We start from the raw sequence: 59,710 nt of genomic DNA, 5'->3' as shown, positions 1-59,710 counted from the left end.
CGGGAAATTACTACATTTACTAGGTGCTGCTGAATGGAGAACAGTCCTAAAATGCGTTGCTCAAGCGCACACCCGGAGAGATAAATCAACGCCGCATGATCTTGAGGCGAGCGCGTAGCCACTGAGCTAACAGGGCTTTGTGGCCGTGCTAACTACTGATATATAACCTTCTACATAATTTTTCATTCAGGCACGTTTAAAACCTATCAAGGTTTTACCACCTTCTCCCGTTCATTAACGTGCTGGTATAGGTTTATATCGATTTTTGTAGTTAGCATCTTTTTCGTCCCGGACGCGTTAACGACGAAAAATTGATTGATTGGTTGGTTTATTTTGTTGTGCAATATTATAACAGCAAAATCATTAAATGATGCAGCACGCTTAACGAACACAATTGAAACAAAGAAAAATAACAAACAAATAACAAAATAAAAGTAAAAGAAACAAACTTGCATCCATGATATGTCAAAATTTCAAGTTCCAATATTAGGTGTATGACAGTGACGTTCGGTGGCTTAAACCGTTGGGAAAGCAACTTGGAAATATGCTGCAGCAAGGTAGTAGGCACGAAGGGCGTAACCGTCGGGCGAAGCCCGAAGGCGAGTTGCCGAAGGCAACACTTCCAGCGGGGGGTCTGGGGGGCCTCCCCCAGAAATTTTTGAAAAACACTTCCAGTTTGGTGCGCTCTGAGAGCATTTCCAAAATAAATCAAAAATAAAAATCTGTCAAATTGTGCTTCGCCTATGTCGTGATCATACATCCATTTAATATTTAGAAGTCATGAACAATCTTAATTTTAACGTTGCAGGACCAAAATCCAGTGTTAGACATGGAATAATAGTTGTCTAAATATTTAATTCGTCACGAATGTTCATTCTCAGATATTCAGTTAGGCCTACACTACAAAAACTAACACTTAGGCCTAAACATTACAACCGCAAGCAATTTGTACAAAAAGCTGGATGTGGATAAGTTTGCCTCCTGCGTATAGAAGCTTAACGAACTAAATATTACATCCGCACCTGAACGTTCATTGGCGAAGTAACGTTATATCAACGCTGTAAAAAGGGAAAAGGCATGACTATGAAAGCTAGTAGGCTAAAGTACATGGCGAGGAGACATCAAAAAACAGCAACAATCCTTTCGGCATTATGATGCTGTGCTGTGTGTACCGTGACGAGAGACCATTCTGACGAGTTAGTCTAGCTAATGTACGCATTGACGTCACTGAGAAAGCACCTCTAACCATAACACATCTGATTGGCTAAGCAGCTGGTGACGTTTTGCAAAACGAGTGAGGATTGGATAAAACGAAGGCGTTTTTTGACATTTTTGAACCTGGGGAAAGCAACTTTGATAGTTGCTTCCCTGATGCTTCAGTGATTGTTTCTGACAGAAGCGTTTGCGTTAATTGGCATTTATAGGCAAGACATGTGGTTTGGTGAGGACTTAGACTACTCACAAGCGTTACGAGTAATTCTAGTCACGAATACAGTAATTTTCAAGTTAAAATAGACGTGATAAAAATAATAAGAAGTTAAAACTAGAATTCAGTCATTATATTTTGCATAGTTTTCGCTCAGGTAAGCACTGCTTTCCTCGCTTTCCCTCACTGATCGTCACTGGTGTATGATAGTCAACGATTAAAAGCTTAAAGAGTATCGGTACACATTAGTAAATTACACTGCATTCAACTTTAATATTCTGCAATTAGATAGTTTTTGTAAAGTTTTTTAAATGAGTCAAAAGATTTTTTTTTAATGTCTAGTGGGATTGAGTTCCATATTTTTACTCCACTATACCTGATGCTTCGTTGAAGTTTTGTAGTAGCATACAGAGGAACAAAGTAATTATCATTTTTGATTGAACATCTAGCTGAGCGATTATAAACGTTTGATTGATGATTGATTGATTGAATTTTGGACCTAATTTGGATAGAGATTGTAGATCATGGAGATGCAAAGCTACAAATCCACTTTTGGCTTATCCAGAACACTAGCAGGCTTAAGTTTATTGTAATCTACAAATTAATATACTTTTAATGGGTTATATACAGGGATAGGCCATATATCCGTGGTTATATAAGAAGAGTGAAATTGATTTTGGATTCAGAGCCGGAATTTCGGTTTTCGGCCAGAGTCGGCGTGGAACTGGTTTTTGAAACTGCCAGGATTCTTACCAGAAGCAGAAACTAAATCGGTGTCGGAGTCTAGGTTTTTGCCAGTTGATAGCCTACTTTTAACATGCAAATATTTAGCCTACCTACTCAGCCCAGATGTTATCTTTGTCTACCGTAGCCTATATGGTTTTAATTTCCAAGCAGTAATTTTTTTGCTTAAAAATAGGCTATGCTTTTCTTTTCGTGACAGGGGATAGGAAAGTATGAATGTTATCTAGGCTACGTAGGCTAGCCTAGGTCTAAAAGTAGCCTACTGTATATAAAAAAATTTGGATTGAGGTTTATGTTTTGCGTTTGGAGTAGAACTGGAGTTTAATAGTCAATATTCCAAAAATATTGGAGCACAAGAGGATTTGGCATAGCAGACTTCGCGGTCGGGGTGGGGCAAGAGTCCAAAAAACCTGACTCGATCCGTATACCTCTGACCAGGCTTGGATTTAGGGGGCAGAGAGTGCAGGTGCCCCGGGCCCCCTTTTTGAAGGGGGCCCCCGACGTGGAAAAAATATGATTTTGTGATGTTTTTTCTTTTTCTTTTAGCTTTTGAAGTTTCTGCAAAATGCTGTGCAGTGCAGGATTAATGCTACTGTAGACGTAGAAGTAGTTTTTGCACGGGGGGGCCCCCGATGTAAAAGTACTCCGGGTCCCCATCAGCTAAATCCGGCCCTGCCTCTGACCCAGCCACACACAAATAAAACAAAACAAAAAACTGTCTACTCTTGTTTAATTAAGATAGTATTCACCAAAGCTAAATCTCAACGAGGATACAACGATGGAGAAGCAGCAAAGGGATCTTCAGCTTCCTTATTGAATAATTTCATATTTTAGTGAAGTGGGTGATGGGCTGAACAAGCAAGTGGGACTGAACTATACTTTTCTGTTTATGATACCTTTTAAAAGAAGAAAACTATACCTTCTAAAAGAAGAAGAAAAAGACACTGTTGTGAGTTTTAACCAAAGCTAGATTTGGAAATGATTAGGATGATTCAATAACCAAAGCTCTGAGGCCCAATAAGCGATATTTTATTGAACAAAAAATTAGGCAAGAATTGCTTGCAACCTCTGCAGGCTACAATTTTTTCACGTCTATGGCCTCTGTGCTGTCAAGCATATGCCTGCTGCTTTTCACCATGGGTAAAATGAGTAGAATAGGATATGTGACTGTCTAATTTTATTTAACAGTTAAGACTGTAGCCAACACTAAAAGCTATAAGCACTGCTGGTATGTTTAGCCTGTTTTAACAAGCGTTTACCTATTGTTGGCCTACTGTGGGCTATAGTCTACCTTGATTAGCCTATAATGAGCGACTATAGATAGGCTACTAGCCTAGTCTCAATCAGGGCCGTTGAAAGGAGGATTAGGGCCCGGTAACAATGAGATTTTTTGGCCTCAAATAAGGATACTTCTGGACTCAAATAAGGATGAGAAAAACGTAGCCTACCTTGTTGCCAGTTGAAATTTTCAAGTGTTTTATGATACCATAGGGTTTTGAACTGTTATATTGTTTGGCGAAATTTTTCCTATCTGCCGCCATAAGATGGAGTGATGAAAAGCTATACCAAGACGATGTCATTATTATGTTGTTGAACGGCTCTTAATCATCATGACCATCCACGTTCGGTTTTGTCCTCACTGGTGGAGGTGGCCGATTCTTTCCTTGCATCGATTGTCTTCACTCCCATTTTCCATCTCCTGTCCATCGCATTTTCTTCGAGGCATCTAATGGTGGATGGAATAATTACGGGCTAACAACACTTCAACAACTATCGGAAACTGCACTCTGTCAGTCTCGGTGACCGATCGGGCCTGCGTTAGTGGTTCAAAGCCTCTACAAGTAGCCTATGCGAAACTGCCAGTGTTAAGCTCTCAAAGAAGCTTTCCCAATCCGAGGATAAAGATTCAATCAGTCCGACTGTCTGCCTCATTCTTCACTTGTTTTTTCTATGTTTTTTTTTGGACGTCCCCGTTTCCTCTTTCCGTCCAGGGATATCTAAAGAAGGGGATACGAAGGCTTTTATTACGTCTGACAATAGAAGGGCTTTTGTTTATTGTAAATAATCTGTGTTTATCGTAAAATGACAATTGGCACCGATAGTAGTTTAATAAATCTTGTTATGATAACTTGCATTGCGCTATTAGCATCAGGCTTAGATAGCCTATTCACAGCATGCTCATGGTTACTTTGTTAATTCAACTACCCATATACTTGCTTTACATCTAGCCTTCTGCAAAGGCTTTGTTGAAAAAAAACAGCTTACTAGTAACTTTTCAACTGTCTTTGTAAACAAGTATTCTTTAAATATGCTCTACCTAACGTTTGCTAACTGTCTTCTGTAGCTCATTGTACCAGCTGCACTACAAAACTTTCTACGATTTTAAAAAGAACCACATGTTTAAAGCACTACAATCTACCGCCCTGGTAGTGTCATGAGAATAAGGCAATCGCTACGAGCCTTCATATCCCCTTCTCTAGATATCCCTGTTTCCATCTACCTTAAAATTCAATGCGTTTCGAAGAAAAATTTCTTTCTTAGTACCGTATATGTCTATATACCATCTTACACCATTTGCCCTTACAAGTTGTTCAATAGTCTCCCTCATCTCTAGCATATTTACCTGCTTTTCCGTTTTTGTTTTCTTTCATCCTCGTTTTTATCTCACACACTGCTCTAACCATTGCCCTTTCCGTTCTTCAGAATTGCAAGATCACTCTCTTAGAGCAGTTAGCACCCATGTTTCGCTGCCGTAGGCCTACAACAGTGCAGGCCGCACACAACTCCGATAGACTTTTCCTTTTACTTTTAACGAAAATGTTTTTCAGTATAACATTTCCCCACATTCCCTGAACTTTACCCAACCCAGCCTTGCCCTTCTTGTTACAGCCGCTTCGCATCCACACCTTCCATTTATTTGGTCACCCAAATAACAGAAATTGTTCACTTTTTTAATTTCATGCGGGAAACTTTTTTCGCAATCATCAACTAAATCTTTTCTATTATCGCATTTTCCACAAACAAAACACTTAGCCAATCTTGCTGTAGCTCTCCTCGTATTGACACATCTTGCATGCACCCACTCAATGCATATTAATCTCATATTCAAAATAGTCCAAGAGCATCTTGTAATAATTTGCACATACAAAATTTCAACTTGAGTCATCTAGTGAAAAATCACATCAACTATCAGACAAAAGTACAAATGAAAACTTTTCCAATTTACCTTAAAACTTGTTACAGTATCCAAACTTTTATGAGATATTAGCGACAAAATTACAGAGTTTATGTAAATATGACATTTAGCAATATGTAGGCTAAATCATGATGTGATATTGACAGAATTGTTCAACCTGGTTGAGCACATAAATCAAGCAGCCAAAATGAATTAATCAGATACAGGATAATGACATAGTGGTACACAAACACGTCACTTCTTTCCTTATTTGTGGATATTAAACCTTGATTCAGTTAATTCAACATCGCCAGACGCGAATAAAACGTTAACAAATTACACTAGCCTACCTGGAAAACTAGACTATGACTGAAGACTATGTTCTAGCATTATTAGTTTATTATTAATTAAATATTAATCTTTTGGTGGCAAGTGTTATCTGTGTAAAGCACGTCTCGTCAGAGTAACCAATCTTATGCTGCCGCTTCAGCAAACAAGTTTTATTGAAGATGAGAATGAGTAGGTTATGCAAGCTTGGTGTAGATTTACTGAATTCTTAATTCTTTTTCGCTGTAGGCCTAAATGCACAGTTTCTAAGAGTCTACAATGGCTTTTTAATGAAGTTGAGCATTGATATGCATTAAACCAGGGGTCACCAAACTTTTTTCTATGAGGGCCGGATTGCTGTGAGATTAACAGCTGCGGGCCGGATGCAAATAGCGAAAAGATATACAAATCCTTCTGCTTATGATGTCTAGTCTGGCTGGTATGATTTGCCTAAACAGAGATATTGCACCGATGAAACATTGGTGTTTTGAACAACAAAGTTTGTGATATCATAAGAAGAAACAACATGGAAAAATCATTACCAGGTTGCGTGTAGCTCAACAGCAACGTCAGTCCTTTACAAAAAGTTTGGTAACTTTTTTCCTTAACAGTTCTAGTGCAGCTGTTATTTCCGCAGCACGTGGCGGGCCGGATGAAATCAGTTCGCGGGCCGGTTCCGGCCCGCGGGCCGTAGTTTGGTGACCTCTGCATTAAACAAAGCTTTCATAACTTTTAATATTCGTCATCAATTTTTAAGTGAACTTACAACCATTAATATTTTGTAGCATTTACGTCTTTGATGCAGAAATCGATAAATCACATAAATGCATGGATGCGTGGCAAAGGCTTATGCAAATCTATTTTGAAGCATTATGATAGCAGCCTTAAGCGATATAGCAACACACAAATAACAACCCAATAAAATTCAATATTTCTACATTTTGCACAGTTTATAACATTCTCTTCACGGTATATAGGCATAGGATATTGAAACTGGACGCATTTCTCTGCATGATATGATGTGTCTTGAACACCAATGACATCCTTGGGGTCTATTAAGTTGTCATCAAATATTTTATAAAGCTTTGGTAGAGAGTTTGCTTTGTTGAACCATTATTCTTTATTTTATCAAATTCTTATATTTTCACAAATCAAAAAGTTAGTTTTTTAAGGCGCTGCTCAAGCGCACACTCCGACCGCCGAACCAGCGCTGCTTGCCTTTGGATTTCTTTGTGCACAAAGTCGAGCCATGGTCGAGCGCTTCACTAACTAAGCTGTCTGGGATAAGTACGTTTTGCTGCACTACCAAGGTCTATAATCAAAACACAAATTTTACACAATGTTATTAAAAGTGTATCGTCAGTATTATATGTTTGTTTTGAATATTAGCATTAGGTTAGTAGATAGCTAAGGTAGTTCACATATCATTGACTTCCATATTGACACAAGAATTAAAAAGTTGATCCGATTACCGCATTTTTGAGCTTAAATTGTCGCAGTTTAATATAATTCAACTCAAGAAGATCTCTGATCTTAGACGTCTTTTAAATCTTTTAGATTCAACATCAATGGAGTCATCAATCCTCGTTCTGTACTGCCCAGTGACTTTCGTGTTCATAGTAGACGGAGCTACTCCAAATAGGAGCGTAGAACTTTTAAACCGATTGCTTCCAATAATCTTTCTTTTGCTTGCCTTTGTAAATTGGCAAAAGTTTAAGTGACGTTTCTTCATCTGTTATACACCTTTCTAGCAACTGCGTGTACGTTAAATTTTGATTGGTGTTGGGATCAAAAAATCCTTTTGTTTCGTCTGACGGGTCGTCAATGATCTTATTCAACCTTTCATCAAATAGTCCACGTTCAAAAGCTACTTCAACTGGTAACCTATGATTAGCTCTGGGATCAATTATTCCTCCTGTAGCAATTTGAGCTTCCAGCAATCGAATTCCGTGACTTTCCACAACAAGGTTCTTCTTCATGGCTTCAAAGAGAGACAAAGGCGTTGGCGACAACTTTGACTTAAAGCCACACGCAGCTCTTTCAGCTCGACTCAAGACTGATTGCAAAAATTTATCGATTAATCCGATTTTCGTTGCATCTTCTACATTCATTTTATCTCCTGTATAGGGGCTAACGATACTCCCAGTGGCAGCCTGAGCTTCTAGCAAACTAACAGCTGTTCCACGACGTACAATTCGCTTTTTGGTGGCGTCGTGTAAAGACATTTTTTCCCCACTTTCCATAATAAGCAACCCAGCAACCGGTTCAGTACCGTTTAAGTATTGCCGAGCATTGTTAGCCACTTCTGTTTCATCTAAGACACCGGATTCTAAACTCTCTGCAGTATCTTCCGTCACAATTCCAGCGCTAAGTAGATCTATCAGCTTTACTGTTTTTCTCCAACCTGATTGAAATGTTATGTCTTCTCGTTTCTTTCTTTGAAGTTTTGGTAAAGGAGTTTGTTCTGAAGAACACTCTTCTTGAATTGTTGTTTGTTCATTGCCACTTGCTTTCAAATCTTCTTCATTTACTGTTGTTTCACTTGCTTCTTGCTCAATTACTTCTTTGTCTTGATCCGCTTGAGATATATCTGAGGAAGTAGAAGAGGTGGTACCGTTGGGAGACTCTTTTTGTTGAACACCTTCTTTTGAAACTACTGCTGATTCATCAGCCTCAGTTGACTGAAATCCATTAAAGGTCTGTGAGTTAACTACATTCTCAGCAGTATTTTCACTAAGACTGCTTTCAGCTAATTCTTTTTTCTTCGGTGAAGAGTCTTCAGTAATTTCGACAGTTTTAGAATTTTCCTGAATTGAAAGTTCTGGTTTTACTTCATGAGACGATGCTTCTTTATTAGTATTTTCCTTTTCATCTTTCTGAGATATATCAACCTCAGGGTCATTCTGTTCAAGCGGTTCTTCTTTAGTTTGAGTATGCAGCTCATCATGTACAGTCAGGCTTATTTTTTCAGCTTCAGAAACGGTATCACCAGATGAAGTATCAGCTTTCACATCATTGTGCTTTGCATAATCAGAAGCATCACCGTCATGGCATTCTGAAGATGAAGAGGAGGAAGAATTACCTCGCCCTTCATTTCTTCCAACCCTGTTTGAAACGTCGCTGTTATCTTTTGTGGCGGTTAATGCTTCACTTTTATTAATCTTATCAAGACCATCTAACTCAAGCTTTTCATTTTCCGCACCAGTAGCTACTAGAAATTTTGAATCATTCTTATCCAGTGCTGGTGAATTTTTTTCAGTACTGGTATCAGAAGTTTCATCTAATTCTTGATGCGTTGTTTGCAACGTGCTTTCTGTGCTGACAATCGCAACTTCATTTACAATCAACGCACCAGCAACAGTTTTCTCCGAACTGCTCTTATGCTCACCGCTTTGCTTTGGAATAGATTCACTGCTCATATACATGTCACTATAGTTGCTGGCATCGTGGAAATCTTCTGTCCGTGTACTGCTTGAGGACGAATTCAATTGAGCGTTCGAGTCTTTGAATTCTTCCGGTACAGTTTTGTCCGATTTATTCCCGTCTGTGACATCTAAAGCAGGTGGCTTGTCTTTTTCCGATATTTTTTGTTCGAACTCTGAGCCTTTTTCAGCCGTCGAACCATTAACTAGCGGTTCATTTAAAACATCATCATCAATTACCTCAAACGAAGATGCAGAACTACGTGATGAGGCTGATGCAGCGTTGGATATTTTAACCTCTTCTGCAGACAATACTGAATCTGTTTTAGTTACTTCAATTAAATCTTTTTTGTCTTCATGCTCTAACGTGGCTCTTTGCACATTTACTTCAGCTGTTGGTGGACTAGAAAGCTGAGGAGCAGTGGTTGGTGCAAGGACTTTGTCAGCCTCTACAATATGGTCCACTTTGAGGTCTGGATCGACTTTTTTTGCAACATCATTATCAGCAGACAATTCGATAACAGTGGTGATGTCAGGATTTGGTTTCGAGATTGGTTCTTGAAGTCGTTCCTTTGGTGGAGCATCAGCATCCTCTGACGTGTTTGTGTCCTTTGGAACGTCATCCTGATTTGCCGACGATGTAATTTCCGCAGTTACATTCGTGTTTTTTGCACCAGTTTCAATTGTCTTTTTGGGAACTTCAATAACGCTGTTACATGATCCACTCTGGGAGGACGCCCTGGAAGAGGAAGAACTGGAAGAACTTGATTTTCTATTTGTAACTAATGGAACTTCTTTTTGTTCAGATTTTACTTCCACCGAGACGACACTGTCTTCCTTTATACTGGGTTTGTGCAACTTGAGACTTTCGCGAGGGGAAGATTTTGGAAGCAAAGCTGTTTGAACTGTCACATCATCCTCTATTGGAGAAGGTCTAGAAATACAAAATCGCTTTTAAATGTCTTGTTAGGGATTATCTCAGATCACACCATCGTAAATTATAGTTAGTATAGTAAGTATAAATGAACAGTTGACTTGTTTTTGAGCATCATATCGCTGCGAATTTTTAATCTATTACAAAAGACACAAAAACTGCCGACGTGGTCACGTGTTAATGTGCTACAATGGGAAGCATTGTAAGCTGGTGAAAAAGTTCCCACGCAAAATGCTTTACACAAATTTTCAGGAATATATCGAACTTGAACGTTTCTGTGACTTAAAATTGATCGCACAAATTGATAATTAGATGCCAGAAGCAAGAAAAGTTATAATTTTTTGTTGTGTCTCAACCGGTGTTATATTGAGAACTTTGCATCATCTTCAATTCAGTACAAATAATCAAGTGTTAGGTAAAGGATTACTAAACTAGTCTAGTATCCCTGTGTTAGGTCTACACTTATCTTTTAAACTAGTGGTTTCACACAACACTGATCTTCATTTTTTTTTAAACACGTAGCAACATTGTCACAACCAAACGTTTTACATTGCTCCAAGAAATGCAAAGCAGCTCTAATGAGGCAATGCGAAGAAGAATTTGAATGTAAAACATCACAATTTTTCATTGATGACGTTTTTCTGATCACACACGCGTTTCATTTTCTGCACTCTACCACATCGTAAAAGCTCATTAATACTGCACTTATTTGACCATCGGCAAAGCAAAATTCACAAATAAACAATACATTTACTTTGAATATGCCTGTGGCTAAAGTCAGACCGCCATCTGTGCTGCTGCAATTGCATGTTTTACAACACAGTCTGCATGGCAGTTTGCGTTCAAATGCAAGTCAAATTAAACATTTTACTTCACGAGCGAAGCGCTGGCCACAAAGCGCGCATTAGTTTTCTTAATGCAATGTGCAGTAAAACTATCGGACTTTCAAATCTTTGCATCAAATTCAAGAGAGTATACCAGCACAATAACTGGTGGAGAGGCAAACCGCCCTGACTCTGACAAACAAAATATATGAAAGACTTTGTTTATTGCATTTTGCGATGGCATAAGTAAAAAAGCTGAGGGAATCATTTTAGCTAACTGGTCCTCTGGTACAAGCTATGAGTTTCGCCGCTGTTCGCTCCTTTGCTGTGGAAAAGATGCAACGTGGTACTCAAGTAGACTACCTAGCCAAGCATAACGTGTTTTTTTTTTTAATTTTTACTGAAAGGAAACCGGTTTTTACATTGAAGAAATGTTAAAAAGAACAGTAGGGTTATGTGTTTCCAGGGGTATCATCTTCAATGAGAAATCTAACAGTGCTACAAAAACAATGCAAAAACGAAGAAATTTCACAGCAACTAAAAACTATCGCAAAAATCATTATTTTAACGCGAAACCAAACTACTTGTGATTCAGGCTGTTACATTTAGTTGCTTAAACGTAGTTTTCAGTTACATGCAACAACACCTCGTTGATTCAATGTTCTATTGAGACATCAGTTCGGTACGGTACAATAAAAGTTAACAAGCACGCATGTTTGCAATCTCAATTTAACCTTTCCTGATGTTTTCCTACTAGTTAAGCAGATAACTTTAGATTTCTCGTAAAATACTTCATTTGGTGACACAAGCATGAAAATTGGCACATATGTACCTTAGACCATATAGATTTCAAAAGTTTAATTAACCAAACGAATACAGTTTGCCCATGTTACTGTTGGAACATTTAAAAACTTTTCGTATTTGCAAAGCACACAACAAAGAACATAAAATCTATTGTTGAAATTTTTGTTTTTACAAGTAGAAACTTCCTAGAATCACAAAATTGGCTCGTCTACAGCAAAATAAGGTAGCCTTCATAATATAGCTGAAGAGATACAATCAAATATTACCCAATACTTCAGAATCAAAAGGATGTGGGGATTTATAAAGTTATTAAGGATCGAACGAAAACGGAAGACGCCATGGCCTTATCGAGTTTCACTCTTGTGATATGCACTACTGATGATTGCAAAGAAGGATGAAACTCTAGTATTGCGTCTTCAATTTTGAGTTCGATCGGGGCTTTAATGACATTTCCAAATAAATGTGTTGTACTCGTAAAGTATAGTTGCAAAGTGTCGTGTTGCAATATTAGTGCACTCATGCTTCGCGCTGTAGGCTACCACGAGCTTCTGAATATAAAAAACTAGAAAATGGTCACGGTTTTCTTTTATTGTTTTTTATCTTCAGAGTTTTGACGGTAGTTTTTTTTTATTTGCAATGCTGCAAAGTCAAATTAACTTGAAGGTGCTTGAAAGAAATGGTGCTATCAGTGATCATCAAGGTGAATGTATTTTAGGCGTGGCCAGATTGTAAATGAATTTTCACATCCATCGGTGAGATCATTGTTTTCTTATTTACTTTGTAACGTAACGTTTCAAGTAAGAAAGTGGCGATGTGTGCTTAACTTTACATCATTCGAAATCAAGCGAGCACAATATAAATCACAGTATGATGCCAAAAAAACAAACACTAAATCGTACGACTAACTGAATAAGGTCTCACTTCTTTTTCAGACTTTCTTTTTGATCAGCGTATAGTGGGGTACGTGCGGCATCTGCAAACAAAAGAATACAAAATTCATTTCGTAGTTTAGTGATGGAAATTATTCACAAAACCTGTGCACACACGTTAAGGGGTACCCGTAAGTTTGAAAACTCTGAAAAAATGTGAAAACCGGTTAGCGAATTAAACAATTTACGCTTTATAGTAACTTATAAAACATCTTAATCATCAACCACACACGTATACAACCAAGCAACCACACGGCATTTAACATAATCCATTAAAATTGAACATAATCTATAAGCTACAAACGTTTTCGGCCATACACACGTTAGCCCTTATCAAGTAACAAAAAAATAACTGCTTATCATATCTACAATGAAAATGAAAAACTGATCTAAACACTGAATTGATATAATAAATGCAGAATTGATCATAATAATCAATGCAGGAATTTTTTTAATACTATTTTCTCAAATTGTATGTTTGATACTTATTTATGAGGGCCTACGTTATATATGAGCTGCATAAGTTTCTATGATTGTAATCCTTTTTTACTGCAACTTGCCATCGGGTTAATATAAGTGTGGTAGGCTACAAAAGCTGGAATGACAATAAAATGTCAGGACAAAGCAGTAATATCTCTCATGTGTTTTGCCATGGAAAGACAGTGTCAAGAACAGAGATGGGTCAGTATTAAAAATTAGCCAATCGCAAAACACCGCTGAACTGATTTTTTATAGCAACGTCTGTGGATATTAAAAGTGCTAACTAAGATACGCAGGACATTCTGCCTTTACGTGTAGCCTACTGCTGTGGAAAACGAGGAAAGCAAAGAATCATACAACAGCCTTTTGAAACATAAATTCAAGCTAATACCATTTATACCAGTGACGGAGCTTAGAAAGAAAACTTTAGGGGGGCAAAAGCAACTGTTGGGGGGCAAACGTTATTTCACATGAATTATAATGGTATTAAAACGATGTAGGCTAATACTATGAAAACATATTTTTTGTTGGGTGGAAGGGCAAGTTAAATATTAGGGAGCGACCACTAAGCCCCCTCATAGCTACGTCCTTGGTTAATACAATCTGCCACTTCACATTGAAGAACTTCCTGTTTACCCAATCTTACTATTTTTACTACAACTGGAGTGGTTATATTTGCGATAGTAAATTACGAGCTGCTCGTGTTACTTTAATTGACAGTAATTTCTTTTCAAATTTCAACGCCCTTTAAAAGCCTGTTTTGTTAGCAAAACAGAGTGACAGACCAACATGGTTCAATCAGCATTTAATCTCGGCATCAGAAGTAAAAGTTGTAAAATGGCAACTGAATGCCACAAAATGTCAACAAATCAAACCATAACCTTTATGGGATGTCTTCGTCGGCATGTATCGTAAATCTGCTGCTCAAAAGATGCGGTTTGGCAGCTAGCGAAAAGTACGGTTTTGTGTTTGGTTACAATTTTATCGTTTGGTTCCAGCAGCTTGCTTGGGATTCTTCGGGAAGTTTTGAACCAACCAGCAAACTTTTCCTTTATTACATCGTTTCTCTAGAGACATTGAAACGATGTAAAAAGACAATTTTTGCTGGCAGAAATGGTATGTCGGCAGTAAACTTTTTGATTGCTTAAAATTATAAATCCAACAAAAAAGCATGGTTGTGATACACCGCATTGGCAATCGATGGCACTATAAATTGCGCAGTTGTGGCGCTGGCACTGATTCAGTACAGTACTCAGACCGTGAGTTTTGACCTTATTGTTAAAACCATGACTACTGAAGTTTGTTGTGACAGCGGTCCGGTATTTCGCTTCTTGTGAGCCCAGTCACAGAATAAATGTAGCTGTGACTGTATCATGGTAACTTTTCATGGACGTATGGCTCACTTCACAAAGCCTACATGCCTACCTAAAGTCAAGCTGCATGCCATTGCACCAAACACCGCACCAACTGTCAAGTGAAAGTTTTTATTGTCGAATGGTTGGACCAGTGGTTTATGCATACAAGTCCCCAATACAAGGTCAGCTTGGTTCAACGGTATGTTGATTTGTATTGAAGCAAGCCGCTAGCTTCCTAAACTACTTAGCCAACTATGCTTTTCTTTGAATCATGCTTGTCTTTACCATAATAGTAGCAAGAACCTAGGCAGCCATTCGACTTAAAGCTTTCTTTGATTCTCTCGCCATTCTCTGTTACATCAACAGAGCATAACGAAAGTCCTATTCACGGTATCAAGTTTGCGTTTTCCCTTCAAGCTTTGGGTGACTAACTGATAAACGAAACGATGTGTCGGGCTTGGACTGGTAAAATTCACTAGACTCGACCGAAAGCTTTTGTAAGTCCGCAGGCCGGGTGTTATGAAACAGATAAACTTGTCCCATGTCTCCATGACCTGCCTTACGATGAAAGACTAAAAAGACTAGACCTACCAACACTAACATTTAGAAGACTCCGAAATGACATGATTCAAACTTTCAAGTATCTTCAAAATTTTTATGATGTTAATGAAAAAGAAATTTTTTCCTTACATGAAGGTGTCCACAACACTCGAGGTCACAAATTTAAATTAAAAGTCAGTACCTTCAAAACAACAAAGCGAAGACATTTTTTTCCGAATCGGATCGTAAATGAACGGAATAAGTTACCCGAGCAAATTGTCACAGCACCTAGTTTAAACAGCTTCAAAGCAAGACTGGATCACCACTGGCGAAATAGAGAAGTTAAATTTGACCCAATTGGGTAGTCATATTTTGCAAGTACTGGCCGCCTCCACTAATGTTGACATTCAGTACATCTTGTAACTTGTACAGTATATAACGTATGTAGCCCATTATTGTATGATGTATTGTATACCTATCTCTACTGACAGTTATATTCTATCTTATATGGTGTCTCCAGCCCCAGGTGATTTTGTTTGATTTTAGTGTTATGCTGTGCCTTTAATAAGATATGTATCATCTAGGTAGTATTGACTCGTTTTTCTTGGTGTTTTGTCTCTTGTTTATGACTCCCTTGTTGGTATTCTATTTCGTTTTTTTATTTATTTAATATTGCTATGTAAGTTATGAAGGTGAAAAAGCACTGCTGTGCTTGCAACACCATTATTATTATTATTATAACACTGATGGATGGCGGGAAGTTTTGTGTATATTCTTGAATCCACCAAGATTCTACGTTTTCTTATATGACGTAAGATTTGTAAAATGTCAACTTCACATTCCTCAACAAGTAATACATTTTGAAGAAAACACTAAAAGTAGGCATAAAAAAAATGTCCAATTTGGTAGATGCACAGAAATTAACATCTTGTTGAAAACTTCAATGTCATTTGACACTTTGCACTAGTTGAATGTCTTCGGGGCAAAAATTAATGTAAAAATGACTCAGTTTGTAGACTCGTTGTTTAAAGAAGGTAGGTACTCTATCATTGTCTATTGTGATTAACATTATCATATAGTCATTCGTATGGTGTTAACTCTGTAACTTTACACTTTGATAGCCGTCGAATGAGCTCTATTAAAAATTTTCATATCTTCTGTGACTCAATATTTTGTTCCATAGCAACGCAATGTATTACGTTGGTTTACTTAGTCAAACACAGAAGCACTGCAAAGAATGAGGCTTCATCATGTAGGCTAGTCGTGTTCCTGGTATTAACTTTTTGAAACTTTAGACTTTGATAGTCGTCGAGTGAAGTGTATTCATGTTTCTCATGTCCTCTGTGATGTTGCGGACGAGCATGGAACTGGATAGTATTGTTGTTCCATAAACATGTATCAGAATGAATGGACTCCGTTTGTTTCTTGTTAGGCTAACCCAAAACAACTGCAAAGAATGAGACTATTTTCGACAGTTATTGAAATACTTGTCGCTACGTTTGCACTCTGAGTTTCGTGCTAAAGTAAGAATGACAATTGGAATTTTTTTTTTTTTATCTCAAAAATGAAATCACGGATCACACTTTTTGCGTATTTGATGGAATGTATAAGCAAAGACCCTTCAGTTGCAATAATTAGCTTGTCAAGAAGAGCGGTTGGTTTTCAGTCATCACCCTTGCAAATTAGAGTAAGCCCTGATCAGCACTAATCTAACACTTCGCCATTGGAACGATTAAAAAACATTGTGGCCTTACTCTATTTCATTAAACATTAAAATAAAAAAATCCAATCAATGCGAGGCTAAAGCAGAAGTAGCAGCTGCAAAGGTCAATCTTTCAAGAACCCGACACCTGAAAACACGTGCCGAGTTCAACGTAATCCGATTGGTGGGTGGATATTGCTATTGACTCCTGGTTGGTAGGCTATATATGTTACTAGTTACGACAGTCTAAAATTTTACACTAAAGTCATTATGTGAATGCCCTATTTTTGTTTGCTTTGTTGAATAAGTATTTGAATAGCAGATTACTACAGTACCAGGTTACTGCTTTGTACTGCTGCGCTGAAACTCAACTGCAAACCCAACCAACAAAAGTGTTATTTTTTGCATTGATTCAACGTTTGCAGATGCTTAAAAAAGGCGATTTTGGTAACTGAGATGTGATGAGAGCAACGCATATCTTCAATTTATGGAGCGCTATACAAAAGCACACGATATTGAGCTAACAATTTTAAGTGAACACGATAGCCGATTTTCCAATCAAATAGCCGATTTTCCAATCGACTTTCCAATCAACGATATTCTATCGCTGTCAATTCTTGCTACAAATCGGCTGCCGAGAAACATATCGTTGATTGGAAAGTCTGAATGGCTTGCGTGGAAGCTACACCGTTATGGTTAGCGAATCGCAGCTGCTCGCTGTACTAGCGAGTGCTCAGCCTTGTGCTGATAGCCGGGAAGAACGCCCCTCTCTTCACATGTCCTCTGCCCTGGCGCCTGCTGGTTTTGTTGGCTCTTTCTTTGTTTCCACAAAGATAAGAGTTAAACTGACTGGTAAAGCGGTGGTCGAATAAATTTGTGGCAGAATACGGTGCGATACTGATGAGCCCAGCCTCATGGGCGAAACACGTGTCTATCGCTGTCAATTCTTGCTACAAATCGGCTGCCGAGAAACATATCGTTGATTGGAAAGTCTGAATGGCTTGCGTGGAAGCTACACCGTTATGGTTAGCGAATCGCAGCTGCTCGCTGTACTAGCGAGTGCTCAGCCTTGTGCTGATAGCCGGGAAGAACGCCCCTCTCTTCACAAGCTGCTTTATCTTATCATTCGAGAAACAATTATTTTGAATCGATGCCTGTAGTTTGCAAGATGGACATTGGACAGCCGTTTCTGCCAAATGTAGTTTTATCTGGTAGTCCGAGATTTTCACGCTACCAAGATAAAACACCGTTTGATGTCTTTCCCTAGGTTAGTTTTAAAGAGAACAAAAGTTTAAACCGACTTATTCAGAAGAGTAGCGTAAGCACTATCCAGGTGTTTTTATTTTTGACCATCACAGCAAAAACAATACAAGTCAACATAGCAAAAGTGTAGAAAAAGGTGGTAGACCAACTCACGTGCCCCTACCCCGTAAAAAAAAACTGGAAAAAACATCTGTTTTTCTTGTTTTCGTTAATTTTTTTTGCTTGCTTCACTCAATTACATATCACTGACCTAACTAGCCATATAGAAATCGAGTCTTTTTCAAAAGTAGAGTAGCCTACAGTAATTGTGAATTACAGTTGTGTAAATTTTTTTAATGAAAATCCTCAATCTCAATCAATCAAAAACTCAATCATGAATGAACTTATAATTGCAACATGCTGATAAAAGCAAAGGATGTTCAGCACTGGACTTGATCAGTTGTAGACCACTCATTGAGAAAGCAACCATAAAACAGCGAGCATTCAAGTGGTTTATCATATGACTGAGTCTGTTTAAAGTTGATCAGCGGTCGTTTTTGTTTTGAAATACTGTATGTAGACTGTCATATAGTAGAATACATATGCCTGGCTGGCATGCTTTCAGTCATAATTGTCAGTTAATTTCAGCATAAAACTTAAATCCAAGCTTACCTGTTGGTTTTTTCTTTCGTTTGCGCTTTACTGGAAAGCAGCCACAAGTATTTTTTTTCCCTCCCATTATTACAAAAACAAGCAAAACTGTTTCTCAGCTCAAAATCTCATCAAACAAAACCTATTTTCAAAAAAAAATATTTTGTTACAGATACAACGCTTCAACTTATGCAATACGCCTATTGCAATAATTCCCAGTGTCGATGCGACTTGGAAAAGACAAGTTGCACTGTCTGAGCTGGTCACGCACCCTCAAGCTAAACAAATAGACTGCGAATGATGACGTTAGTGGCTTGCTAGATGATCGCGCGGTAATTTTTTCCGCCATGTTTGCTGGCGGTAAGTCAGACACAGACGCCAATCGAATGAACAGAGGTCTCGTCTGACTAACTTTACTGCTTTACAGTCTAAAATTGTTGATGTAACTAACGTTTGTGTTAAATAGGGAGCTAGTATCATTTTCAAAGGCACTACAAAAGTTTTGGAAACTAACACAGTATTTTTAGTACCGTACAAAATATAGATGAAGAAAACAAAGCTTTAGTTTATATAGCATACAATTTTTTAATGGAAAACTGTTTGTCCCATGTTCTTTACCTTATAAAACGCCTGATAAACTTTTGTTTCATCGCACAAACGTTTCATCGACTCATCTAACTCTCCACTGAAGCCTGAAGGTGTACAACATGTGACACCCACGACTTAATCTCACTTTAAATTAATCGTTAATTTTTCCCTTCTGCTCATTTGAAAATCGTTTTCAGTTAATCATTAGTGAACCGCGTCTACACCTCGTAAAAATAAGCACAAGGTAATTTAAACACATTTTTATAATTTATCAGGATTTACCATCTGAAATTGTAATCTCCAGCTCAGCAAATGAGAAGGCTTAATTTGCCAATGCAAAAGTGCATAACAGAGCATTCATTGCTTCAATAAAATGTTCAATAAAAAAGAATGTCTATTGTGTAAGGTCTGTGAGCACCAAATTCTTTCAAACGATCTTATTTTTGCAAACAGTAACGTTTTTATCTATGAAACTTTGTATCGAGGATGACAGCCATTGAAGCGAAAATTCTAATGTAATTAATTAATTGTTTTTCACTGCTTTCCACTGCATGCTCAGATTCACAGTGTAGCATATTTGTATGGGCAAAATTAGCCTTTTCAATAATGGTATGGAAAAGATTTCTCCAATGAGTTCCACGACGCTGCTTTACACAATGTCAAATAGAACAGTCGTTTGAAAAGTAAGTTGCTGATTTGCTGGCATTGCGCTCTTCATTGTTAGGTCAGCCCCCGTTAACTGCTGGACTGTTCACTGCCTATCACGTTCTGCTACAGTTTATTTACTTTTTTATTAGAGTACTGACCACCGGCTTATTTACAACTGCAGTGCCTCAGAGTGAGATGCACGCATTGTAGGAAGGCTACATTTACTACGCGGTGAAACCTGATAACTGGAAACTTTCATGACAAATAGAATCAGGAATCGCGAGAATTGCATGGTATTCAAAAAAACGTAATCTGTTAGGCCTACTGATAGTTTTGGTTACTTGTTTGATGTCACCAGATGTAAGCCAAATCAAGGTTTCGATTTTTTGTGAATGTAAATTGAACACTTTAGGTCTAGCCTACGTAACTGTTTTGGAAGACAGATTAAGTACCGGTACCGGTAGCCTACACCCGATAGCTCAGTTGGTTAGCGCGTGACTTCGTGAACAAGAAAGCTTCATGATGAAGCAGCGCTGGGTCGACTCTCGGGGTGTGCGCTTGAGCAACGAATTCTAAGGACTGTTCTCCATTCAGCGGCACTTAATGGATGGAAAAATTCCCGGGCAACAACAATCAGAAAACTTCACTCTGTCAATCTCGGTAACCGAACCTGCGTCAAAAGCCTCTACATGTATGCGAAACTATCAGGAATAACCTATCAAAGCTTTGTCAGTCCAAGGATAAAGATACCTAAACTAAACAGTGACTCTTGCACCTACCCAGCCAGCAAATCAGTTTTTTTTATAAGTTGCATTAAAAACGATTAACAAACTGAAACTGTCTTAAATCATTAGTTAAAAAGAACTAATTAGCTGGTTGGGTGAAAGACAGCAAATACAGCGCAAACAATGAAACTTTATGTCCCATTTTTTTATAACATCGTTTCATTCAACTGTAAAACAGTCACAAATCACATTTGTTTATTGTTGCTTGCTCTCTGGTGCCCTCAAGTTACGTTATAGCTATCTCTTGCTAGTGTGGTTCCGAGGATGCACAAAGCAACGCTTGAGCATTTGTCACGGTAGACTAAACACTAATAGGGTTTTTCATCATGGAATTATTTATGGTTAATTGAGCATCGGAAATGCAGCAAAACCTGTGTGAACGCCTAATACTTTAGCTGGGGTGGGTAGTACTGGGTACCAATCCGTATTACGTTTAGTTACGACCAGTAAAACGTAAAATCAATTTTGTTCTTGGAAAAGCGACTTTTTCATTTGAACAAAAGACTAACAGTTGATTGAATTTGATTTTAATAAAGTAATTTCGAACTTTGTAAGTCGTTGCTTGGTAGTTGGCTGTCAATGAAAAAAAGCAAATCACACTATTTAGCTGCGTTTCCGAAGCTCCTGTGGCTAGTTTAAGAGATGACGTGATACCAGCACAATATGAGATAGGCTAGTATGTTCACTAGTAGCAAACAGGCATAAGGTATCGCATAGGCTACAATTGAATCCTCTAACTGGCATACTTGCTCTGTGGCATAATAATATTGATTACGATTAAGAAACTTACTGAGTTCATTAACTACCGATACACGATTGACAGGCGAACTCTAAAAACGTCCTTTAATGTTGTATTTTCTTCACTTTTCATATTCTGCCTTTCATCTTTTTGACAGAGGCAAGACCAAAAGTTAGGATCAAGTGTTCATTAAAAATCTAGCCTATTTTTATAGTCACGCTTGCTTAATCAATTTTAGTAGCTCTTTTTTTATTAACGCGTTATAAAATATCAAGAGAAATTGTGAATAATACGTCACAGCATCAGGGGCGCCGGAACGTTTTTTGACTGGGGGGGGGGGGCAGGATTAAATTTTAAGATAAGATGTGTCTGGTATACAAAGAACAATGGCACGGGAGGGCATCATGTTATGTTATGATGATGTTAGCTAACCTACTGTGATACAGAATTTTGCGTCGTGGATAATACTTTGAGGCAAAAATGAAAGATTATAATTAAGCTAAAAAAGCGAATAGCAGAAATTGTTATATCGTATTGCAAAATGTGCAGTAGCTTACATGACCTTAAAAGGGCACCATTGCCCCCCATCCAAAAAAAAATTGAGGACAGGGAGCATCCGCCCCCCCCCCTCCAGGCGCCCCTGCACAGCATAACTCGACAAGTGTTTCCTGAATGCAGTTTCATTGGTTGAAGCAATGGTAGAAAAACTTTAAAGTTTTTTTAAAGATTTTACGTTGAAGAAACGTTTTATTGCATCACATCAGCATAAAATGAAACAAATAATTGTTTTAAACAATTAAAAAAAATTATCTCGATTGTAGAGACTAAGTTCTAGTTTGCGGTGATTAGCCATTGACACTCTTTTCCGACATACTACAACTATTTTTGCAGAAAAATTAAACAAAATCCTTCAAGAGGGTTTTACTGCCAAAAACTGACAATTGTAACTTTTTCGTCTGGAAAATAGACAAGGCACAAGAATCGTGGAAAAAGTACCAAATGAGTTGTGAATATTTTAAAAACTATAATATGCAAAACGGTAAAATTGTGCTTGATCAGCAGAGCAGTTAAAACTAACATTAGTTTCATATACACCCGATAGACGAGTTGAATGTTTGCTTTATTTTTTAAAATTAAAAAAACAAAACAACTTCTTAATGAGTTGACTGACGGTATTTCTTCACGATACTCTAAAGTTTTGACATGAAAAATGCAAAAAATGCAACTAATAATTCAAAAGAACTTTAGTTTATTAAATCAGTTATGTTTATTAGAGTTCTAAGTTTTTGTCAAAATGAAAATACAGATAGAAAAACATGTAGAAGCCACGACAACAACATGCGGGAAAGGAATGAAACAGATGACGTCACAAGATTACTGGAAGGCAGTAAAAAGAATGGTGCTTGGTTTAAAGAACGCATTTAGTCGTTAGCAAAATATTATGAAGAAAGTTAATCCTTGCTCGGACTTGCTTTTGTTATTATCTTCATAGCAAAATTATAGCGAAATAAAAAACATGATGGTGGTGATTTTTGACTGACTTTTTGCAAGTGTTATCTATCGGCAGTGACAGTCAATTAGGGAGCAGCAATCACAAAAGACTATAATTAAGGTTGACAAATCGCTCAAAATATTAACTTGCCGAAAGTCATGGTAGGCTCAACTTGCTCAAGGCACCACATGAAATCAAAAAAGTACATTATCTTTTGCTTTTTCTGTAATCTTTCTTTGTTTTTTGCATGTATATTGGCAGCAACTTGAGAGATGTTTCGTTGTCAATCATGCAGCGATTCAAGAGTTCAAGATATGACAGGTTTTCATTGGTGTTGGGATCAAAAAACCCTTTTGTGTCATCGCTTGGATCTTCTAAGATTTTGTTGAGCCGTTGGTCGAATAATCCCCGCTCAAATGCTACCTCTACCGGCAATCTGTGATTGGCATGGGGGTCAATTATGCCCCCAGTAGCGATTTGAGCTTCCAGCAAGCGAATTCCGTGACTTTCAACGACCAACTTTCTTCCCATTGCTTCGAATAATGACAGAGGCTTGTTAGAGAGCTTCGATTTGAAGCCAAGCACAGCTCGTTCTGCTCGAATTAGCACAGACGCCAACTGCCGGTCTATCAAGTCTCGCTCAGTGGCAGCATCAACACTCATCTTTTCGCCAGTATAAGGACTGATGATACTACCGGTACCAGCCTGAGCCTCTAATAAACCAACCGCTGTTCCTCTTCTAATAAGTCCGCTTTGGCTAGCTTCATAAAGAGACATTTTAGTGTCAGTTTCCACAATTAAAACTCCGGCAATAGGTTCACTTCCACTTAGATATTGATGCAGATCTTTTGCGACATCTTCTTCTTCAACTTCACCGAATTCTAATTTCTTTGCTACTTCTTCCTTAACAAGATTGGCTTTCATTAAATCAAGCAGTGTTACGACTTTTCGCCAACCAGAAGTAAAAACAATATCTTCTCGTTTTTTGCTCGGTGTCGTCAACGGTGTAGAATATGATATGACGACTGGTTCAGGACTGTGTACCTGGTCCCGGTTCTGTTCAATATCGTCGTCAGACACATTTTCATTTTCTTCGTGAATGTTCTCCATGCCATCGTCAGAAGCTATGACCGTTTCCATGCTGCAATCTAATAGTTTGTCAAAATCTGAACTACTAGTCGGAGAAACTGGCCCGTCTTTTGGATCTGAAACTACTTGAAAAGAGTCTTCATCGGTGCTGTGGGAAGATGTTGATGAACCCTTCTCCTCATCAATAAATTCAAACGAGTCATTTATATTTTCTTCTCTTGCCGTTTGCTTTTCACTAGCGGGGACTTCAATTTTACTGGAATTTGTATCGTCTTCTTTTTCTTCCTTCAACGGTTGTGTTTCTGGTTGTATGATGATAACATCGTCCTCACTGCAGGAAGCACTACGGGATGATGAACTGGATGAAGAGTAAGATTTATTTTGTAAGATTGGATTTTCTTCTTTTAGATCGAGATCATCTGTAACTTCCAGAGTCAGACTTTTGCTGGCCTCTGGTTGCTCAACTTCTGACAAGTAGGTTGTCAACGTGCCATCTGTCACTGGAGGGCTAGCGTGCAACCTGCCAACAAAATTTCAGATTTCCGCTACGAGTAAGCCACAGAACATACTTAATCAATTTTGCTTGAAAAAAAATGTAGCCTACCAGATATTGATTTGTCCGCCCTTGTTAGCTCATTGGTTAAGCGCCCAACTCAAGATCAAGGGGGGCTAGGTCGAGTCTCGGGGTGTGCACCTAGTGGATGGAATAGTCCACAGACAATAACACTTCAAGCAACTAAGGAAACTTCACTCTGCCAATCTCAGTAACCGGCCCTGCGTCAGTGATTCAAAGCCTGTAGGCTACAAGTATGCGAAACTGCCAGGAATAGCTTATCAAAGGCTTTGTCAGTGCGAAGATAAAAATTCAAAACCAACGAACCGAGCGACGTCATTGAAGTATTATAGCTGTTATTGTTTTTTACAAGTTACAAAAACATACTTTTCGTCCAAGGCCTTTTCAATATCCTTATACAATGGAGCATTATCTGCAACAAAACGTAGTGCACGATTAATCGCTAATACTATAAAGTCATTTCGAAAGCCTTATTAGTAACGGCAATATTTGCATTTCTAAACGAAAAACGACACAAAAGTAAGTATTTTTGCAATGTGAAATAAGCATTTTTACAAATAACTAATTGCTACAAAATCTTCGCATGCGCTTTTATGACCATAAAGCGAAGCCTTAAACGTTAGTTCTGTGCCTCTGTATGCAAGTTATAACAGTGTGACCTCTGGTAATCGGGGTGTACGAAACCACTTTTTGGTTAAAAAAGGAAGGCTTTCTGTGTACGTACTTTATAAAAAGCGATTCACAATAAAACGAAATTCTTTACGATAAAAATTATTCGAAACAGAATAAAGACTAACAAAATTTGCACCAAAACGAAGCACAACTTTGTTTTCTGCAATTTTCGTGTTGAAGACTGTTAACTTGAAATTGAAATGTGTTTTTTGCGCTCTGAATTTTTTTGTGCATTTCGTTTCGGTTCGACTTGCCGACAACATGAAATCGCTTTAATTTCGATACAAAACAAAATTTCTCAAAAAGCAACTCATGATGCGAAATTAAATGAAAGGTAAGATATATTGAGTCAAAATATTTGAAAAATTTTGCATTAGTCATTTTAGTTTGAAACCTCTATTGGAAAAAATACGTTTTGAAAAACCTTTTGCAGCGGTACTTCATTTTCATTTGTTTTTTTCAAGAGTTTATGGCAGGGACAATCAATGGGAGATGAGTGGCTTTAAAATGACGCTTTCGAAATCCTTTACTCAGTCAAATTCGCTATTACAATGATGTCACTCAACATACAATCAACACAAGGCAAGAAAATATGTGGCAACATACCAGCTGAATCTTCTTCGAGCTTCTTTTGTTCTTTTATCTAAAGACATTCTAAATTAAAATCGCTCACTTGCTGCTCAACCCTACAATTTGTTGAATCTACATCAGAAATCATCTTACTGATGCAAAACGCTGAAGCTATTTTTGCGACAGCTGTTCTTCGTCACGGTTCGTTGAACACATTCTCGCAGGCATCCATCTAAAATTCTAAATAATTCCCCTTTTCAGTCACACCTCTTTTGACAGAAACATTCTAAATAGTTTTGATGTTGAAACTTCACAGCAGCTCGGAAACAGTTCCATTTATCTGTCTATCCACTAAAGTCAAAAAATAACATTAAGTTAACGTTTCCAGGACAACATAGGTTACGAAAAACAAAATCTTCTTTTTTCGAAAGGGTGCATTCCAGCCCTCAAATCTTTGTCACAATAATTCAACATCTCATAATGTTGAATCAATGTAAAACCGACTTAATTGCTGCAGTACGATTGACTTCAATAAGGGCTTGAACAAATTACATTTTCAATATCTTGTGATAAATTTATCTAGCTTACTTTTATTAGAGAGTCAACCTTTTTTGTTGGTCTAGTGAACAATTTAATTTCATTCTTTTTTGTCATACCCAGGCAACCAAAACAATTCCATCTTTTAATAATAGAAAATGCTGTAAAAGGGCTAAGCAACTTGAATCTTTAATTTACTATAAAGATATGTACTGGTAACGTAAAATTTGTCATACAAAACAAATTTTTTAAATGTTTTTTTTTCTTGTGTAGAGCACAAGCATCACAGCTAGAAGTCGTTAAAGGAAAGATTGGGGTCATTTTAAGTACTGTAGTACAATTGCTATGCAAGCCATCCCGTACCTTATCACCGACAGTAACAGCTACTTTATAAGCTGCAGCGTTGCTTAGCAACTTCAAAGCATCCTCATGAGTGATGTCATCGAAGAAAACTGTGATGCTGTCTATGACATTACCTGGAACACAGTAAAAATAAATGACCCTTTAGAAAGCTTTCTGTCGTTTTTCATTAGAATTATTTATTAGCAGTCTTGAGCAATCCACGTTTTACTGTAACCAAGTTAGAGTTACGATAATAGAAAGAATTACAGTATATTACGTATGTGCAACTTGCATAAATTAATAATATTTTTGGTAGGCTACTGCTTTTACATAAGATACTGAAACGTATTGAGGAACTGTGCTTCATTTCAAGTATATCAAGCAAATGATCAGGTAAAAAAAAAAAATCAGGAGCAAATCAAGTATAATTTTGCAATACGATGCTGGCGAAATATATAATTCCTTAAACAAACCAAAGCACAACTGCAAATATAATTGATCACGTAGGCATCAACAAAAGATAAGTAAATTTATACAATTACAAATTTCACAAAAAATTAATACACTGTAACTTTCCATCAGATCAAAATGAAAGTTTTAATATTATTATTTGACAAAAAGTGGAAGAACATGTGAATTTTTTTACTTCTGGAGTTTAGTTGCCAATTGAAATTATAAAATTGATGGCTCACCTTTGTGCAGTTTCTTATCAGCTGGGCCATTTTCCCTCACACTTGATATAACGATATCTCCATCTTGAATCGCAACGTCAAAACCATTGGTGGGCTGTGTTTTGTTATCAAGCAAAAACGTCCGAGCTTGCTAAAAATTCAACGTAAAAGAAACGTAACTTTTGACGTGTGATGCTTTAGAAAACCGTAACCACAAAATCCGTTATTTTTACATTGATTCAACGTCTGTGATCTGTGTAAATATGATCGATTTTGTTGTCTGAACAATTTTTTGATTTTTCTTTCTCGCTCAGCAGCTTACATATACCAGATAGATTGCACATAGCCTAAGGTTAATTAATTCATTAAAAATTTAATTTTTCACCGGTATATTTTATATGCCACGTAATTATATCAGGGGGGTACTATGTAAATAGAATATTGTAAATATATGTGATGCATTGAAAATTAGGAGAAGTTAAGGACTGTACAAGTGTCAAGCTTATTTGTTTACGGTAAACTCTACATGAGCCAATTGAGCCATCGTTTATTGTTAAAAGTAGTCTATAAGTCATAAGCCAAGGTGAGTACGTCAGAAAAATGTGAAGCACAGCTTAGCATAACACAGGCAAAAAGTTAAACTTCAATGTGCAATTAATCGATGTTTATTTTGTATGTTTGTGGTGAGATCAACAGGAAAAGTATCATCAAGTTATCTTACCCCAGGCTCAGATTTGTGACTTTCACTGATGTTATTTCCATCCAATGCTGATATCTGCAAAACATATTGGCTCTAATCATCCTTCAATATCACTATCTCATCACAGCTCAATCATCACTCAATATCACATCACTCAGAAGAAAAAGTAAGGCTTAGCTTGCTTTGTTAACCCACCGATCAACATGAGACAAAAGATATTTTTAGCCCAAAATAAACTAGAAAATTAACATTTTGCGACTAAACTTCTTCGTTTGAGCCAACGGGACTGATGATAATGTTCTTTACCATTCTAGATTATTGACGTTTATTTGAACTTCATCGAGAGGTGGCTGTTTAGAAGTGATATAATATTTCAGCAGTTAGTTTTCTACTTTTCTTATGTTTTTGTTTGTGTTACTTTCACTCTTTCCATTTGTGTCAACTCATAAAAATTGATTGAAACAGCAGTTTTTGTAAAACCTTTAACTTATTGCAATGCAGTCATTTAAAAAAGACTTACTTGATTAAGAGCTTTTGTTTCGTTTGCTTCTGGGATATTTTTATATTTAACTGTTCTCCTCTCTTCTGTTTGCATAAAAAAGTTAATTAACATTTATGAATTAATTCACTACAAATATCATCCGTTTGGCGAAATTCGACTTGAAAATGAGTTTGAAGACTATTAAACAAAAGATACAGCTTTTAGCCTTAATATTTTGAAAGCTAAATATAAACTAGCAGGATATAAACCACAGTTATTTGTTATTATAGTTTTCCAATGTATTGGCAATGCATCTGCTTTGATGAACCTTGCTGAAAACTGTTTCCGCTAGAAGAGTTTTAAAGGTCAGATTAGCGGTGATGTTGTTTCCACTACAATCATTATATAATTTTTTGAAACTCACCATTGTCAGCAATTACCAAGGGATTGTCATAGCCTGGAACAGATGGCTCCAATTTTCGCTTCTGTTCTGGAAGGTAAGAAAATAATCCATTTAGCCTAATTTGTAGGCAGAAGTTAAAAAAGCAGAAGCGTAAAAAATCGCAGTAAAAACAAAAGTTTTCCAAATACCCATTGAAGCAAAAAATGCAGGAAGAAGAAGAAGAGCTATAATACCAGCCTGAACATGCTGATGTGCAGCTTGAGAAGTTAAAGGAAAGTTTTGACAAGTTTGTTCCGGTTTGTCGCAAGATACTTAAATTTGATTACAATCGCTTTAATGTTTAAAAAAGCACATGAACAAATTCCCTTCCCTGTGGAACCACTATACTGGTTAGAAAATATCAATGGTACTGTAGGTCACCGAGCAAAAGTGCAGCTTAATGATACCATGATTTTTTTAAATTTTATGCAGAAATGTGCCAAAGTATAACATTCACATCAATCAATTTGCGCAAGACACGTGGCAATAAAACTAACACGAATAATCACCTAAATGGTGACTAGTAATCGTTGGTTTTAAATTTTATGTCATCTACTACAATACTAGACCCGTTGAGAGAATAATTTGGTCACGATACTTATTAGATTCTCGGGTCTAAATCAAGACACTTTGTAGAAAAACGCCCTATATCGAAAGAATACAAGATGGTTTTTTCAAGTTTCCAATCCCCTTGAAAAGGATACAGGCCCTTAAAATCATACAGGGTCCGAGTCCAAAAGTACCTCTTAGACCCCTCTGTCAACGCTACCACTGCCCTACCCGCTTGGTTTGTTCACATACGAAATATAGTAGGTTACTGTGGTTACATCTCAGCCAACAGCCTACTGCTGCTGTTCCAGAGCGAAATCTTATTCATTGATACCAAAACAAAACAAATTATAGCTTTGGGTTGCCTATAAAGCTTTTGTTAATTTTAGAACTTTTTTTACAACACAAGCACCCGAATAATCGCTATTTGCTTAAAGCATAATGGATATAATTTCGGCATACTCATACACCGTGTTATTATCAAGACAAATTACTAAAACCGAAGCCCTCGTTTCGATGCAGTGGTAGATGCAATATTTGTACTGATGAAGTGGTGTAGTTAGGTTTTTTACTCATATGCTTTTCTAAAGCGGGTAATGAACTGTAGGACTGCGACTAACTGGCGCTGGTCTGGTCAATATCTTTCGTCACAAACCAAATTTTGTTTTAACGCGATTTTCCTTTGGCTCATTTCGACATTTTTTTTTTCAGTGAAGGCACTTTTGTTCCAGCTCAAAAATGTTTCGTTTCGACAAGCTTTTCTTAACTTATCACAGCACTGCTTTACACTATAATTTACTATTGTACTGCAGTTCAAAACAGGTTCCGATTGTTCTTTCAAAAATTCTATGATTGTTGGTGCGCTACTAAAATCACCTTTTTATTTTTTGTGCAATGATCGTTCTTTGTGCAATGAATTAAATTTAGAATAGATTGTTGCGTAGGCTACTTGGCCTACGAAGATTTCTTTTAGTGTGCAAAGAAACTCACAGAGAGTTTCTGGTTTACGTTTGGTTTCCACTAGTTAGGTGAAAAGTTGTTCCGGCAAACAAAGGCTCACGGCGCTTTGCACGGCACAAAAAGACTACCAATACAGGACGTTTTAAAATATCAAAAAGTTCTAGTGTTATTGACGGAAAAATTTAAACTTTATGAAAAATTGTCAGCTGTTTTCAAAAGTTTCAGGTTATGTAATCAAGTTTTTACAAGACATGTAACTTTCATTTAAAATTTTGCAAAGCTCTGTTCGAGGTGACATGAAACTACAGCCTTCAACTCGTCGCTACAAATTGTCACCTAACAACTTTTTTTTGTCAAAAATACAACACTCATTAGCTTATGGTAATCGGTAACCATCACTAGAAAACGTTATATAAAAATTCAGAAAGTACTTACTGCCTCTAAATTTCAGAAAGCACATTAAAAGCAATGCAGCAATAAGTATCACTCCGGCAGTTCCAAAGATGCTCCCGATGATAGCTGGGGTGACAGGGGCACAGTTTTGTGCTTCGGTAGTTTCAAACAGCAAGGCAAAACATATAGTTATCATACTACGCATCATTTTGTCTATTTATCTATCTGCCACCGCTACCCTAAGCACATTTCAAAAGCAAGGACTGAATGAACACGCCTAGGACATGCCACAAACTCATTCTGCCGTAGATTGATGTCTGATGGCTTCTGTCACGCTTGAGTGCAGAAGTCCAAGACTGATTCAAAACGCTGGAAAAGCCTCAGCTCTTCTATGACAACAAAAATTTGTAGATTTTCTATACTTCAATTACGTAATTTTGGGTTGCTTTTTTTCTACTGTAATTGAAGTTGAAAAATGCAAACAAAACGAATTAATGCGTCATTAACCTAAGTATTTTGGAACTTTCAGCAAACATCACAGTAGACTTGACAAGACTAATTCAAGAATAATGTTGTTGTTTGCTTGACAACTGCAAGAAAGAAAAAAAAATCTGTAATCTCTCAGCCAATGGCATCATCAGTAGACTGCAAACAGCTGGCACGTCTTTTAATCTGGAGATTTTCTCATTTCAGTCTTTCAATGACATTTTTTTCACAAAAGCAACGTTAGAAAAGCGTAACGTTTACGTTGGAAATTAAGTGTAAACCTTAATTGTTCGTTTCGAAAATAAAGCAGTTTGCAGCAGGACGTCTTCACAGAAGACAAAAGCTCCTTTTAATTTCAAATATCTCCGCAATGTAGCCTGCAAAATGGCTCTGTTTGAGTAACTCACTGACATTCGGTTTGTGTCAGGGGTGTCCCAAACAGCACAATCCGTCATGTTTATATTTCAATGTAAAAATGACGGATTATGCTGTCTGGGTCGTCCATCTTTTTCCTTGCTAGTAAAATCTTTCCTTTGCATAATTTTAACCTCTGAGGATGTCACATCAATGCAAAAGGGACGGAATTTACTAGCTGAGTTAGAGGTGCAACATTTTTACGAACAGATGACAGGTGAGAAGTCAGCTTCAAAAAAATCCTATTGTTTGGGTGTTTGCTCTTTCAAATCTGGAAAGAAATGCGAGATTGGTTCACTAGCTATCAAAGTAGTAGCAACAAAGAAAAAAATTGAGTGTGTTTAGTTTAAATTTCGATTTTTTCTTGTGCTTCGTTGATTCAGGAAGTATCATGAGCCCATTTTTCTTGTTTTCAAGCAAACACTTCACAAGCATGTTCAAATGACAAAACTAAAGCTATATTGTATTACGCAGTTTTAAAATACAGTTTTGATAGCATCTTTGTTCAAACTATTTGTTGACATGTCACAATTCACAACAACAGGTACGAAAAAATTTGCTGCACAAAAATATGCATTTTGCTTTGAATATGCAGTGCCTCAGCATGTAATACTTGCCAAGCAAAGTCTTTTACCAAAAAGTAGTTAAAAGTAAGTTTATTCATTAACGCTTCATAACAAAACACAAAACTATGATTTTAATTTTTCACTTCGGTAAAATAATTAAAAACAATAGAAAAAGTTAAAGTTACATAACATCAATAAAAGCAGCTTATCATAGTTTAAATAACTACTTTAGTGTAGCAAAATTAACGTTTCGTATCTGATATGTTCACGATGACGACTCTGTGACTATCAGTATAGTGATGTAACACTTTGGCAGCTGACTGTTTATTTCAATCAACTGTCCTGTCCTAAACTGATAGTGCTTTGTAAGGGAAGCCTGGAAAAGCGAATACCACCTACATGAACAACACTGGTCCTTGTATAAATTGCTTGGTTTGAAAAGAAATATCAAATGATATTCGTGATATATGCCCAAAAAAAGATTACAGAACGAATATACGAAAGTGCAAGAAAGAAAAAGTAGAGCATGGAATTGTTACAAAACAACATTTCTAAAAGAACGCGATAAACAGAAGTACGCAGCTAGTAAAATACGCATTTTTACATAGATTCTTCTCAGTCTGTGGACGTTGAATCAATAAAATAAGACAAAATTCGATCTGGTTACGGGGACATAATCTGGTTACCACAATTGTTGACAGTTTGGGAGAAATCTCTTCAATTTCTTCTTTCTAGAATTTTCATAGATTTAACGAACTGCTTAAATTTGTTTAACAACATGTGTTGAAATGGTGACGTAGAAGATATTTACATTACACAACATATTTAAACGGTGATGTAGGAGGATTTTTTAGTTTCTTTCTAAAAAGAATGTTGTCTGGCCATGTTCCTTCCATAACTTACTGATCAAGCTACTGTAGTGTTAAAATCGTCCTGTAAAGTGCCGTACTACTCTATTGGTATATTTGTAACAATTTTGTTCACAAGAGAATCGCTTTTTAGGATCATAAATGTCAGCAGAATAATAAACTGTTCTTAAATTAAGTCAGTTAAAATCTGCGAAGTATTGTCAGTAATTATTATGTTTTAGTGTAACGTTGTAATACAGTAGTCAGTAAACCTGCTAGATTGCAATACTGTAAGTGTAGATAGATATACGTGGTACTTTGAAAATCTGTATTTCATCATTTAACCACGTGCTTTTAGAACGAACTATATATCAGAAAATCTTTTATGATTTTCTTTACAAAACTTTTAATCTGTACAGCTACAGCCAAGCATGGTCGAGAATGTAGTTTGAACGTTTTGTTACATTCTATAACAACATATGACAAGCAGAAGCCCGATTTACATTAAGATATATGACACACATTACTGATGATTTTCCTCATCATCAAAGTCTCCCTCCTGTGCCATCAGTTGCTTTGCAGTGTCTTTGTCGATCAACTTATGCTCCAGCGCCTCTTTGACGGTGAGCTCTTTACCAGTGTTAGGATCAACAATTACAACACGTCGGCTCAAAATGGCAGGAGGACTGCTTGGAACAGAATCAGGAGAAGGGGATGCTGAGAAGAAAAATAAGTTTGGTTTTCGCCTAATCTTAAACTAATCACTGCCACTCAAAGAAATCGGAGGATAAATTGGATCATGATTGATGATTAATGTCTTTTTTGTCGTATCCAGGCTTTCGCCCGGTGATTGCAAATTTTGATGAAGCTCATGGAAAAGCAAAGAAGCCTTTTCCATGTCAACCTTCAGGTATGCTTTTAAGTGTCCTACCAAAGACACAGCCGCATGTTGTTGAGTGGTGCTAACTGCCAAACCGTCGCCCTTTCGACTGCTGTACGAGGGCTTTTACCAATCGGCTATGCAGCCGACAGGTATACTTGATTTACTTTGAGCTTAGAATTTCTTGATGCAAGGTTTTAAAGAGGTCTGTAATAGCCTTGATTATAAGAACAAGTATTTAAAATTTAACCACGAGAGTTCGAATGTGCAAGAGCAATTTTGTAGCGTTCTCAGTCAGCTCTCTTGTAAATTTAAGATATGCACGTCCCAGGATTGATGTTTCTTAAAAGAGTCAAAACAAAAAATAAATTTTGTAAATATCTGGCTCAAACTTTTGTGAGGATACAGAGTACCTCTGTTCGTCAAAGAAACTCTACTTTAACATGAATGAGTTTTTAGCATTACAGGGCTGAGATGAGTGAATTTGAAGTCAAATAAAATATGTTACTTTGTAAATACGATGTAAATCTATGCCAAATGGACTGACAAATTATCTGTCTATTTAGAATTAACTAAACAAATATAGAAAAAAAGATAAGAAACTTACAAGGTTGTTCTTTTTTCGAGGAACGCCTCTTCTTCTTTTTCTTCTTTGTTTGCACAACCTGAAAAACAAAATTTTGGAAAACAGATTAGTAACGAAAGCATTTTGCTTCCTAAAGTAGCATTATTTTGACTGGTAGATGTCGCTGAAGAGTCGGATACTGATCGTTGCCAACAAAATATTATCGCCTTTGTTGGAAAGTGGCACTGCAGTACGGTCCAGAGGGCGTTGGCTCAAATGTTGATTGTGGTGCTGTTTGATATTTGACCACACGTTTGCACTCAGAGCAGGCTTAGACAATAAGACAATCCACGACAAATTCGTAGCTGTACTGAAGCAAATGAGAAATTTGTTTCAAATTGTTTGAGATTCTGGATATGCAGTATGAATAGGCTGTATTCAATTGTAGCCTGCATCCATTCCAACTCCAAAATTATCAACATATCAATAACATAATACAGTAGATTCAGCAATGGAGAATATAGCCACAGTTACACTTTAGGCTAAGTTCTAATTCATAATGTTTTAAAATAATTTGAGAAATGTACTGTAGTGCAATGTTATTGGAACAAATGTGATTTCTTTGCCGATTCAAATAATGTAAATTTTGTAGAAAAAAATAAGGCATTATGAGTTTGGGATGGGACTCCTGAAAATTTGCTCTTTTCAACATTATCAAAAATCAATTTATGTTAACACAATTATTTCACGCGATTTACAATCTGTTTTCAAAACGCTACGAAACTGTTCAAGCCATCAGGAAAGAATGATTGGTCACAGCGGTAAACCATAATCTCTTCGTGGGAAAATTGTAACATAAGATTCCCGAATCCGTTCGTCTGTATGTAATGACCGAAAGAGAAACACTCTTCTGAAACGTCTATTCAAAATTGTATTTCTGTAAAATTAGCCCGCGGCTATCGAAAATGGGACGCAACACGGTACGCCACTAAAACCTGTCACTACAGAACAAACTACTTAGATAAAAGACGGAAATTTTCGTCCAGCTGACAAGCACTAAGCAAAACAGTTAAACATGCGACCAACCTCTTCAAGCAACAATTTTAAAATGACTAGAATAATTTGCGATATCTCAAACTCACGTAAACAGTAACTGTGACGCAATAATGAAAGACATTGTCACGCAATTCTAACAGGTGTTCAAAGGTGGTGATCCAATGTTTCATGTTTAAACAGGTTTGACACAAGTCTTACGAACGATGGTGCAATTTTGGCTCATTTTTAGGAAAAATTCCATGACGTAATACGCTAAGATTCAGTAGACCTGAACGGTTTTTATATGACGTTTGATTAGGTGAACAATTGTCTGGAACAATGATAGCCAGCACTACCTCTGTGGTTAACGTTGTTTGTGATTTTTCACGGATTTTCATGGTTTCCGGTTCAGGTTCAAAGGGTCGTATGTTCTCAGTGACAGTCCCTCCTTCCAGCATGAGGAAAAGAAGATTTGTGTCTTTATCCAGGACGCACCTGCAAAGACGAAATTAATCAAAATTGAACGTTACGCAAACCTCGCAAAGCAGACGTAGAAAACAAGACTTTTTGTATTTGTAGTATCATTCTTAAGGCTGGTAGAGATTATTAGAGATTGCATTTATAATTCAGAAACCAGAGATCAATTTTTCTGAAATAATTAGTCAAGAGTAAATTTTTATGTAATATTTCCATTCAAGTTGTGAAAAAAATTACTCCAAAGTATCTCTTCCTGGAAAAGATAAGTCATTCATTTTCATATCTTGCTTAAATTTTCTCGATATTTTACATGCGGTCTTTTAACAACACGCACCATAAAACACTACTTTGAATTTACTTTTCTAAATTGCTTGATACGACTTCAAAGCTCCCTAATCGACAGAATCCAAAACATGTCACATGAACTTCGCATTGTGGTGCAAAGTAATGGTGACTTACCTTCCCATTAGCTCAGAGTAGTTGAGATTTTCTCCTGTCACCGGATCAAAATAGCTCGTCGTCTCACGTTTGTCCAACTTCTGCGCTAAGGTCCTATCTAGCAAGCCTCGTTTCATGGCAACATTCACTTTGATGCGTACGGGACTCTTCATGTCTACAATACCACCGGTAGCGATTTGGGCTTCCAGTAATCTGGGAATAAAAAGTACGGTGATCAAAGCTTCACCTGAAACAAAACCTGCATTTTATAACCTACTTTGAAGGATGTGTTTTATCTGGAAAATTGCTTGAGTCAAGTTAGTTTTAACATGAAATAAGCACTAATACAACATATCCAGCTACCGATTTGTATATATTAAAGTCAGTTGCTTGTGTACAAAAAAAGCAAAGCGTTTGAACTTTTCAATATCACAAGCCAGTTGTTTCAGTACTTAGGCCTACACTTTCAGAATTAGCATTTGAAACAAAATGATGACTAAGGTAAGCTGACCTTTAACAAAATGTCACTGCGTATACCTGATGGCATGTCTATCGACCACGAGTCGTCGCATCATGGCTTCACAGAGGGAAAGGACTTCTCTTTTGAATGGCTCTCGATAGCCAGTTACAGCTCTGCTTGCTCTTGTCACAACGTCTTCAAATTCGCTGTAAAGACAAAACAAATCGATGTGGTCAAAGAAATGTTGATTTAAAGCATTAAAGGTGAAGTTGGTTTCTTTGCAAGAACTGATTTAATGGCATAGTTTACTTTTGGCAGAGTTAGGCTACCATCATGAAAAACAACTGGATTGCTTATTACGTTTAGTTTTAAGCATCAAAACTTTTGCTTCAAATGGGCCACTGACCTATCTATTACACCAGATCGTAACGCTGTTTCTATAGAAACCGATTTTCCTGTTTGTACATCCATTATTTTTCCGCAAGCAGCTTGGGCTTCCAGTAATTCAAAAGCAGTCCCTTTGCGTATTAATCCACTCCTGCATGCTTCGAGGAAACTCATTTTGTCGCCTGCACGCAAAATAGATTGAGTTTGGATGTTTGTGAGATGAAACAGAATAGACTAAGCACACAAAGGGTTGAGTGCACCAATAACAAATCTTAAGGGGCGGATTACTTTGGCCGTCTGAATACTTAATTGAGAATCAGTTTGCGGAAAATTTATCCGTGGATCAGCAATCGGCGATTTTAAACATCAGATTACGGTTGGTGTATAACGAAAAAGCTGTTTGATCGATCGATTTACTTAATTGTTGAAAGATCTACAGTTTTTGCATTCAAGACTAAGCGAACTCAAAATTCGATCTTTAAATTTTGTGTTTTGTTTAAACAAATTAATATGTTGTTTACCATTTTATTCGTGAAGCAGGCCTACATTTTTTTCATTCGGAAAGGCAATGTTTCGCTTCCGTTCATCAATCTTTTTTGTTCATGCCAAGTCAGTGGTTCCCAAACTATGGGTCGCGACCCAAACATGGGTCGCAAAGGGTCAGAAAATGGGTCGTGCAAAGACGATCTAAATATGCCAAAATCGGACTGTTGTAAATTAATTTATAAATAAGCTTTTTTTCCTTCTATTGAGCATCACACGCTTTTATTCGGCTTCTCTTATCAAAATCAATTATGGCAAGCAGGTTTACCGGCATTCAAGTCACTTCCATCAATAAATCACAGTGCACGTAAATTATTCTTCAAGTTGACAATTTAAGATTTCTAAACTATTTTTTTTTTTAAAGTTCATTTTTATCTGCGACCCAGGTGCTGCTGGCAAGCCGCTATGTACAGTAGGCTGTGTTGTAAAATGTTGTCAAACGAATCCTTAAAGAAGAACAAGTTAAAGAGACATCCGACGCATGTAAAAAATAAGCGCATTTTTAAGCACCGAGAAGAGGCACTGGAGCCAAGCCGGTTTGACTCAGCAACGAATCTAGCACATTTACTTAGACTCTGAGCAAGAGGAGCTACAGCAGACCATCCTTCAGCTGGTTGTCTGTGTCTTGTTTATAGCAGGCAAAGATTGCAAAAACAGTGGAGTGGTAAAATTGTTTATAAAGGTTGTCTGTGTCTTGGGTTGCGAGATGTTCATCAAACTCAGATTTGGGTCGGGCTCAAAAAAGTTTGGGAACCACTGTGCCAGATCATAAAGTGTCAGCGATATTGATGTTACTGTTAGGCCTATTTTTGTGGAGTAGGCCTCACACTGTAGACTACATCACAAAGTCCCTCCAGTCGCCACAAAGAAGATTAGCAATGTTTCTTGCTTACTATTTCAGTTTTATTTTCGATTATTATCAAAGCAAAAAATATGACTTTTCATAACAGAGCAGGGACTGGAAAAAGGTAAAAGCGACAAAGCACGAACATAAAGCGTGTTAAAAACCGAAATTTAGGCTACTAAATACAAGGATTTAGCACAGTCGCAAACACCTTTAGAAATTCTAAAAATAAAGGAAATTCGTTGAAAAATTACAAAACCTGGTGTTTCAGAAAACAAAAATTAAGCTTGTATAAAAAACAAGAAAAGAAATGAAACCTTGTCTTGTTTTTTACCTGTTTGAGAGTTGATCACGCCAGCAATAGGTAGTTTTCCGTCAACGTAGACTTTTAGTTGAGCAACCATGTCTGTCACTTCTTCCTCTGTCATTCGACCGTCATCAAACTTTCTTGCAGTTGCTGAGTCTAGCAAGCCGGCATTGACGACGTCTTCAAGCAGAACTTGTCGTTTTGTTGCAGATTCGAAAACAACCTTTGTATCAACATAAAAGATTTCAAAACAAAAAACAACTTTACTTGAATTTGTAGTGGAGAAATCTTTAAAAAATATAAATTGTATTTTTAAACAATAAATAATATTAATACTACAAAATTGCTCAATGCCAAGCAGAGCAAATTACATCAAATATAGCTATTACTTTCTAACACCTCTACAGCCTGTTTCACTCTAAAAGGGGGGTCATCAGAAGGTCCTCATGCAAATAGAAATTTGACTAATATATTTCTATTTGAGTACTTCTGTTTGAATAAGGACCTTCTGATAATCCATCCCCCTCTCAGGGTGAAACAGGCTGTAAAGGTTTTAGAAAGTAATAACTATATTTGATTTAATTTGTATTTTCATATTATTTTATTGCGTTGTTTACGCTTCAAGTAGCCAAAAGTTTATAAGAGATTCAAAACTATCATGCAGTAAATACTGTATATAGTTTGATAAATATCAGCTACATTATACTAGTTACATAAGAAGAAGATACTGATTAATGACTGAAATACCATCCACGATTTTAGCTTAAAGTGGTTTCAACTTTACATCAGAAATAATTAACAAAAAGCCTGAAGAGTATATTCAGTTTTGACGGACTTTTACAATTTCTTTTTTCAGTTATAATTTACGATCAGCAGTCGCAAAATGCTTAAAATCTAAGCACAATGATAGCCTGTCTTTTAAAGTAGTCTACAAACACAACTATTTTTTACATTGAAATAATCATGAGTAGGTAAAATGAAGCCTTATTGCATGACTGAAAATACAAGACAAATTTTAACGACTCGAAAACATTTTATTTACCTTTGAAACTTTCGATTGTTTTTTTCGGTGGGATCTAAACGGCAGCAATCTAAGTCCAGTGTCTTTGTCAATTACGCACCTGAAAGTATATGAAATTTATTGACAATATTTGCATGCGCATCGTATAACCATCCCTTAACATTTTTGCTTTTACATGTGCATTTATTCAACATGTTCTTTCATAGCAAGCAAAATACGAAAAGGTTTGGAATTAAAAACATGGATCAAACCAAAATATAGAGTTTTCTGTATGCACGTAGTAAATAATTCCTTTATGAGATTTGTCGGTCATTTAGGTGCTCGGTAGAATAAATAATAATTTTCGTTTCCTAGTAAAATAATTTAAGGAAATGGTGATTCAATTACCGTTGGATTTCCAAAAATAATTTGAAAGCTTGGTTCGACAATTGAAAACTTAACTCAACTCTGCCAATCCCGGTAACCGAACCTGCGTCAGTGGCTTAAAGCTTCTACAAGTATGCCAAACTGCCAGGAATAACTTATCGGAGGCTTTCTTAGCATGAGGGATGGGATGGAAACTAACCAACCAAACAAACAAAATAACAATAAAGCGTTAGATTTCTTCACCTGTCCATTAGCTCAAGGTAGGTGAGATTTTCTTCTGTGTTTGGATCAAAAAATCCTCTTGTGTCATCTGATGGATCCTCTAGGATGTCGTTGAGTCGCTCATCAAACAAACCGCGTAGGTATGCAACCTCCACCGGCAAGCGATGGTTCGCGTTTGGATCAACTATGCCTGAAGCATTGTTTGTGTTAAATGAAAGACTTTATTGGTTTGGGAACACTTGCGAACTTTCCACAGTGAAAACAGTGTCAGCATCATGAGAGGGGACCATTTACATATATGGTCTATAAATTCACTGGAGCGTTGTATGCGTGCTGTTGGAGGTTTGTAAAAAAATGACAGATCAATCAATGGTAGTTTTTTTCCCGTCCTGTGTGATTAAGCAACACAGTTCAAGAAGACTGCGAAGCTGACAAATTACACTCCATACTCATTTTTAGTCTGACAATAAAACAAGTGAGATTGAACTCAGTAAGCCGCGTATTCAAAATATAGCTCTGTTTCTTCTGTAATTACCAAACAAAGTTCAAAGTAGGATCATCTCTCTGGTTGAAAGCTAGAAGGGCCGCAATTGGACGGTAGTCACTTAAACAAGTTCAGTTCAAGAAGACTGCGAAGCTGACAAATTAAACTCCATACTCATTTTTAGTCTGACAATAAAACAAGTGAGAATGAACTCAGTAGGCCGCGTCAGGTAGGAAACAATACGAAATTCTTGGAGTGTGGTGACCATGTCGTCAATATCAAGTGTATACAGAAAAGAACATTAGGTCCACAGCAAACTCTGTCTTTCAGCTGATGTCATTTAGTGTATTCAGTCTAACAGTAATTCCTTTCGCAGACATGGCTTACCGGAGACCACAGTAAACATGACATGAGCAAAAGTGGTAAAGTAAAAGCTGCCTATGGGCAGAAATTCTTTTTCACGCAAGCAAACCAAATCTTTCCAACTACAAACAAACCTCCTGTAGCAATTTGTGCCTCAAGCAATCGGACTCCATGGTTTTCTACGACGAGACCTCTCTTCATTGCTTCAAACAGAGAAAGTGTTTCATTGCTGAGCCTTGTTTTGTATCCGTACACTGCCCTTTCCGCTCTGCAAAAAAGTCTATGCATTAAAAATATGCACTTTTCTAATGAAAGAAAACAACATAAATTGGTTGCCTGAAGATATGAAAACTATCGTGTATATTTTTACTCTTTTGCAGCATGTGGATATTTGTCTGGCAAACAACTGCAACTGCGTGTCGAAAATATTTAACCACTGCAAAATGCAGTCCCTTGAGCCAATCGTTAAACTTTGCCTACGCTAAGTTATAAGCTGTTACATGATTCTAGGAATGAGTAGTTATAATTGTAAGCTATTGTCCTATTGACTGCTGATACAAATTTGATAACGAAGAAACGTCTCACTTGGTATTTTCAGTTCAGGTTTGAATATGCAAAATGTTTAAAGCTAGCTAAATTCTGTTTACTTTTTTCAAGTTTAGATGTGTGTTTTTGATATCTCACGCAAATGCAGAAAGATGTCGCTTTATCTGACAAATTATGCGAAGTGTTGCCAGTAGTTCAAATGCATTTTTTTTTAAACAATATGCCTTTCTCACTTTTCACTGTCTTGTACAAGTGACATAAAGGAGTATTAATTTACCAAGCAATAAAAAATAGGAAAAAGTCTTTTTTTTTAACTTTAACACTCTTTGTAACAGCAGGCAAATGTGATCAATCTGTAGTATCTCTAGAAATAGATATTCATAGATTGGGTGAGACTTGGGCTTTTGACTTTGAGGCATTCGTACCAAAGTTTGGATCATGAAAACATTATTTTTGCGATACAAAGTTTTTAAGCCAAACAGTTCTTAAGACAAGCAATTATAAGCTCTCTGGGAATACACATTACCTCACTAGAACAGCTTCAAACTGTCGGTCAATCAATCTCTTGTGTGTAGCTTCATTTACTGACATCTTCTCCGCGGTTTTAGGGTTGATAATCCGGCCTGTGGCTGCTTGGGCTTCCAGCAAACTGATGGAGGTGCCTGTGTTGAAAAACAAAACAAAAATTTATAGAGATGAGATTGTTGACTGTTTCATGGAAAGAAACTATCAGAATTGAACCGTGTCATTTTTTAAATTGGAGACAAAAAATGCAATTAAAGCGACTACAATAGCTACTCATAGTTGTAATCGGTGCAGGATTCTAAGGTCGGAGTCCGATTTGATTTAGGTGCTATGAAACATACTGTACTGTAAGGTAAAGGTCCCATACTCAGTTACTGAGCTTTGGGAAATGCGAAGATAAGGTTCTCATTATACTAAGCCTTCGGCACTAACGAGGTGGCCAGTTCCTTTCTCTCGGCCGCCTTTACTTCAGCAACTACGCCCACCCAATTTATTACACCCCGGGTAGAGGTGAGCGGTGTTCTTCAACAACCAGCTGAAGCCGGGAGTCGAACCAGGTTTGCATAATTGGAAAGCCAACGCCTTATCCGTTGCGCCATCCCACTTTTCGCGCAACGAATGCAGTTTTTAGTTGCTTTTAATGTTAAAGAAACATACAATTTTGTACACAATAATCACAAACTTGTAGGCGTGATTGCCACCCATTACGTCAAAAAGGGGTTGTTTTTCAAAAAAAAAGTGAAATGTCGCTGGCCAACACGAAACAACGTTAAAGCAACCTTTCAATAGGTGAAAATATTCTAAGAATAAACATAAAAACTTAAACCAACGAGTACCAACAGATATTGAAACCTAATAATGATAGCTGTCTTGATTTTTACAACCGTGCGTTGAAAAAGTATCATTTGACATATACTGTCATGGAAAAATGGTTAATGATTCTTCCATTATCGCTTCGGCGACCTTTTCAGAAAGTTGTTGTAGCCTACGGCTAGTAATTCTAAGCTACATATAAACATAACTTCATCATTTTCAAATGTACAATACAATGGAATAACATTGGACTGGTGAATTACAAATATCAAGTTTATTACTTCCCAAAAACGTTTATTTTAGAATGTAATTTTTATGGGATAGTCAGTAGAGCTAATATCCTATACTAAAAAGGGGGGGGGGGGTGGGGAGGGAGGACCAGATCTCGAAACCACTCTGAGGTAAGGATTAATTTTTGTATAAGGCAGACTTGTAACTAGCAGAGATAAACGAACGAAACCACAATGAAAACTATTTTCCTACTCAACGCTTCACTTTCCTTTCTTTATGCATTGCAATTGTGTGCTTTTGCAATTATGTGCATTACAATTGTGTGCTTTTGCAATCATGTGCACTACAATTGTGTGCTTTTGCAATTGTATGCTTTTGAGATTTTTTGTCCAAGCTTTAGTAAATTGTGACCCCATTTAACTTTATGATCTAGTTATAAAACGGATCAACTTATTCTGTAAAATAAAACCCTTCGTTTCCATAAAGGACCTAACCTGTTGGGTGCTGTAAAGCCTTATGTACTTGGAAATTTGCAGCGCAAACCAGCTGACAAAAAACTGACTGGATCTAGGTTTCTTGAAAGCTATTGAAAACGAAAACTACTTTCAACACATGACGTACGGTACATATTTCAATTAACTTACAGTAAACCGTTCTGGATCATATTGATTTTGAAAAAAACGCTGTGTTTTGGTAAATTTATTTTAGCTTGTTTTAATTTTCTCTTTTTACCTCTCCTGATCAATCCTTTCTTCCAAGCGTCGTAGATTGAAACTTTCTCTCCTGTGTCGGACATGATAAGGCCAGCAATCGGTTCCTCTCCCACCAAGTACACTCGAATTGATTTCTCTACTTCTTCTTGTTCGATTGTTCCTAACATTTGAAAAAAATTTTAGTAAGTAGTTTTTGTCACATTTATATCACAGTCTGTCTGTAAGATTTTAAAAACCAGTTTGAAAGTTCGTTGCATTAGTACAAATTGATGATAAATATGATTTAATAGGTGAAAATATCCTATTGTTTCATAACATTAGTAATGCCGAAAAACATTAGTAATGTTTTTAGAATATTTAAATATGAAGACAATTTTGTGTTTAATGTGTTTATGTAGAGTTCTAAAGACATATCCAACTTTGGTAAGCTTTAACAATGTCATGTTTATCAGGTAGTCTGTAGCCAATTGTAGCCTACGTCTTCATGTAGCCTGTGGTAGCAATTATAATTTAGGCTACTGTGGCAGACAGTGGTGGGTCCAGGAAGGGGCAATTAGAGCGATCCCCCCCTAAAACACAGAAAAGTAACTTTATTCAAAGTGTTTTTGCAAGGTTGGATTAATGTAGACCTACACATCATAGTGTTTTGCTGAAAGCTCTCCTCCTCCTTAAAGCTACTTGCTTGATCCGCCCCTGGTGGTAGATGCAAATACTTTACAAAAAAGGGACGTCATATCACTGAAGCTGAGGCCTAGACAAGATTTCGTGACTTATGAACCATCAAACACATACTTATTCAAAAAGAATAATGGTTGTGCAGGCCTACGAGTAGGCTAATACCTTCTTCGAGTTGTTCTACCGTCGTCTGACTGACCACTCCAGCCTCGAAGAGATCGGCTAAGCTAACTTGACGTTTCCAACCAGAGGTAAATTGAAAGTCTTTGCGAGGTTTTCTAAATTTTTTTACATGAACATTATTACTTCAGTAGCCTACTAAACATTGATTTTATTTTTACATTTTGAAAACTATTTGAAAGAGTGAGCGAAGTGAATGGAACAATTCACAAACAACATGACTTCTAAAATCGAAAACTTCACTCTGCCAATCTTGGTAACCGTCCTGTGCCAGTGGTTTAAAGCTTCTGCAAGTGTGCGAAACTGCCAGGAATAACTTATCAAAAGTTTTCTCAGTACGAGGATAAAGATTCAAAACCAACCAGCTCATCAAGACATCAATGTAAAAACTTGCAAAAGGTGTGCAAACAATAGTTTTTTTAATCGGAAAACTTTCTAAAAGTTGTTTATTTTAAGCAAAGTTTACTAAAACAAAAATGTGTCGTCTATTCAACTCTTCTGTTGCAATGGCAGAGAGAATAGGTGTATCAAATTTGCGGACTTCAGACGACCTGTAGCCTATCCCGCCCACATACAAACTTAATAGATTCTTTGGGTATGCGTCAGACTCACACTAACAATTCAACATAAGCCAATATGACATAGAACTAAAACCAGCAAAGCTAAAAAGCTTCATAGCCGGAGGCTGTTGTGATGTAGTGCGCGTCTTTATTGATAAGTTCATAGTGTTTATTATGATGAAGAGTTAATAACTAGATAATTTACAAGAACTTTAGTAGACCCAACGTCGGATGACGCTAAAACGCGTCAATGTTGCTACTCCATTATGTAGTAAGACTCAACGTATAGACAGGGATGATAACATGAATTTTATGCTGTTTTCTAGGCTGTGCAAAGAAATAATGAGCAAATCAAACTTTGGTAGATTGAGTCATCTGCTGAAACTGAAAAGTATAAAAAGCATTATTAAACAGTGAACAAAATAATGATTACACGATTATTGGACACATTTTTCAGCTTACTTCTTTTTCTCTCTGGTAGTCGTGGTAACCACAATTTCTTCAGTGGTGATGGTAGTCCTGGAGGAATCCTCATCACCTTTAGATTCTTTTCCAAAGTCTACTTCTGTTTGCACGGATGTTGTTGACACGTTTTTATCCAGCTCCAGTGATTCTTTTACTTCAGCTTCTACCGTGTATGTCGTACTTCTGGCTACGTTCTCATCCACAGCAATTCGTTTTTGAAATTCAATGTTTTCTGTGCTTACAGTTGTCATTGATATATTTTCCTCGTTTTGGAAGCTCGAATTGTCGTTTTCAACGACAGTCGACAATTTCGTGGTCTATAAAGTATTCAAAAATACGCTGTTCAAATTCATCGACACTGTTGAGCTGTTTAGATGAATAAGATGATCGCAAGTAATTTTAAACTAATCTTGTAGTCATTTCATTCTAAGCGAGTAATGGTTTTAATATCACTTTTTTATTTTTTACATTACAAAGTTGTTGAAAAACCAAGAAATTAAACTTTAATTTTCAAGTGCAATTTTCCTTAGTGGAACATAACATATTCTAGAAAGCCTTAAACACTTACCTGTAAGTTGGAGATTGCCGTTGCCTCTTCATCGGAAGACGGTAAAGATGATGATGATGATGAGGAAGGAGGAGAAACTTCCTTTGAAACCGGCAATTCCAATTCTTTTTCATCAGAAGATGACTCGGAGGAACAAACTATTGCGGCTAGGATAAGTTACCATTATAAATACTTATCTTTTTGTAGTATTCAAACAAAAATGTTATAAAAAGTAACATCAGAACTAATATTTTGTGTTTTTAATAATTTAGATTTTACAGGAATAAAATTGAGAAGATTTGCACACTAAAAAAATTAATGAAAGACAAAGATAAACATTTTTCTTTAAATCTTTTGCTTTCCCTCTCTCAAGAAATTTGGTTACACAGTATCGCGTTAAAAAAAATTGAAAACACGCCGTATCATTGCTTGCATCGACATTAGTTTTAAAGACCTTTCTTAGACTATGTTATTCATCAATAAGGAAAATGATTTGATAACATTAAAATTTGGCATCACTCCTAATGTTCTGTCATGCCAAACTTTCTCTTTTCTAACATTACGCAAGTTACTGATTTACGAAACAAAACGAGCAGCAGAACCTACTTGTATTTTTACTGGTTACAACCGTAGCAGTGAATACTTCTCTCTTAGGAGGAGATTTGAGCTGAATTTGTGCTGAACTACTCATTCTGACGTCATCATAACTCTCAGCAGAAGAAGAACTTGATTTCAATTCTGAAATTAGCAGACATTAAGAAGTGTTAGTCACAAAGACAAAGTACTCAGCGTAGCCTATGATAAAGACATTTAGCTTTAGCGTAAACAACATTTGTCCATTCACAAGCTTAACCAATTAATTGCAGCCAATATGCTGTATGTGTGAATGGATGACAATTCAAAACATGCACTGCAATATTTTGTTTTGTTTGTGGGATTTAGGTGATATGATAAATAGTCAACAGTCACAACACTTTTTACTGCAAGTTATATGTTTCAAATATGGCATTATGTTTCAGTAAAAGGCATCGAAAACAATAACCAAACATACAGTACAATGCCATATCACAAGCATTTTTGTGTCACTCAACTACAAGAGTGTTTAAATGGCGTTTATAATTGGGTTTATGGGTTTATTTTGGGTTTATGTATAATTGAGTTTATACCAACACAAGAGTGTTTAATTGGGGGTGAGAGTAAGTTTATCTCTTAGAGGTAAATATCAACTTCCAGGGAGTAAATTTACGAAAAAGAAAACGACGCAATTAATGTCAAAATCTAGTGTGAAAAAGCTAATGAAGTAAATGTATCTTCAGACAGCTGGCAAGGGGTAAACGAGAGTAAAAAGCTTGAGAAAGTCAGACTCTCTAAGCTACGGCCAACCGCCCGGCCAGCCCCTCACTCCTTTTTGCATAAATTTCAGATCTACAGACATTGAATCAACGAGAAAAAAGTGATTTCTGCCCATACATTATGTGAGTAAATGATTAAATCAAATATAGTTAGGGTTAATCCGGATTCGATTTGACCGGCGATTCCATCCGGATTAGGCGAAGATCCGGATTAACCGATGACGGTTCTATCAAACCTGACTCATTTGTACTTCCAGTTTCATCCGGATTAGGCGAAGATCCGGATTAACCGAATCCGGATTAACCGAGTTCTACTGTATTACTCTCTAAACCCTTGACAGCCTGTTTCACCTAAAAGGAGGATCATCAGAAAGTCCTTATTCAAATAGAATTATATTCCTAAGTAGATGATTATACAGTATTCCTAAACTCTTAATCGATCGAAAACAACCTGAGTTGCAAAAATTGTATTTTTATATTTAAATTTATCTGTGTCTTCGAGTGCGTACCTGGACTATGCAGCTCATCAACAATAACAGTTTTAGTGACTGTTTCATATAAAGGAGCGGAAAGGCTAATGTTCGTTTCACTTCTCATTCTTCTTGTTTCCGAATCACTCTCAGAAGAAGACGAAAAGGATTGCTCTTTTGTTTCTTAAAAATAAAACAATAAGCTTTGTCACGTAACACTTGGCTCTCTTCTAAACGTATAACATGAATCATGATCGATTGGAGTAATCCTAAGATTGTATTTTTCCAAAAACTGTGAGGACGTTGAAGCTTGTGGCATTTTTAATCGTTTTTCAGAAAAGAATATTATTTTATGGTGTTCTTCTCTACATCACCAATCTATTGGAAGATCTCAGCAACTTATTCTTACTAATAAAACGAAAAAATAACTATTGATACTTTTCTAGAGTTTCTATGATGTGTTGTACAAAATAATACATACGTAAGGTGAAATACGTGATACCATGTTTTAGTTGTGCCAGCATTGTCTGAAGATTTTCTACCTTGTTCCTTTTCTTCAAGAGTGAACGTTTGCAAGATCTGTTGGAAACGAGGAGAAGAAGAAATAGGAATCATCTTTTCACTTTTCATTCTTCTTTTCGTATCACTGTCACAAGAATCTGAACCGCTCCTGCTCATTGCCAGTTCTAGAAAAAAGGAATTGAATCTCAAAGATTTTTTTAATGATCAACAAGGAAGTTCAAATTGATTCTTATTTTAACCTAAACGATCTTTTTCAGTAAATGGGTACTTCTGAAAAATCAGCTACGTTGGACTTTTGCGTTCAAACAAAACGACATTTGGGTTCATTGGATTTCCTGAAGTTGAACTGAAGAGTGAAGACAAAATGATTTTGAATCACACTGAAATGTTTTCCATTTCAAAGTTGCTTGTGTCTAGTGATTAAGTATTATTTTAGTTTTTAAAGAAGAGACGTTATTTTTGCTGCTTGCATCGACTGAAAAATTTAAAAGTAAATTTAGCTTTTTCAGTTTACTGCATAATTCAATGCATATTTCAGTGAATCAGATGAGCCTGCTCGAGAAAAAGAACCATAAAAATTCTTTTTTTTGTTCTGTACTGAAGTCTACCACAACCCATACCTTCTTTCTTTTTTTCAACAGTAAGAGTTGTTGTTACAGGTTGGAAACAAGTAGAAGAAGATATAGGTATCCTCTTTTCGCTTCTCATCCTTGCTTCCGAATCACTTCCAGAAGAATGGGACCCGCTCATGCACATTTCCAGTTCTAAATCAGTAGTTAGTAAAGTTCGTTTCAATTGAAGGCTTGTGGGTAGCCAAGCTAACATTTTATGTTCAACACATTAACAACAACTCAAAAGTAGACTGCAACGTTGAAATGAACTTACCGTTTTTGATAAGCAGCAAGAGAACAAAAAGTATACTTAAAGTTTGTAACCAAAAATGTAACCGAATAGAATGAGAACTGTGTTTGGTGCAATCGTTTGGTTCAATAAGAGTCATCGGCCATACTTACTACTACATCTGGTAGCATACAAAGCCGGGTAAAAATTAATCAGGATTTCATAAATTTATCTGCAACATGTAATAAAGGAAAGCCATAAAATGCACAAAATTCATTGCTCCAATGGCACCTGATAATGTGACTTATCAACAGAGTGAGACACAAGATAAAGCAAATTGTGCCTATCAATTTACAACAAAACTATGAATTAATTAATAAATGCAATATACATAACGCCTGTATCAGTCATGGACAACAAAACTTATCTACATTTACTTCTAAGTTCTAGTCCTACCATCACGCCTGAATCATATCATTTATTGTGCCCAAGTTTAAATGTTGACACCGCAGTATATTAAGGAGGAATAGTTTCTATTTCAAAGAACTTGTCACTTACTTTTTGTTTTATCTTCTTGTATGGTTTCTGTATAAGTGCGATGCTTTGTTACTTGCTTGGTAGGTGATGCTGAAGACGTAAATAGGGTTTTTGTTGTCACGTGTTTCTCGTTGTCATCGTTATTCTTAGCTACGTCGAATCGATATTCTGTGTGATACTTCTTATCTTTTCCTGAAGATACTGCTTCGCTTTCTGATGAAGAAGAACTAGAGCTGGATGAAGGTATCTCTTTGCTTCTTCGTTTTACCTTCCTTACTTTTGAGACGTAAGCAGCAGGAGGAGCGTTTTCGTTTTCAGATTCACTGAATGCTTCTGGGCGTTCTTGTCCAGGAGGAGCTTTTTTGTAAATGGTTTTGTGTGTTTTGTTGAAGGTATGCTCTTCAATGATTTCAACTTCCTCTATATTGTGAATGTAGCGTTTGCGATGGGTTTTCTTTTTATGATTAATAATTTGCTCATCACTGGAAGAAGAAGTTGACGGGAGTCGCTTAACCTTCTTTTTCTTCACTTTCGTTATTTTTGTATTGGAATCACTTTCATCAGAAGAGGAGCTTGTGCTGCTTGATATAGATTCTTGTTTGAACGATTCCTTTACCAATGTTGTTCTTTTGACTGGTACAGGTCTCTGAGAGGTTGGCATAGTTCCAATGCTTTCTGAGCTGGAGCTTGACAGAGGTTTCCCTTGCTCTTCATCATCGGTTTTGTGCACCACACCAATCATAGGTTCATCAATGAGACGCTTTTCATCTTCACTTAATGAATTTGTTGCTTTTTTATCTTCCTCCTGTGAAACATTCAGAGATGGATAAATATGCCCACTCGTTTTGTTATTCATATCCTTGTCTTCATCACTGGAAGAACTTGATGACATTTCATCGCCTTCGTGTGGAGCATTGAAAGATGAATAAATAGGCCCAATCAATACCTGATTCATATCTTTGTCATCATCACTGGAGGAACTTGATGAAGTTTTAGCGTCTTCCTGCGAAACATTGAGCGATGGGTCAGAAATAAATTTATTTTTGGTATCTTGTTTATCATCACTTGACAAGTCAGATGATTTTTTATCTTCTTCTGGTAAAATAATAAAGGATGATGTAAAAGTGGACTCATATTTATCATCTTTGTCATCATCACTGCTACTGGAGTTTGAACTAGTTTTAGAAACATCTACTGGTACCTCATCTTTTGGTTTGTCATCTTCATTTTTAGAAAACTGGAGGAAAGGGTCATCTTTTCCTTCTTCGTTTGATCCGACACATACAGGAGAAATAACAGGCTCCTCTACTTCATGTTTCTCATCTTCACTGGACGAGCTGAAACTCTTTGGTTTCTTCAGTTCTTCCTGTGAAACGAGAGCTACAGATTCGTTGATTGGCTCTTCTACAACATTTCTTTCTTCTTCTGAAGAGTTTGAAGACGACGGTTCATCTTTGGCTAAAACAATTGGTGCCTTTTCTTGTTCAGTCGGTGATGTACTGGAAACGTCTGCCTTATCTTCAGGACTGTAAAGCGGAGCATGATAGTCTTCTTCAGGCGCAGGCTCTCGATCCATCTATTGTTCATACAAATTACATTAAAAAATATTACGTGTACGTACGTCATTCAATATTACGTGTACGTACGTACGTCATATGGTGTACGTACGCCATTCAGCTGTTACCATAATAGTTGCATAAACCATACTTCATTTAGATGGTAATAGTTTAAAGCTAACTGCAGGTGAATCAATGTAGTTTCATGTCAAATGCGTATCATTTGCAAGAGATAGATCTAAAAAAGCACAGTTTTGGATGAAGCGGTCTATTCTGTGGGGTAAATATAAAAATCCTTTTCTAAACAATACCTCATATCGCACACACGCGCACACTTAATAAAAAATAGACAATATTTAAATACCGTACTACACACCAAGCTTTGATTGTATGATGTTTTTGTAAGACACCCAACATGATAACTTACTTGGATAACTGTCGGTGGAGGATCATTATAAAGAGGCCTTTCTATATCAATTGAAATAGAATCTAGTTCCAAAGGCTTCTTGAAATCTACAGAAAGATCATAAAAATACAAAACATTTATTATTTTTACTTCATTGTGACACCGTCTTCTTTAACGTAGTCAAACATTTAAAATTTAAGGCTGTTATGTATTCTTTCAGTATAGCACTAAAATTACAAAAAACTGTTTTTTTGAAAGTGCAAATGTTATTTATGAGATATTTTCATTCTTCACTTCTTTGTTACAAAATCATTTTTAGATATAAAACTAACAGATAAATTGATTGCACCAACATCAACCGAGGCAATAAATCATTCATGAAACGTCACTGTACTGATTTGATTGATGTGATAGAGTCTCTGACTATTAAGTCAGATTGACATTTACCTGAGGACGTGGAAGAGGCGTGAGACGCGGTATCTACTGGCTGATCCTAAATATAACACAAAAGTAAGTATTCAACTATAGCAGAGGGTTAATAAGGAAATCGAAATTCTATAAATAAACATGTCTATTTCCAAAAAGTTGAGACTGATTTGATAAGAAAAAGTTATTTTACATGATTGGTGACAGAATAGAGTTAAGCGTATCTCTATGTAGACACAACATTGTTTTGTCACCATTATGAAGGTGGCTGAAAAGTGGTCAATTATGGCCATCTAAACTGGTCACTACCAAACACGGGATAATTGAATGCTGTATTCGTATTTATAAGCAGGTTGGAGACTTGGAGTAATCATGCGCAATGCAATTCAATTAAAGCATTCGTATTTGAATACGGTTTTGCATTCTCTTTCCTCTTAACTACACAGTTCCCACAAATCATGTAAAGTCTTATATCAGTGTTTCTCAACCTGTTTTGGCCCAACGCCCTCTTTATAAACTGGCGAAATTTTATCGCCCCCCAACAAAAACGTATAATTACGAAAAGCAAATATATACTTGCGAGCATGAAAACAGTATACTGGTAGTAGTGGTTACATCATGATGGAACTCACCAGATTGTGTGATTAACTGAAAAATTACTGAATTTAAATAGATAGCGTTTGTAAACAAAACGGTGGGTAATAAATCAAATACGACGATGGTGTAAGAGAAATGTTGTTTGGCTATCGTGCGAGCATGTAGAGTAAATTATCCAGACAATGATGTGACGAAATCGTTACGCTGGTCGGTAGATGGGTTAGCCTAAACCAGAATGCCCCCTAATAATCAAAACATCCACCTTATGCCGAGGTAATCATACCGCCCCCCCCCCCCTGTAAAATCAAAACGCCCCCGTTGAGAACCACTGTCTTAGATGAATAAACGTTGCGCGACTAGCACGCATAGAATAATGTAACATCATCCCCGATTTATCCAAGTTGAGGCCAATGGTGTGAATAACTCACAGCTGTAGAATTTGCATACAATATCGTATTCTCACGAAATAGTCAAAATTGATTAAAAAATTAAACTAATGTGGGAATCTTTATCCTTGGACAGAAAAACACCTCTTTATGACCTTAATTATGGCAGTTTTGTATACTTACCTGTACACTGTAGGTACAGTAGCCTATAGGAATTTTGAACCTTTGATACAGGCCTAGATACAGAGATTGAAAGAGCGAATTTTCCGCTTGTTATTGAAGTGTTGTTGTTGCCGGTGAGTTATTCCATCCACTAAGTGCCGCTGAACAAAGAACTCTCCTTGAAATGCTTTGCTCAAACACACGCTGGCAATTGAACCAGCCTTGCTTGATCATTAAACTTTTCATCAATTGAATTCGATCAAATCATGCAAGAAGTTGTAATGTCAACAGCATTCGTTTACTTTCACATCTATCAACGCATGTCCGTTTTCATTGATAGGCTCTCCATAATCAGTCGCGACTTTTTCTTCTGGTTGTAATTTTGGTTTTTCTAAAAACAGATTATGATGTTATTAAAGATTTCAAAGTGCGTTTCGTGTAACAGTGAAAAGTTCAACATGATTTCAGCCTCATAGGCTTATCGTACGACAAAGGCGCCAACAGCGAAAGCATATGAGCTGACATTAAGAAACTTTGCCCGAAGGAAAATTGTTATGAGTGTTTTTTGTTTACGAAACAGTTAGACTTAGTGGTTGGTATTTCACAACGTAATTACGCTATGTTGAAATATGGGTACTTGAAATGTCGCGTGTCAACAAAACCAGAACATTGTTGAACCTTCTAAAAGATTGGTAATTGATAACAACGAAGCCCTTGACTGGCAATGAAACTCGTATCGTTTCACACCCAGTCAAATATAGCATATGATTTGCATATATTTTGTTTGTTTATAGTTTAACAAAGCAAACTCTCTACCAAAGCTTTATCATAGCATATGGATATGATATACAGCCTATCAGACAGCAATAGATACGCATAAGCAACAATACGGTCTTATTTAAGAGATAAATTGATAAAAAATTACTCGTGAAATAGCGTTTTCACTAAATATGCAAGGAACAACCGAATTTCATTGAGAAATTTGGATGCTTCTTGAATTTTTTCTCGATGGATTTCTCAATAAAACTTTGGTGGCGAGTTTATCATTTTGTACCATGTTAGCCATAAACCTTTGATCAATTTGTCCATCTAGTATTTTTGTGCTAAAGTATGCTGCGGTATAACGGGAAACGTGGTTTTAACTTATAGGTTTCTAGCTTCACAATCACTACCGATATTTGAGGAAAATTAATGTAGAACAAAGTTTAACAAATCGTAGAAAACTGAAAAAGAAATAGATGTTGCCAATACTCTGTGCTGTTGATCGACAACTCTTTTTCCACTGCTTTTTGCGATCGCCTCATAAAATGCGAAGGCCTGCAACAACGTTTTGTACATCGGCGACAACTTTATAAATTTTGTAAAACTGCCTAAAGAATCAGCCGATAACAGCAAAATATTCAAAAGAACTACTTACTCTTTTTATCGCTGGGTCTAAACAGGAGATATCCCACTAACCCTGCGACGACTGCTGCTTCAATCCCTAACACAACAATAAAACCTAAAGCTATCGGATCCATGGTAGAAGAGGTCTATGCCGCACCCTACAATAGCAATGTTGCTTATGTAGGCAACCTAATAGCCTGGGGCTTGTCCTTGTACTTCGAAAACCTTATATACCACCACTGCAACGTTTTCTTTGACATTTACTGGAAGATTATACAATTTTTACGTTAGCATTACGTCTAATTGCATTGCAATAATAAAAATAGAAATTTGTTGTACTGGTGGTGGTAGCAGCGTCGTGATGATGATTCATTCAACAATTCTTTTTGCTTTAAGATATTTTTCTTAATAACCACAAGCTTTCACAATAGCTATACACTTTGTAGGCTGCATCATAATTTTCCTTCCATTTATTCAATTCTAGACGCATAGCCTGGGATTTTTATTGTGGCGAATGCATTGAGCATGCGTCCAAAGAGCGTAGTTGCTTAATGTATTTCATTGATCTTTCTATTTAAATGTCACAAATATACATTTAAAGTTGCTTACAAAACAAATTATTGCAGGTTGAATACGAAAAATGATAAAATACACTGCACATTGTCAATACAGAATGCAACAAAAGTAGGTTTGCTATGCACAGCAGCAGATTTAGAAAAAAATAGGATGAGCACCAGAATTTCAACGAAACAAATTTTTTAAAAGAAACAAACAATGTAAAAGTTTTGGTGCGACAAGAGATATAGTCTGCTTAAAGGATTCGAGAGTTTACCCCCAGAACACTTTAACAAAATTTTGCATATTTTGTGGCCCGATAAACTGCTTTTTAATTGAATACCAACACTTTAATTTTGACCAAGTTCATCAAATTAAAAACTAGACATTAGTATAATTAAAGTTACCAGATTTGGTTTGAGGTTGAAATTAAGTTTCCAATCATTTTATGAACACAAAAGGATTTCAGTAACTTGATTTTTGATGAAGTTATGCATAATCTTGTATTGTGTTGGAGGAGAATTATTTCATTCACTAGGTGCCGCTGAATGGAGAGCAGTCCTAAAATGCGTTGCTCAAGCGCACACCCCGAGAGTCGAAGCAACGCGGCGTGATCTTGAATCGAGCGGGTAACCACTGAACGGACAGATACAATATACAGTACAAGGCATATTCTATCTCATATCTCTGTCAATAATTCAGTTGCTAACTTATTGCTAACCGAGTGAGAAACGTTTTTGCTTACAAACATTATTATATTTTCTCAGTTTTTGAGGGCCACAACTACTTTTTTTACCTCTTACTTGCACTGGGGTAAACACGCGTGCCCTATGTCGCCAGTTAGGTTAATAAAATGTGGTTCAAGCGGGCAAGGCGAGCAAAAAAGATTGCAAAAACTGAGAAAAATTGCATAATTATCTGTTTCTCTCTTTTTGGGAAGCACGTGACCAAGTGGATCCGCTACTGGCTTCACAATTTCATTCCACCATTGTGGTATACATTTACACACATGATTACCAATAAACGTTTAATAGACATTGGCGTGTATAACACGCCCAGTTGGCAAATATTGTTTTGAAGTTGGGAAAAAACAACTTTTTGAAGTGTGAATTGTCACACTTCAAACGTGATGCGTGATGGATGCAAATGGAATGAAATTTTAAGCTGACACAAAACATGATCTGTAGCCTACTTGTTTACGGATTCGTCACTGTCATTAACCCTGATGGTCTTAATCTTTTTCAAACATTTTCCTTGTTGACTCCATTGTGAAACCATTAACCAGTTTTCGTATCTCTTTTAAAATGGCAGAAAGGTATACTTGTTTTCATGTGCAAATAACAAAAGATTGAATGGTTAAAAGCAAAATTAATTCACAGTTTCTTGCTTCGTTTTACAACTAACCCTAATGATGCAGCATCTACGCACTCTCTTGGGAAAACGTCTTGCGTCCCTTATTCGTACCAGCATCCCTGGTTAAGAATTCGCGCTGTAATCCATGGTACATATTCTCGAGCCTACGACTTGCAGAAGTTGGTTGTGTTTAACCAGCTGTTGCTTCATGTGAGATCATATTGCCTGGTATTTTCGTATTTGATGACGTTTTTGTGACGTATAATAGTGTAATTTTTGTGTCGGTGTTTTCGAAATACAATAGTTTGCTCTTTTATTTCAGTTTAAGTTCCATTCATACACAAGGATGTCTATCCATTGTCGTTGCAACGTTAATGTCACCTGCTGGTCGTTCAGAATATGCTTTCAGCTACCACCAATGACAATCCAAATCTTGCAAACAAAAGTTTTCCAACTTGTGGTCCACCATCTTTTTAAGAGGGTCTAAAAATACATTGATTTTAGACGAAAGTATCAAAATGTAAGTTTTGCACTATTTTCACAAAAGATTAACTTTGAGAAGTTCAGGCTTGGTAAATTTTTTGAAAATGGTCCGTCGCTACAAAAAGGTTGAGAACCACTGATAAACGATGTTGCAGATTTTTTTCAACAAAACACGAAAGTTCAACTTGAGAGCATTGTTCAAAGAACAGCACATCAACAGTACACATTGCTAAAGTACAGCAAAACATGTCATCATTGTAACTTTCAAGTGATTGTCTGCTACAACAAAATAGATACAAATTGCTGTGACAAGTCCTCTTCAAAACTTCTGTCATGTTGTAGCAATACAAACATTGATCAAGTCTAGTTAATGTTACTTTTATTAATGCCATAATAACGTTAAAAATCTATGAAAAATGAACTCTTGTTGAATAATGTAACATCCACAATACTGCTTTCCACTCATTGCAGTGCTGCTGTATAAAGCGATTCGTTCTGAACCAGTTCAAATGAGACTTTTGTGATTTCTGTCTCTATGTTTGTGGAGAGACTGACACTAGTTCATAACATATTCGGAATACGTTTCCTGGTGCTGTAGAAACATTTACGCATGTTGTATTATTTTAGTTTTGTATAAAATGAGGCAAAAAGTAGCTGCAGGTTATCCTACAACAATACGCACCTAAGAAACTAATTAGATTGTTTCTTTTTTTAAATTTTGTTACCTTATTATGAGTTTCAAGCAGCACTTGAGCGGTTAAAAGCAGATTGTAAGCCTATATAATAGTTCAATTCTGCTATCAAAATTATTTCAATAGGATGTCACATATTCACAGATGTTTAGGCACAATGCTTAGATGAGCGATGTTTCTCGTCATACAAAAATGAATTTCTGCTACTGCAACTACAAGCGAGCAAAAAGTCATACAGACGTCTACTCCAAATGCAATTAGCTCTACCTAACGTATGAAATCATGCTTATTTTAGTTGTAGAAAGAAAAAAAAAACTTTTGTGATAAGCGGCATATGAATTATTTCATAAAAATTTTTAACTTCAAACATCCATTATAAAATATAAAATCCTTAAGTTAGGAATTTTTTTGGATATAGGGTAGTAGAAAAAGACAGTTCTCTGTAAAAAAATGTGATTTTTAAAAATTTAAATTCAACTCTCCAATAGGTCAGAGTTTCTCACCCCAAATCTACAAAATGATTTAACTTCGAGCGCAGATAGAAGACGTGACTTTCAAACAAACTTCAGTGTGATGCAATCCAACTGAGAAGGGTTTGTGTAAACTTTGGTATATTTGGCAAAGGCGGTTTTGCTTGCACTGTCCAAACCACCGGACGCGACATAATGGATGATGACTCCAGAAAGGTCTAGGCTCTACGTCTTTGAAAAGAGCGTAACTGAGAAGAAGCAAACTGCTCTCCCGTTTCCCTGACAAGTTTATTGTGAAAATGGGGCCCTCTTTTTGATAGGTGCTTTGTGTTAACCCACAGCATAAAATTTTCATAAAAAGTGTAAGCAGTAGCTAGAAGCCTTTGAAATATGTAGACCTATTGCTTTCAGACACAAATTTAAAGTTGCCCTTGCATTTTTTAGTTCTTGCAAAAGAAAATTGTTTCCATATGTAAAGAGTACAAGCAGAAAACGTTTTTTTACTCCATTTACAAGTACTTTTTGAAACTGAACACAAACTGCAAAACCCAGTTTGGTCACTCATAATTATTTGCTTGTATGGGAATCAACAAACGAGTTTATGTTTCGCTTTCAGTAATGAAAAGCATCAGCGCAATGAAATTCGATTATTTAAAACACCACCTGTTTATTCAATGGCAACCATATGATTTTTATTACTGTCCTTTGATCAATTCGCTTTCATTACTGTACAAGCGGCACCTAATGGATGGAATAATTCCCTGGCAAC

At 36.7% G+C, this 59,710-nt stretch overlaps 3 protein-coding genes across 3 annotated transcripts; all 3 read right to left on the bottom strand.

Moving 5' to 3' along the window:
• Positions 1 to 5,207: 5,207 nt before the first annotated feature.
• Positions 5,208 to 18,692, bottom strand: LOC145781390 (uncharacterized). The gene is made up of 3 exons (XM_082593182.1): positions 18,577 to 18,692; positions 12,578 to 12,629; positions 5,208 to 10,028 (listed from the first exon to the last, which is right to left on the bottom strand). Exons 1-3 carry the CDS (start codon positions 18,641 to 18,643, stop codon positions 7,328 to 7,330), a joined length of 2,820 nt encoding a protein of 939 aa, XP_082449308.1. The 5' UTR covers positions 18,644 to 18,692; the 3' UTR covers positions 5,208 to 7,327.
• Positions 18,693 to 21,424: 2,732 nt separating this feature from the next.
• On the bottom strand, positions 21,425 to 31,019 carry LOC145781391 (uncharacterized). The gene is made up of 9 exons (XM_082593183.1): positions 30,830 to 31,019; positions 28,868 to 28,933; positions 28,483 to 28,547; positions 27,984 to 28,037; positions 27,284 to 27,413; positions 26,613 to 26,725; positions 25,749 to 25,785; positions 24,837 to 24,882; positions 21,425 to 24,416 (listed from the first exon to the last, which is right to left on the bottom strand). The coding sequence occupies exons 1-9, from the start codon at positions 30,993 to 30,995 to the stop codon at positions 23,015 to 23,017; spliced, it is 2,079 nt and encodes a 692-aa protein (XP_082449309.1). The 5' UTR covers positions 30,996 to 31,019; the 3' UTR covers positions 21,425 to 23,014.
• Positions 31,020 to 31,567: 548 nt separating this feature from the next.
• Positions 31,568 to 55,522, bottom strand: LOC145780598 (uncharacterized). Its single transcript, XM_082592224.1, has 24 exons — positions 55,420 to 55,522; positions 54,305 to 54,393; positions 52,879 to 52,924; positions 52,453 to 52,538; positions 50,491 to 52,045; positions 49,713 to 49,856; positions 49,113 to 49,256; positions 48,610 to 48,753; positions 47,355 to 47,486; positions 46,770 to 46,915; positions 46,199 to 46,518; positions 45,162 to 45,274; positions 44,341 to 44,481; positions 42,566 to 42,701; positions 41,628 to 41,761; positions 40,668 to 40,836; positions 40,080 to 40,158; positions 39,065 to 39,260; positions 37,363 to 37,525; positions 37,034 to 37,162; positions 36,518 to 36,709; positions 35,938 to 36,076; positions 34,589 to 34,646; positions 31,568 to 33,818 (listed from the first exon to the last, which is right to left on the bottom strand). Exons 1-24 carry the CDS (start codon positions 55,520 to 55,522, stop codon positions 33,625 to 33,627), a joined length of 4,752 nt encoding a protein of 1,583 aa, XP_082448350.1. The 3' UTR covers positions 31,568 to 33,624.
• Positions 55,523 to 59,710: the final 4,188 nt, after the last annotated feature.

Source organism: Aplidium turbinatum, chromosome 12, assembly GCF_918807975.1.
Source record: "Aplidium turbinatum chromosome 12, kaAplTurb1.1, whole genome shotgun sequence".
NCBI classification, from domain to species: Eukaryota; Metazoa; Chordata; class Ascidiacea; order Aplousobranchia; family Polyclinidae; genus Aplidium; species Aplidium turbinatum.
The sequence above is the reverse complement of the archived record's forward strand: the minus strand, read 5'-3'. Positions and strand labels throughout refer to the sequence as shown.

Bases quoted from the DNA above. Each gene is read 5' to 3' on its own strand.
- LOC145781390 (XM_082593182.1), bottom strand. From the start codon at position 18,643: ATGGGAGGGAAAAAAAATACTTGTGGCTGCTTTCCAGTAAAGCGCAAA. The intron at 12,630-18,576 runs GTAAGCTTGGAT...TTTTGTTTGCAG, and splicing joins ACGAAAGAAAAAACCAACAG to ATGCCGCACGTACCCCACTA. The intron at 10,029-12,577 runs GTGAGACCTTAT...TTGTATTTCTAG, and splicing joins AAAGAAAGTCTGAAAAAGAA to ACCTTCTCCAATAGAGGATG.
- LOC145781391 (XM_082593183.1), bottom strand. From the start codon at position 30,995: ATGATGCGTAGTATGATAACTATATGTTTTGCCTTGCTGTTTGAAACT. The intron at 28,934-30,829 runs GTAAGTACTTTC...CTTACCTTCCAG, and splicing joins CTTTCTGAAATTTAGAGGCA to AACAGAAGCGAAAATTGGAG. The intron at 25,786-26,612 runs GTACGGGATGGC...GAATGTCTTTAG, and splicing joins CTGTTACTGTCGGTGATAAG to ATAAAAGAACAAAAGAAGCT.
- LOC145780598 (XM_082592224.1), bottom strand. From the start codon at position 55,522: ATGGATCCGATAGCTTTAGGTTTTATTGTTGTGTTAGGGATTGAAGCA. The intron at 46,916-47,354 runs GTAGGTTCTGCT...AACTTATCCTAG, and splicing joins TGTAACCAGTAAAAATACAA to CCGCAATAGTTTGTTCCTCC. The intron at 45,275-46,198 runs GTAAGCTGAAAA...AAAAAAATTTAG, and splicing joins ACTACCAGAGAGAAAAAGAA to AAAACCTCGCAAAGACTTTC.